Raw genomic sequence first — 72,089 nt, forward strand, 5'->3', positions numbered from 1 at the left:
CCTCCTGACTGTATGAACGTCATCAAAGAAGCTAGACGGCCTACCACTAGAGCATGCTATGCAGCCAAGTGGAAAAGATGTGTAATATACTGCCATAACAACAACACTGATCCCCTAGATGTGTCTATCCAACACGTCATAGGCTACTTACTACACCTCCAAAGATGCAACTTAGCCTACACGTCTATCAGACTGCATCTTGCTGCCATAGCAGCATATCTAAAAAATAGACAACATCTATCACTTTTCAGAGTACCTGCCATAAAGGCTTTTATGGAAAGACTCAAAAGAATAATTCCCCCCAGAGTACCACCTTCACCTGTGTGAAATTTAAACATCATTCTGATAAGGTTAATGGGGCCGCCATTTGAACCTCTACATAAATGTGAGCTTCAATTCTAAACATGGAAAACTGCTTTCCTAGTAGCTATTACTTTTCTACGAAGAGTTAGCGAACTACAAGCACTAACTATTCAGGAACCCTTTCTGCAAATGCATCATAATAAGGTTGTTCTTCGTACTAATCCTAAATTCCTCCCTAAAGTGATTTCTCCCTTCCACCTCAATCAATCTGTGGAGCTGCCTGTATTCTTCTCGCAGCCACAAACAGTCGCAGAAAGAGCTCTTCACACCTTAGATGTCAAAAGAGCACTGCTGTACTACATAGAGAGAACACAACTCTTTTGTAACACCAAACAACTATTTGTGTCTTTCTCACCACCACACAAGGGCAACCCCATATCAAAATCTGGGATAGCTAGGTGGATTGTCAAATGCATACAAATGTGTTACCACAAAGCAAAACGTACATTATCTGTTCCTCCTAAAGCCCACTCTACACGAAAGATAGGGGTTTCAATGGCTTTTTAGGGAACATTCCCTTAGACGATATCTGCAGAGCAGCTACATGGTCTACACCGCACACATTCACAAAACACTATTGCGTCGATGTGCAAACTAAACAACAAGCTAGTGTGGGCCAGGCTGTACTCAAAACACTATTTCAAACTACTGCAACAGATACTGGTGGTCGCCGCTAGGAGGGGATACTGCTATACAATGTATGCATAGTTTGTAATCTGCAGCTCATATGCCTCGAACGGAATATGCTACTTACCAGTATGCATCTGTTCTTGGCATGTAGAGCTGCAGATCTAAACACGCCCACCCGCCTCCCCGGCTACCATTATCTGTTCCAGTATTATCTTACTTAGATACACCATACATGGGCATCCTTCCTGTTTCTTACAAAGCTCCATCATTTCCCTGCTGGCGAAAAACAATCTGAGGATGGAGCCGATGCCCATGCGCACTATGATCCTAAGGAGGAGTCATCTACCTCGTGACTTCCAAAGACTTTCCAAGACAAAAACAAGTGCAAACATCCGTGCCCAACACCAGATGGCGATCTATGCATAGTGTGTAGATCTGCAGCTCTACATGCCAAGAACAGATGCATACTGGTAAGTAGCATATTTCTTTCTTCTTGCTTTTATCGGCACCTCGTGCTCCTAATTAAATGTTTGATAATCCTGTGTTCTTGACTGAACGATTGTGGAGAAGGGGAGAAGGATCACATATTTCACATAGCCGTTTACCCAATTCCTGGATGACACACTGCTGACATACGCACAGTAACCAGTTAAGGCCCTCTTTAATGGTGTAATATTGATCTATTGGGTATCACCTCCATTTGCATAATTGTAATATTGAATACTGTTAGACACAGTTGTTACAAGGAAGCAGATTGAGAACATGCCATCTAATGACCTTGAGTGAGTGATTATGGAGAAGGATCTACAGATTTCACACAACCGCTTAGCCAACATTTGTTTGACATGCTATTCATAAATGCAAAGTAGTGAACTAAGGCTTGTCACTACTTTTGCAGTAGCAATGCCTGGGGTATCACCACTTCTTTCAAATTATTTTATTTTTTTCAGATTTTTACATAGTGCAAACTTGACCCGAAGGTGTCGGAGCACTTTACATGAGCACCAGTTGCATTACAGATGGACACATTCATTTTGTTAGGCCTGGGGAGATTAAGTGATTTGCCCGGAATGACAGAAGGTTGAGTGTCCCTTGTTGAGACATGAACCCGGTTCCCCAGCTTCGAGGTCCACCTCTCTAGCCACTTGGCTACATCCTCTATAGTTATATTTAATAATGGAAGTTCTATCGACTAGCTTGTGATAATATATATATAGAGGTTACCCGCCCCCCCCCAATCCTCTGTAGTTTTAATTTATTTATTCCTTCATTGGAACACTTTACCCCGATTGTGTCTAAAATGTTCTGATTGCTACATTGAATGATTACATCAAAATGTGACAGGTCCTCACTGTGTACACACTTAGAGCCCAGCCGGCCTAGGGGAGCATACAAGAGGCAACTTATTTGTGTCTAACACATCTGGTATTCACTATTTTTGATGTTGGTTTTAAACAAAAGCATTAAATAAACTTTAACAACGATTTTTTTATTTAGTTGTGATTCATCTGTTAGAAATATACAGAAATAATTTTTAAATATTCTTTAGACAAAACCACTGGATCGGCTTGATTAGATACTTAATACACAGAAAACTCACTGGCATTAAACGTCCAACGTTAACATTTTCCAAGATGCTGTGGAAGGCCATAATAGGAGAAATCCGTGGATCAGGTTGCCACAAATGTCGTATTCCCCACGTGGCCGGTACCCAATGGGAAACTAACGCAATGATATAAAACAAACTAGTAATTTGGCCGAATCAGGCACCTTGACCGAATGCAGACTCCTGTGCGTCCCCATAGAAAAGTCCAGGTAAGCTACATGTGCCTTGGTTTAAATGGACGGGTGACAATATCTACCCGATACATTAAGCGTGGTCTTGCCTCTGCTTGGGAGTAGGCACAATAATGTGAAGACATGAGGCCAGGGCCAGTGCGTAACCGGTACCTATCTTTTCGTTAGTCGGAGAGGAACTCGGGAGAGAACTGTTTTACTGACACGAACATCCTGGATCACTTAGGTTGTTTCTGGTTGGGGATGTTTGCGCAACCCCTACTTTAAAGGTGCAAATAGTGGTCCTGTCTCCCCGCCATTGATTAGGTGCAATTATGTGGGCGCAGGCCCGACATGTAACACCTGACACGTATATTTCATCTTCAAGATGCATGTACTTGTATATATTCTTTCACATCTTACATCTTTACTGTTTCTGCATTCTGATCAACACAGGAAGTTTATCGACTGCAACAATTTAATTTCACCTTAGGGCATTTTTATAAGCGCGGACATTACCCAAAAGTGTCAGAGCGCTGTACAATAGAGCTAGTTACGTTACAAGAGAAAAGTGGTACAGAATATAACATTACACAGACTAAAATGAAGGGTACACAAACACAAAATCCAACACAGCACACAGGGGTGAGGAATGTACAGGAAAAAATACAAATTTACAACGAAGAGCGAACTTCCAAGAGGGGCCTGAGAATAAAGAGTACACAAACAAAATCCAACACAGCATGCAGGGGTGAGGGATGCACAGGAAAAAAAACAAATTTACAATGAAGAGCGAATTTCCAAGAGGGGGCGGAGTATGCAGTTAGGACCTAAGATAGGAGGTCCCAGGGCCCGTTTGAAACCTGCACTCTCACTTGAGAATAGGAGAGGAATTTACTTCCTTTATTGATATGCACAGGGCACATATAGTGAGTCACTGTGGTCACCTATGGTTGGGAAGGTGTGCGCAGTCTTGTTGGGTAACCATCTTTAAGGTGCAATTATTGGTTCAAACATCCTCGCATCTTTAACCCTTATTACGTTATCCGCAATTTGACCTATATGGTAAATGCAGCTATTGCTGTTAGTTTTTTTTACTTATGCAGATAGGACCCACGCTCAATAGGAAAGGGAGGGAGGATCCACGAATGCCGACACTGAGATGAAGGCAGTACTAATCCTTAGGAAGGCACCCTAAATTAAAATAAATAAATAAACTAGTAGCGGTGCTATATACGGATTTCTATAGAACCACTAATAGGATTCCTCTAGCCAAACATGGGCTTATCTTTTACGTTTCAGGAAAGAATTCCCAAGACAGCTGAATGAATTATTAAGGGGCATTTCATATACACCCTGGTAGTCTGAACTGAGATGTAAGACAATAGGAATCTATACATGAATGAGATATTATGGGTGAGGTAAATTTCCTTATAGTAATAAAGAAATGTTGTAAGCGATATAATTCAAACAGCAGCGCACCTGTTTTTTAAACATATAATCTAGAGCATGTGTGCTCATAAATGCAAGGAAAACAAAGAAAAAGGAGATTTCATATCCCTTGAAAGACAATCCAAATGTGATATATGCCTGTGGGAGGTGGAAACCTTTCTTGACAAGGGAACCATATGATTGAAAGGTAAGACATTGAACTTTTCCTCTACTGAAGGCAGGTCAATAGATGGGAACGTATTATACTTCTATAAAATCCCTCTATTTTTCTTGACAGTGGCAGATTTACTGAGCAGTCAACGAATGGCCTTTCCTGGTCTGCAATGGTATTTTATTACAGATGGAACTTCTAAAATAACATGAATGCCCACATGAAGATTGTTTAACTTCAAAGTCTACAGGACAACCCGCCCGCCCTCCATTCTCCCCCCCCCCCCCCCACCAATGAGACCAATTGTCTAATACTCGGGTTCCATTTTGGAACTCTTAAGTAAATATGTGGATTTCTATTTGAAACGGCTAGTCAGTAAACAGATATCTTACATCAGGGACTCCGTGCATATGATCACACTAATATAAGGGACCCAATTTAATAACAGTAGTGAATTTCTGGTAATCTTACACATTGAGGCACTTTATATGAATATCCCTCAAGATGACATGATCGAGGTCATCAGGAAAGTGCTAGAAAACTCAGACATACAAGAGTCCAACATGGACTTTATTGTAAAATATATATCTATGGTCCTTAAAAATAATCTTTCTTTCTCAGGAAGACATGTTCTTGCAACTAAAAGGCACGAGCATGGGAGCCACCTGCGCATCGAGCCTAGCATGCCTGTACATGGGCACATTTTAAAATAAGCACATATACAATGAGAAGGCTCCCTTCTTGGAGAATAGTAAGTGTTGGCATTGGCTCATTGATGATACTTTTTCCATATGGTAAGGCCATTTACAGCACTAGATGAGTTTTTAGTGTGGCTTAATCCTGGTGACCATAACTTGAAATTCACAGCTCATAGTAGCAACCCAAAAGTGGACTTCAAGGACATCTCCATTAAAAATATGGCGGGATATCTCGAGGTGAAGCTCTTTATGAAACCTACAGATAATTAGACACTACATTATTCTAGCTATCACCCCAAAGCCCAAAAAGACAACATCCAATTCAGACAGTTCTTCAGACTGAGTTGCAAACTGTGACAAAATTTGAAGGGCTACTGTTGACAACGCAAGAAGTATGATTGTGGGGATGACTGAATGGCTTGCTGCCTTGGTAACCATACGGAGCAGTGAGAATGCAAGGTATGAGTTAGGTATAATGCATGTGCGGCATGATTTGAATACAACACTATTGACTACTGATAGCCATACGAAGCAATGAGAATGCAAGGTATAATGCGTGTACTGAACGATTTGAATCCAACAGTATTGACATCAGAGAGTAGGAGTACCACTTGGGTGAATGATGCACTGAGGTTTGATGAGATGTGTACTCTGACACTATTATTACGTTCTTAAATTGTTTTCATTTTTAATAATTCATGCCATTTATGTTTCTTTAGATCCTGTACTTTTTGGTTTGTTTGGTCGAATTATATGTATTCATAGTTTCCTGAAGAAGGCGGCTACGCACTGTTAATTCCACCGAAACAAGTTAACATAGTCTACATGCAGAATCTGCTTAAACATTGAGATACCATTTACGAAAAGTGTTTGTTTCATCAGGAATCTTGACTGATGTTCATAGCGCATCAGCATTATTTAAATAGACCGATTTGTAGTGTCTTATCTCCTTCTCCCTTATTTCTTTCTTTAATCTTTCTGTTACTTTTGTGGATTTTATTTTGCACCATATTGGGGTGGTTTTCTTAAGGAAATTGTCTGACATTTTGTGATGAAATTGTTTTTTTAATGTGATACTTTTTGCACTACAAATGTTAACAGAAATTGTATGCTGAATATATGCTTATGTATTGTGTTGTACAACATGCCATTAAAGCTTTGTGCATTTTCATATTCTTGTAGTACTCGTTTTAGTAAGAGAGAATAATTTTAGCTAGTATGCCTGTTGACTGACTGACTGGGCTTGATTGGTATTGGGTGTGATACATAGGTTCCCCAAGGGGAGATCTTTATCTTACTGCTTAAAACAGGTGGTCTGTCCCCTTGGTCTGTGGGGCCCTCTCTTTTTTTTGTATTAGCAATTTCAATGGTCCTACAAGTTTCCACTACTGCTTTAATTTACTATGGACCACCAAATGAGTCAATCTCAATTGAAATTGTGCCTTTGCAAGACATAACACTTTATGATAATGATCATAGCTCTGAATTAGACGAAGTATCTACACATTCCAAAGTTCTTTAATGTCAGCATTGGCTTTCTGTTTGCTGCTGGTTTTGTGACCGGTATCTCGCTATTGCCGTCTTCCCCTCCTTACGGAAGGACTGATTCAAAACTCACATTGGTTCAGAACTGATCTGGACCTGATGACTGGATAGTGAAAGTAAGAACCCCTCCATTTCTCTCTAGCGCCCTTTCTATGGCACCTTTGGAGAGCAACAGGTGAACCTCCTGTAGCAGGATGGACAGATGGTCTTCTGAAATCCATTCTGGGGCAAGAGGGATATTGGATGGAGGAGAAAGAAAGGGTAGGGCAATAATGTTTGAATAAATCTACAAGACCTATTTGTCGGATGGGATTGATCACCAACTCAGAATGAAGTGCTGGATCCTGCCTTCGACTGGATGGGAATGTGACACTGAAGGCGCACTAAAGAGGGTTGCTAGACTCTATAGCAGAGGAAGAGGAATTGGAAGACTGGTGCCCCTGCTGACCCACATGCTGCCGTCGCGTACATAGTCCCAAAAGGGCTAGGCTGTCTGTCCTTGGACTTGCAGTTTCATGGCAAGCCAGGAGCATTTTCAGTTTGCTGTCCTCCCTTTTGATCTCACCCGTGTCCCTCAGGTGTTCAGGAAAGTGATGGAGTTGGTCACTGTCCATCTTTGGAGGTCGGGAGTTACTGTAAGTCAGTGACTGGCTAATGATGGCAGACTTACCATAGTCAGTCATGGACCACATCTGGACAACGGTGGACCTTTTGACATTGCTGGGTTAAACCATAAAATAACCAAAGACTCTCTTGATTCCCTCTCAGAGGCTGCCATTCATTGGAACAATCCTAGAGTTCAGGGTTTTCCACCAGCAACAAGTACAGGACATTCTGGCTATGATACCGATGTTTCAGGATTGCTCCTGGATCTAGTTCAAGGTGGCTCTAAGGCTTCTAGGCCGGTTAGCCTCATGCAAGCCCCACAGTGATAATTGAAGTCCCAGTGCGCTAAGCCTTAAAAGCACCTTTGCGACACCATCATGATCTCAGAGGAAGCTGCTCAAGTCTGCAGTGGTTGCTGACTGACTGCAGTTAGTCCTCCTGCAGGCAACTCTACCTTCTCATCCAGAGCTAACAGTGGTGACAGGCACATCACTGCTGGGTCACCTAGTGGAGATGGAGATCAGAGGACATTGATCTCCAGTGGAGGGCCAGCTTCAAAGCATTCTACTAGAGGCGCGGCCATTTTTCTGGCCTTGAAGTCCTTCATGCTAGCCATCAAGGGTAGGCTGATGCAGGTTCTCATACATAATGCCACTGTCATGTGGTACTGCAGTAAGCAGAATAGAGTAGGGTCTTTGGTCCTGTGCCAGGAGGCGCTGAGCTGGCTGGAGTTGCAGGGCATGTTTCTGGTAGCTAACCACCTAGCGTGGTCCCTGAATGCCAAAGCCAACAAACTGATCAGGCATTGTCAGGTGGATCACGAGTGGCGATTACATCCTAAGGTGGCGCAGAGTGTTTTCCACCAATGAGGGAAGGCCTTGGCTAGATCTTTTTGCCACTGTCAAAAACGTGCAGTTGCAGTAATTTTACATGTTGGAGTTTCTGCAAGAACACTCATTATGAGACACATCGTGACTGGAATGGAACAAGAGATTACTGTACACCCTCCTGCCTTTTCTTCTCCTGCCCGAGATCTGAAGATGAAGCATGACCGGCCCAAGTCATCCTGGTGGCCCCGGATTGGGCCGTGAGCTTTTGGCACCGGGGACTTCTATGCATGAGTATCTATCCTCTAATAGGTTCGCCACTTGGGGAGAATCTCCTATCTCAGCAATAAGACAAGGCCTTCCACCCAAATCTACTCAAGTTACATCTCCATGCGTGGAGACTGACCGGTGGCAATTGACTGCATTCGATTTGCCAACTAAAATGGCAGATGCTGCTAGTCTCCTTTCCACAAAATCCATTTAGGGCTGTCGGGGCAAATTGGTGTCCTGGTGCATTCCTCGGAATACAGACTCCTTACAGGTAATGATGTCATGTCCTTTTATTTGTTTTGTCTTTAGCCCAGCAAGACCTTGCAGTGGGCACTGTAAAAGATTACGTATTGGCCCTTTCCGCCTTTCAACGTAAGCTGGACCAACATTGCTTAATTCACTTTTTGTGATGAGATTTATCAAAGTTATAACATATTTCCTCCCAAGCTGTTTGTGATGCCACAGTGGGACCTTAACTTGATCTTGTCACCTGTCAAGCTGGTGCATAGCTGGTCATCACAATAGTGAATTATAGGCACTTTGTGTAGCCACCCTACACTATGTATTTCCCAGACAAGTTGGTGCACCAGATTCAGGCGGACTTCTTACCTAAACCCATGGCACCCGTCCATGTGGGCAGTCCATCATTTTGCTAGCATTCTCTGCTCACCATCACCTTTCATAAGGAGAGGCTCCATCATTTGAACCCAAAAAGTGGTTTAAACTTTTACATACATCGTACCAAGGATCATCGCATGGACGTTCAGCTATTTGTAGGTTTTTCCAGGACTAAGAAGGTAAGGCGGTGTAGAAAGACTCTGTCTGTGGATATTCCTATGCATTAAGATCTGCTTTGTTCTGGCCAAGAAATAGCCTCAGGGCTCATTCCACGAAGGCCAAGGCTGCTACCACTGCTTTAGCATGTAGAGTGTAAGTTTTTTACTTCTGCCAGGCTGCGTGGTGGGCGTCAATGCACACAGTCAGAAATCGCTGCTGCCTTGACAGCCAGGCCCAAAGGAAAGGACATTTTGCCCATTTGGTCTGAGCCCACTCCATAGACCCTCCACTAACTCTGCATTTAGAAGTATTCATCAGAAGAAAGTTACTTACCTTCTTTAAAACTCTTTCTGATGGATACTCTATTTAACCTTAATTAATCTGCCGTGCTGGATGTTTGTGATATGGTCTATCGAATGCTTTTTCTGTCTAATGTGTTGTGGTGATGTGTAGTGTCCTGCGGGAAAGGTGCAAGCAGTGTAGAGTTTTAAGGTGCTTTGCTGAGTTGCCCATCGTACAGTTACAGTGAGTATTTGATGAATAATAGTTAATACATTACCAGTCCATTTAGTTGGGAAACGGTGTTAGGTATGTGTGTCAAGTAATACATCTATTTTGTGCGCTACAACACATCAAACTTCATTGTAATGAGTATAATACATTCTGTTATTACAGTACATATGTAATCCGTTGATGTGTTAATGTACCAGAACAAACATCTCACATAAATAAAAACGTTAATCCCAGTCCAACTCGAAGTCGAGGGCACAGACTCTTTCCTGCTCTCAGAGCTGCTACTGCAACAGGTCTTCTTTGCTGTTGAGGTCATCCGGTAAGTCCAAATTGAAATCTAAGAAAAAAATAAGAAATTGAAGTTGGATTTGACCCCATCCCATCACTGTCAGTCCAAATAGAAGTCAGGAGGCAACAAAGGTACCAACCAATCTCGCTTCCAATTGTGGAGCTGATTCCTCATCTGAAATGCCACAAATTTCGTGGGCCATTGGCGATGCCGTTGGAAGTTGAGGTCTTTAAGGAGGCCATTCTGCATAATTTTCGTACTCTTCAGTCTTCATCTGGAACACCTTCGGGTCCCAAGGATCCGCAGAGGTCTCCAGTTGGATTACCACTGAAGGGTCAATCCTCTGCACCATCTGTGTGGACTGTCTTCGGTGCCAACTTCTATCCTGGCTCCAAGATCTGTACTGACTCCTTCTCTATTGACGCCCATCTCAATGTTGCCAGCACCAGACTACGACCGTGGGCCAAATCAGATTGGAGCCCATACACCGATTTTGACAAAACACTTCCTCTTACAAGACCTTCCTCACAGAATTCATCACCTTTTTGGCTCAGATTCTGATCAACCTGATATTGATAATGGAGGTGATTTACCTCCAAACCCTGATGAGGTTTATGATAGTCTTATGGATTGCAGAAGAGTGGGCTAAATACCTCCCTTGACACAGGGTTGATTTTACAGCGGCAGCGAGTGTAGTGTATGCTATGGTGATTAAATGTGTAGCTGAGATCCTTGGCCTACAGCTGGCTTGAGTTGAAGTCATACATAAATGTGCTCACTGAGATTTTACACCCTGGGCCAGCCTCTTCTGAGCCCTTTCTTCCATTTAATAAAGCCCTGAATTGACACTCTTATGGGGTACTTGGGCAAAGCTTTTTTCTTGCCCAGCAGGGAACAGGCATGTGGCCAGGCACCACATACTTACGCAGGAAGATCCAGACTTTCTTATGCATCCTGAGAGTTTGGTGGTCCAATCCTCCACCAGCAAAACCAACCCCAAATGATTTCCCACAACCTCTCCAGAGAGGGAGTCGAAAAAGATTGAACCGTTCGGGAAGCGGATTTTCTCCTCCACCAATTGCACAGAGGTCAGTCTGTGAAGTCTGCCTCTTAGGCCACTATATGCATGCCCTTTGGGTCTTGGCCAGCGAGATGTTGCCAGCCGTCTTGGAGAAGTTTTGGACCTCTTTGGCTCAAACAATTCAAGACAGCTAGTATGCAACAAAAAATGTGTAATTCGGGCTAACCTAGATACTACTGACTGCTTCGGGCATGCGGTGGGCACAAGTGTGGTACTCCACTGTAATGCGTGGACTCAATCCACAGCTTTTCTGGGGATGTACAGTCATCTGATGGATATAACATTTAATGGGTCTCACATTTTTGGTGAAAATGATGATTCTGCCCTCGAAAACTTTAAAGAAAGGAGCACCATAGTGCATTCTATGGGTCTTACATCTCCTGCCTGGCACCTTCCACAGCAGCCCCTACCCTTCTGAGGGGGCTGACATATAGACACCGCCAAACCCAGCCACCAATGCAGCAATCACCCTTAGTCCTTTCGTGGATGGGGATTACAAGACATCATGCTGGCAGGCAGGGTCACAACTCCACCCAATCCTCTTCCCCTAAGACATCAACCTCCAAGGTGCTTTAGTTTGCCCTTAGGGGTGTACAGTCACCTTGTGGGAGACAGGATCAGATGTTTTCTTCTACAGTGGCAGCCACTACGTCCGGCAGATGGGTCCTCCAGATCAGCCAGCAGGGCTATGCCCTACCATTCCTTTCAGACTACCTCATTTTCCTCCCACATCAGGAAACTTTTCAAAGGAGCACCTATCCATCTTGCTGCAAGATGTGCAGGTTCTATTACCTAAGGGGCCATCGAGAAGGTGCTGGCCTTGGAAGTAGGGATGTATTGTTACTCCTGCTATTTCCTTGTGCAGAGGAAGTATGGAGGTCTTTGTTCTATTTTAGATCTTGACTCACTGAATGTCTTCCTGTAGAAGGACAAATTCAAAATGTTCACACTGGCCCAAGTTCTGTCTGCCCTGGGTATGGGTGATAGGATGGTTGCTTTGAACCTACAGGACGAGGACTTTCATGTGCCCATCCTGCAAACCCACAAAAATTACCTCCTGTTCAAGGTAATAAGGAGCATTTTCAGTTTGCCATGCTCCCCTTCGACTTCTGTGTTCTCCAGCTCCGGAGGCTGGATTGATAAAGGCAGTGTTACTGCCGAAACGCCTCTCTCATGTGTTCCTGTTTTTGGGGACTTCGATACATTAAATGGTTTTATTCTCCTGACTTCGAGTGCCTGCTCTCTCATATTGGAGTTTTGAGAGGTATTTTTGGAATATTTACCGCTTGTGGCGGTGCTAATCTTTGTGCACCACCAGCTATTTGGCAGTACACCGCAATCTCTTTCCTTGATATGTATGTATATATTATCTACTGGCGGTTGCCAGTAGATAGTTATAGTTAGGATCGTGTTTCCATAGGAAATCCGCAACATTCTATTTGGAATAACTTTGGCGCCGGTTGACGAATCCTCGCGAATTTTTCAAAACTAATGGGGCGCTACGCTCCGCTCCTACCCTGAAAGTCTCGGGGGGATTCGTCAAGCGGGGGCTGAGAAAAAAGGGGGGTCCCAAAACGCGTTTTCCCCATGCATTTTCCCATAGGACCTTTAGTCCGAGCTACAGCCCGAACGGCTGAACAGAATTACTTGAAATTGGGCAGAGAGGTAGTCCTCAGGTCAGGGATGTGCCTTTTGCAGGTCTGGTGTATATCTGTTCAGTAGGTCCTGAGAAAATAGCATTTAAATCAATATATATATCTGTAAGCGCGCTCCGTGCGCTTACGGTAAGCTTACCGTACGCGTACGGTGCCGTGCGCGAGCTCAATTCTGATTGGTGGTTACATGACTGTAAACATTCGAATCGGTCGAAATCAGAAAGTATCGGCCGCCATTTTCTGTCTCTCGCACTGAAAAACAAAGGTTGATAACATGAAAAGAGGGCAACGAAGAGAGTTGCAGACCCCCTAGCGTTCGTCAGGGGGTTCACGAAGGACCAAAAAGTATGAAAAATAAATTTAATAATTTTTTTCAAAAATCGCGGAGTGCACGTACGGTAAGCTTACATAAATACATAACTTAGCATTTAAAAAACCGTACCAATTCACTGAAAAAACCATAGGTTTCACACACGTTATAGTTAGGAATTAGCATTTAAAAAACCTTGCAAATTCACTTAAAAAACCATAGGTTTCACACAAGTTATAGTTAGCTGTACATTTCACTCGTAAAAAACCAATGAAATTCCACGTTATAGTTAGATCAGGTAACTATAACTTGCGCGACCGCAATGCACAATTTGTCATTTCAGATGTCATCATTGATGTCATGAGTGATGTCACTGACCATGTCATAAGTGATGTAATATGTGACGTCATCAGCAGTTTATTGTGGGCGCGCAAGTTATAGTTACCTGATCTAACTATAACGTGGAATTTCATTGGTTTTTTACGAGTGAAATGTACAGCTAACTATAACTTGTGTGAAACCTATGGTTTTTTAAGTGAATATATATATATATATATATATATATATATATATATATATATATATATCGATTAACATTTAAAGGCAAACTGGTGGGAGACACATTTGTTTTATGGCATTTGAAAAAGGCATGCACGCCGAAACTAGTCATGCCATTGCTTTTAATAAAGTACTCCTCCTGGTATCCCCGCTGTGTCCCTCTGATCACTTCAGCAGAAGGAAATTGCATTTGTTATATTTCGCTCGCTTGCCCCTGCCGCGCTGAGGTGACCTGCCCAATTTGAGTCTGGAGCAATATGGGCAACTTTGTGTGACTTACTCCAAGGTATTGGATGGACTTCAGACCGCCACATTTCATGGACATATTTGAACGGCTGCAGTTGCAGACCGTGATTTCACGGAGAGGTCAGATCACGGTATCGGTGCCTCGGGGCACATTGGACATTTGCTAATGTGGCTAGGGCATTGGGGACCAAGGAGGGGGTTTTATTACAGCAGCAACACTGTTTTCGTACCAGAGGGCGAGTTCAACACTCTACCATATATTTCACCTTCCAGCTCTTACTATGGGATCCAGCCGAGAAGGGACACTCACTCAGTAAGCCGGGGAAGTGCTTGCTAGGAACTGTGGTTCATTGATGTGGACTGCAGGGAGGCCCCATTTACTAACTCGGTGCAGCTGAAGTGTCGCAACCGATGTGAGAGCGTTGAACATTTAAAGGCAAACTGGTGGGAGACACGTTTGTTTTATGGCATTTGAAAAAGGCATACATGCCGAAACGCGTCATGCCATTGCTTCTAATAAAGTACTCCTCCTGGTATCCTCGCTGTGTCCCTCCGATCACTTCAGCAGAAGGAAATCGCATATATATATATATATATATCACTGAACAAACCATAGGTTTCACACATGTTATAGTTAGCGGAAATTTTACTGATAAAAAACCAGTGAAATTGCCCCGTTATAGTTAGTGCTGGCAACTATAACTCACGCGACCGCAATCTTCTGCTGATGCTAATACTGTATTTAGACACTTATTTGCCCATGTCTTCTTCCATACATTTTTAGCTATACATATATTACAAATATTTTTTTTTCATAAAGACACATATGTCATCAGCAGAAGATTGCGGTCGCGTGAGTTATAGTTGCCAGCACTAACTATAACGGGGCAATTTCACTGGTTTTTTATCAGTAAAATTTCCGCTAACTATAACATGTGTGAAACCTATGGTTTTTTCAGTGAATTTGCAAGGTTTTTTAAATGCTAATTCCTAACTATAACGTGTGTGAAACCTATGGTTTTTTCAGTGAATTTGTACGGTTTTTTAAATGCTAAGTTACTTTACGCCATTCGAGGCGTGCGCGCCCACTTAACGCAGTTCGTTCCGTGCACGGTTTTTATCAACTTTAATAAGCCCTGTACATTTGGTGGCCTTCGGCCACCAAAAGCACAGGGGGTGGGGTCAATGTGGATAGTGTTTTTTTTATTTCGATTTTATAATTTCATGTTGCCAAAATTTAGTTTTTTTTACCTATTACTAAGCCCTGTACATTTGGTGGCCTACGGCCACCAAAAGCACAGGGGGTGGGGTAAGTGTGGATAGTGTTTTTTTTTTTTTTTTTTTTTTACCGTACGCTTACGGTAAGCGTACGGTAAGCGTACTCGGCGAAATTGCCGAAAAAAAAATAAAACCGTTTTTGCTCTTGGGGGATGTTTGGGGACTCCCTCAACATGACTATGTGGGAGGGAGTTGTCATAACAGCCCAGTAACATGTTTTTGGCCATCATGTTTGATAAACAACACTCAGTGCGAGAGACAAAATGGCGGACGCCGCTTCCTGGTTTCGGCCGATTCGAATGTTTACTAAGATCTAAGAGCCAATCAGAATCGCGCTCGCGCACGCCACCGTACGCTTACGGTAAGCGTACGGTAAGCGTACCGTAAGCGGGCTCAGATATATATATTGATTTAAAGGCTATTTTCTCAGAATCTACTGAACAGATTTACACCAAACCTACAAAAGGCACTTCCTTGACCTAGGGACTACCTCTCTGCCAAATTTCTAGTAATTCTGTTCAGCCGTTCGGGCTGTAGCTCGTTCTAAAGGTCCTATGGAAAAATGCATAGGAAAAACGCGTTTTGGGACCCCCCTTTTATCTCAGCCCCCGCTTGACGAATCCCCCCGAGACTTTCAGGGTAGGAGCGGAGCGTAGCGCCCCACCTATTTTGAGAAATTCGCGAGGATTCATCGACCGGCGCCAAAGTTATTCAAAATAGAATGTTGAGGTTTTCCTATGGAAGAGGGGTCCTAACTATAACTACCTACTGGCGACCGCCAGTAGGTAATATATATATATATATATATTCACTGAAAAAACCATAGGTTTCACACACGTTATAGTTAGGAATTAGCATTTAAAAAACCAATGAAATTCCCCCGTTATAGTTAGTTGAGATAACTATAACTCGTGCGCCCGCAATCCTCTGCTCATGACGTCACATATTACATCACTCATGACATGGTCAGTGGCATCACTCATGACATCACTGATGACATCATCCTTGTGATAGAGTGGCGGTCGCGCGAGTTATAGTTATCTCAACTAACTATAACGGGGGAATTTCATTGGTTTTTTACGAGTGAAATATCCACCTAACTATAACATGTGTGAAACCTATGGTTTTTTTAAGTGAATTTGCAAGGTTTTTTAAATGCTAAGTTATGTATGTATTATTATTTTTTTATATATATTTATTTTACAATAAACTAAGTATTAAAAAATATATATATTTTTTTGGGGGGTTTTTCACCGTGCGCCCCTGACAAAGGCTAGGGGGTCAGGAACTCTCTACCCTGCCCCCTTTTCACGTTCGCCACCTTCCCTTTTCACTCTCGCACTGAAAACAAACAAAATGGCGTCCGACACTTCCTGATTTCGACCGATTCGAATGTTGACTAACATGTAACCACCAATCAGAATTACGCTTGCGCACGTTAGGGTGCTCGCACGGTGCGCACATGGTGCGCGGCTATAGATATGTATATGCTTTTAAATGCTATTTTCTCAGGAACTACTGAACAGATTGTCTCCAGATATGCAAAAGGCACATCCCTGACCTGAGGACTACCTCTTTGCCAAATTTCAAATAATTCTGTTCAGCCGTTTGGGCTGTACCTTGGACTAAAGGTCCCTATGGAAAATTGCATGGGAAAAACGCGTTTTGGGACCCCCTTTTTTCTCAGCCCCCGCTTGACGAATCCCCCCGAGACTTTCAGGGTACGAGCGGAGCGGAGCGCCCCACCTATTTTGAAAATTTCACGAGGATTCGTCAACCGGCGCCAAAGTTATTCCAAATAGAATGTTGCGGATTTCCTATGGAAACACGGTCCTAACTATAACTATCTACTGGTGACCGCCAGTAGATAATATATAGATATAGATATATATATATATATATATATATATAGATATATTTGTGTGTATATGTATGTGTGTATGTATATATGTGTGTATATATGTATGTGTATTTGTTATTGTGTGTATATGTGTATGCATATATAAATATGTGTGTATAGATAGATAGATAGATAGATAGATAGATAGATAGATACTCACATGCATAAAGAGGCTTAGGGTCGGATTTCCTCTTCTGTGCCTCACATTTTACATTCTTACTCTACTCCTTACAACTGAGAGCATAGATCAGCCAATTTCAGCCGCTGGCTTTTCTGTGCATTTTGAGTGACATTTTTTCTGATCATATGCACATCTGCCTAAAAAGAAGTGCCAGGGCTGTTGGGTTAATAATTGACTTTCTTTGCCACAGCTTTTTTCTTTTCAATGTTTATCCTTTATTTTTATTTAATTTTAGGTATTCTTGTATGTTTAAACTATGTCTTCAGGTTACAGTATTTAAAAGCCTATAGTACATTTTCTATGAATCAGTAAGAAACCTATTTTCCTGTAAACTGCTATAACACTAAAAATGCTGTTTAAGTGCATCTACTCCCTTGGAAGCAACCATTGAGTTCTATTACAGTTATATGTGATTGTTCAAATATTTTTACATTGGAAATTTTTATTTGGAAACATGGGTACCAGGTTTCGGCTGCAGAATGTTTTCTTTTGTTTCCCATTTATTTTTGTAACAAATGTTTTAGGTAAAAAATAATTAACCAATGCACTGGCTTGACAGGTCTAAGCTCAGAGAGCACACAACATGGCTAATCCAGCGCCAAAGAAAGGCAGCTTCAAGGTCTGGCTTTGGCTCAACTCGCGAACCTTGAGGAACTTTGGCAATCACTTCCCAGCTTTTGCCACATTACCAAGAACTTCTGCCAGCCACTTCCTGCACCAGAGGAAGTAATGCCTAGAGTTGCACTTTGGCCTTATTACGTTGATAGTGAAGTCCCTGCTTGGAGAGGGATCTTATGCTAATGGATTTTAAGACCTCCTGTTGTGATAATAGGCTGTTTGAAGAAACATTAGCAGTACCTCCTTCTCTGAGCACTTTTACAGCGCTGGACATGGTCTTCTTGATGATCAGTCCATCTGAACTGCGACCCACGCCCTCAGGGGGTAATGAAACAAGCATTTACTATGCAATAGGTCTCGCAATTACATTGTTTTGAGCTATTGGCATTGAAAATGTTATTGGTTTTTTTTTCTCCCTTCTGGAAGATTTAATCAAGTAATGGCGTTGTAAATGACAATGTCTTTTACCCCCTGCCACCATGGACTGATTACATGGGATTGCATTGGCTACTGTGTATATTTACATCAATGTTTGCCCGAAACCTATCACACTGTTCTGTCGGTGAAGGTTTTGCTTGTGTACTTGCCCGCTTGTAAAATGTTCTCATTTTTGCACGAGTCAGTGTGTGCAAAAGTGGCTGCAAAATTACATTAGTTCCATTGAAACTCGACGCAATAAGTAAAAGTTGGTGCAATTTTGCACGAGTAAAATCGCACGTATTCAGACTCCTGCCTCATATTTTCCACACGACCAACTCCGAAGCTGTATGTAATCACACAAGATGGCGTCCACCTATTGCGTGGTGACTATTTATTTATAGGCAGTGTTTCTTAGAGAAATGACACCGTCCTTTAATCAACACAGTCCAGAATAACAGCAACCTACCATACAAACCCCCAGCCTCTAGTATTCGGCGGCACCTAATTTGTGCCGGTGCTCGTAGGTGCTGGCCAACGGCAGTCATTTCTGGGGACCAAGAGTTCATTCTTTCATCATTATACGCTGACCCTGGGAAAAGAAAGACAAATGAAGAAAGGGAGAGAACGAAGGGGAGAAAGACAATGAAAGGCAATATAGAGAGAGAGCAGGCCACAAGAGGGAAGTAAAGGCACATAAAGTGGAGGTGGAAAAAGAGGGCATCAGGTGAAATCGGGTAACGGTACTAGGAAATCACAGCATCCGCAGTGCCGATGACTGGCTTTGAATGAGAACTCTGCACCCACACACTTTTTTCCCTCACACATTAAGCTCTGTGGACATCTGGACTCGGACGCTCTTTCTGGTCCCCATGCCTGCCTGTGCTTTTAAAATGAACTGAAACAGTTACCGGCAGCGACTGACCTGCGCTGCGTCGTGTTTGCCCCTGGGTCACTGCCCTTATCCTGCTCAATTAAGTGTTTGTGCGTTCCTTTGTATTTATTTAATATAATACAATATACTTTTTTCCTAAACTTTCCTTCTCAGAGTCTTCCTTATCTCAATTGTAATGTCTTACACATGCATTTTATTTGTCTAGATTGAATGACACCAGTTGAGACTATTTGTTGTTCTTTACTTATCCCACGGAGGGCGCGCAGAGGGTGCGCATTAGCACATGGAGCTGCTGTGGGTGAGGTGCGTGGGTGGAATGTCCACTAAATATGAGCCTTTGGCAGCGCACTTCGTACCCAGCACGACTCCTTCTTAATAGTTCTTTATGTTAACAGCGCCGGCCTATGAAGCTTAGGGAGCGAATGCTGCACCAACCACACACACACACGGACCCGCTACCTTTTAAACGGTGCACGCTCGCTTTAAACACGGTCCCCATTCTAAACAGTAAGCACAAACCATGCACAGCATGCGCACACACACACACACACACTAACACGCGGACCCGCATACCTTCTAAAGGAAGTACATTCACTTTAAACGCGATCCCCTTCTAAACAGTGAGTACATACGCATATCCTACACAGCACGCACATACACTCAGAAGCGAGCCCACATACCTTTCTAAAAGGTGTATACCCGCTTTAAACGTGGTCCTCAATCTAAACAGTGAATACAAACCCTGCACAGCACCCATGCGCACACATACACTCACAGGCGGACCAGCTTCCGTTCTTAACGGTGTAAATTTGCTTTGTATGCGGTGCCCATTCTAAACAGTGAGTACAAACCCTGTACAGTCAGCATCTATGCTCACACGCTGAAGAACCAGAACCTTTTGGACCTGTATGTATGTATGTATAACACACTTATAAAGCGCTCCTGTCACCCAACGGGCATCCTGGCGCTGTGATCTAACAGGTCCTAAAACACAGTCAATACTATATCAGCCAGCTACACTATCCTAGGGAACAGGTGAGTTTTTAGTTCTTTTTTAAAGGAGAGGGCATACCCTGGCGGCGCAGGGTACGCCCTCCGTCTTCTGGGTTCACCTGCTTCGTTATACAGAGACACGGGACACTCTGTCGGCGTTAGAAGATTGGATTTATTTAGCTGCAGCTAGTACAGTTATCCTAGAAGTACACAAAGTAGGTTCTCAGGAGACTGCCACTTCACTCTGTGGCGCATCAGATTAAATACTATACAATACAGAATTATTAACAGAACACATGCCCCAAGTAAAGAAGGAAAGAGCCAATAGGGTAAGTGGAAAACAAAGCAGAACCAGTAAGAAAGGTTCGAAAACAAAAAGATCAGATGACTCGAAGAGACCTCTCCTCCAACTATGTTTGTCATCCTGCCCCCGAACTGATTCATTTAACAGAATACAACTGACTTGCAGGTGGTGAGATACGTTTGTATGTATTGGAGGACGGGCATGACACAAGACAATGCTAGCAGGAGACAGTGAAGGCCAGTCAATAAGATATGATAGATATGATCAGGAAAGAATGGTGTGGGCCTACAGATGGTTGAAATAGGGATTAGGAAAGCCAGACACGGATTAGTGTACTCGGCTAGTCCAAACGCCAGCCTCGCAAACAAGGCCGAGGATGTATTTTGACACCAAGCTACGGGAAAGGCAGAATAGACTTTGTTTGCCGTGCCCCCTGAGTGATGGCAACACAAAATGGTGGCGGGTCACAAAATGGCGGGTCGATTCGATCGTGATCAAAAATCGAAGTTCCTCAGACCCTCCTTTTGCCAGAACTCAGGCAAGATAGACTCACGTTAATCTGAGTCCAGATCAATAGCCATGAGATCATCGAGCTGTTGCTGTAACATCATCCTTATGTTTTCTGTTACTTGAGGTTTGGGTCTTGAAATGCACATGGTAGCACAAAGATCACAGATAGCGGGACCACAGTGCATACAAAGGCAACAAGAAAATACGATAGTCAAAATTATTCCAAGGAATGTCAACGCTTTCCAACCCCATTTGGACAGTAGTCCCCAAAACCATTCCGTTAAGGACCAATCTCCTTCGTCCTGATGAATAGACTCGGAGATTATATGCAACTTGGAAATGGCTTGGTATACTGTTGGAGCATCATTAGGAATGAAAATACAACAGCTTGACCCGATCAATTTACACACTCCACCACGATCGGCAAGAATAAAGTCTAAGGCAACTCGATTTTTCAAGGTCATAAGACGATCCGCCTGTAGTTCCGCCGTGATATTACTCAAGGCTCCTACAGTGATGTCTATTGTAGACTCTACGACACAGACCAATTGCCTTATATTTCTGCTGTTGGCCATTGGACCCCAGAAAGGAAGAAAACCTTTAAGGAAATCTCCTCCTTCTTGTCCCGTGGTGTCTTTGGAGTCAATAATTCCTCGGCTGAGACGGGTTCGGTGAAAATTGGCAGAAGCAGTGTAAGTAGGAGGAAGAAGGAAAGCTATGTAGCAGGTACCAGAGAAACCTGTTGGCAACCAGGTATAAGCTTTATCATAACAAATGAAATAGGTGCCTTGAGACGGTACTAGAGGAGGTGAGTTCAGAGAGGAATAAATGTACGTGTACGAACAGTTACTCTTTGGTGCTGTGTCAGAAGAGCGATAGTTTATCTGTAAACAGAAGTTACCTTGATGAGGTACAGTCCAGATTGGTGAGGATTTCTCCTTTCCCATTTTATTACTAAGACTCGACATATATTGGGTGACGTTCCAATTGGTGTAGGCTTTTCTTTCATCGATAGAAATCTTGCTATTCTCCATGATTTTAGCCATAACTACCATACCTTTAATCAAAGAACTATGACTAAAATCCGGATAATTAATTTGTGAAGCAACAGACCGTCTGAATTTACTTTGATATGCATTTGAGAAAATAACAAAGAATGCCCAAGCGGAACCCTCATAGGAGAAAGGGAGAACTAAATATGGTATTCCTTTCTCAGTGGTATGCGGCATAAGACCACATACCCAACAATCAGTTGAGTTGACCACTTATTGATGCTGGTGCAATAGCTGGACAAAGGAATTGTTGTAATACTCGGTTCTTCTGACAAGTTCATGTGAAGGAAAAGTATGAAAAAGGTGTGGAGAGATAGTAGAAGAAGGCAAAGAGGAGGAAGGGGAGGTGTTTCTTGGCTGCAAAACATAAACTATCCAACCAATAATCGCCAAAGCAATACATAATGATATCAAAACACATAGGGTTATACTGTAACGACTGTACATTATTTTACAAGATGCTTTCTTTATTTCATCTCTTCTCTCTTCAATACTTGGTGTAGTTTCCATTTTCACTAGTGGATGCTCACGGCAATCTTACTCAATCACTAAAGTCACGATGCTCAACCGTCCTATGACACTGAAAGATCCTGCAGACCTATTGTCACTACTCAGGTCGTGACCTAGACTCCTACAGTGACCCTGCAACCTAAACAGAACACTACACAAGGGAGAAGAAAGTCTCAAATGTTCTTTTGTCTGGGCCTAAGATTGTAGTGCTCCTTCCCAGGAACACCCTGATCTTGAAACAATGTTCTTGGTTCAGTCGTATTTAAGCGACGATGCAATGGAATTGCTTCTTGTAAAATGTCGTCGTCCTCTTTCTCAGACAATGTCCCATTCAGGTGTGCATCGCTAAAGGGTACAAATCGTGGAACTGTTTCGCCTCCACAGTCACCAACCCCTCTACGAACCCACTGATCAAAAGGCAAGGGCAAAGGTACTTTCTTGCAGTGCACACCGTGAATCCAGTTTTTCTTTCCTTCAACTTTAATTGCTGTCCTTGTCGTGAGAAGGACCATTCGGGGCTTCCGCCATCTGGGCTCCAAATTCTTCTTCCTCTGAAAATTGCGGATGCAGACCCAGTCACCTGGATGGATGGAGTGACCTGGATCTGTGGAAGCCTCCGGTAAAGCACTCTGAACCTGTCGATGAAGGACATGCAATTTAGTTGTAAGGTCATGCAAATAGTCAATCAACATTGTGTAGGGCAAATCTGAGAACTTTTTAGGACGAGGTATTCCCCATATGTTGGCCGGACGGCCAAACACCACTTCGTAAGGGCTAAGTCCCAGGCGAGAGTGTACTGTAGTTCTGGTGGATAGCAAAGCTAACGGCAAAGCTTCAGGCCAATTAAGTCCCGTACTTGCTTGAATTTTTGCTAACTTTAACTTCAAGGTCCCATTGTAACATTCTACTAAACCTGCTGATTGGAGATGATTTGCCGCATGGAACTTTTGCTTGATTTCAAGACCCGCACAAACTTTCTGCATGACTTGGCCAACAAACTCGCTCCCATTGTCACTCCAGACAATGCGCGGCAATCCAAACCTGGGAAAGAACTCTTTTAGTAGGATTTTAGCTGTAGACAAAGCTGTGTTGTATTTCAAAGGGTATGCTTCTATCCACCTCGAAAAGGCACATACTACCACCAGAACTTATTTGAGGTTGTTGCATCGATCCATGTGAATGTAGTCGATTTGCAACACTTCAAATGGGTATGTCGGAGGAGCAAAGTGACCTGCTGGAGTGGGGGTTCCCTTTCCTGGATTATACATCAGACAAACAATACAATGTTTTACTACGTTGTCTGCACATTTCGGGATGTTCTCATTCTGCCAAACTGGAGCTAAAAGTTTACAAATGCCTTTTGCACTAAGGTGAGCTGGACCATGAGCCATAGTAACCACTGGGAGTACATAAGCATTTGGTAACAACCAACGTTGATGTTCGGATAATTCTACCCAACAACCCATCTCATCTAACATTCCCGTACTTTCTCTCCACTTGCTCAGCTCTCTTTCTGTAGCCTCTTTTTGAATCGTTTTCAAGCTTTCCACTGTATTCTCACACATTCCTCTCTCTCTGACCCAATTCGCAGGACCTGCCATATACATTCGACTTGTTGAATCTCTTGCTGTTTCCTTTGCTGTTTCATCAGCAAATGCATTTCCTCGTCCAACATCATCCGTAATCTTCTTGTGAGCACTACACTTCACTATCGCTATTTGGATAGGTAAAGTAAGTGATTCAAGGAGATCAGTCACTAACTGACCATGTTGTATCTTAGTGCCATGTGAAGGTAAGAAACCCCTCTCTCTCCAGAGACGCACAAAATTGAACGCGACACCAAAGGCATATTGACTGTCAGTGTACACGTTCACTCTTTTCCCTTTTGATAGTACACAAGCTCTCGTCAGTGCTATCAACTCTGCTGCTTGCGCTGAATTGTGTCTAACACGTGCAGTTTCCACAATCGTATGTAAGGTAGTTACAGCATAGGCTGAAACCGTACCTCTATTGGGCATCTTAAAACAAGAACCATCTACCCATAGAGTTCCATCTGGATTCTCAAACGGTGTGTCTCTCAGGTCAATTCTTCCTTTTGTCTCTTCCTCAGTACGGAAGAAACAATCATGCTGATCCTCAACATTTTCCTCAGCACTCTCCTCATTTGGAAGGGGCAACAAAGTAGCTGGATTCAGGGTATTGCATCGTTTGATGTGTACGTGACTAGCCAAAAGCGTCAGCTCGTAACCAGTTAAACGTGCACTAGTGAGATGTTGTGTCTTTGTTCTATTTAGTAAGGTATCCACTGCATGTGGTACCATGACAATAAGAGTGTTATCTAACACCATCCCAGCGAACTGTCGGATGGAAATCGCTGCGGCTGCTGTGGCTTTGAGACAACTGGGCAATGCTTTAGCTACAGGATTGAACGTAGCCGAAAAATAAGCACATGGTCGCTGTCTATCTCCAAATTGCTGTGTCAAGACTGATAATGCACAACCTTCTTTCTCGTGAACATACAGCGTAAAATGCTTAGTGTAATCTGGGGTACCTAGTACAGGAGCAGAACTCAGAGTAGTGCGTAAATCAGTGAAACTCTTTTGGCACTCATCAGTCCAAGGAAGGGGCTGAGGCATATCTTTTAAAGTGAGTGCCAACAAAGGTTTGGCAATCAAAGAGAAGTTAGGGATCCACTTTCTACAATAAGAAGTGATACCCAGAAAAGCACGTACTTCCCTTTGTGTGGATGGTATAGACATTCGAGCAATTGTCTGAATTCGTTCTGGTGTCAATCGTCGTCCCTCCTTTGATAGGAGATGACCCAAGTAGGTAACCTCTCGACAAACATATTGCAGTTTGGAGGGTGAAACCTTGTGATTCAGTTTAAACAAGTGACGCAACAGTGACATCTTTGCAGATATCTTCTGAATCGGCGGCGACTAACAAGTCATCCATGTATTGGATAAGGGCGGCACCAGACGGCAAATAAAAAGTATCAAGATGACATTTCAAAGCTTGGCTGTAAATGGAGGGGCTTTCACAGTACCCTTGGGGTGCGCGCTTAAATCGGAAGCTTCGGCCTCCAAGAGAAAAACCAAAAATGTACCTACTCTCTTTTGCAATTGGAATACTGAAGAAGGCATTCTTTAGATCAATAACAGAAAACCAAGTCGCTGTGGAAGGTATCATAGTCAACAAGGCAGTGATATCTGGAACAACAGGAAATTGTGGAATCACAATTTTGTTTACTTCTCGCAGATCAATCACAAACCGGTACACAGGAGGCTGAGAAGGATCAGTACGTTTAAGAACAGGAAGAATAGGACTATTGCATGTGTTACCTCTCGTTTCTTCAACCACATCCTTCCGAATTAGGTCATGAATGATCTCCAAAAGCGCTTTTTCACCTTCAGCAGAAATTCGGTATTGTGGGATGCGTGGTAATTCAACATTGGGCTTTAGAGTAACAACATAAGGCGGTATCTCAAGACAACCCACATCATTCGGACCCGTGGCCCAAAGTGCTGTCGGAAGAGAAAGCAACTCAGGAGGGAACTGATCTTTAGACAGATACATTGGGGAGATCAACTTCTGACCTAGAGTGAGATGTACGCCTGAAGGAGAACAATATATTGTAGCATGCATTCTTTTCAATAGGTCAAGACCCAAAAGATTTTCACCACAACCATTCGTTAACAAAAGTGAAGCTTCCAAATCATAAGGACCAACTGAAATTGGCAAAGGGCAAGAAACCGGTTTGCGAACAGGGGCGCCTGAAAATCCTACGGAAATATTTGTTAAGCCAGACAAAGGTGCCCCAGGGAGTTTAGAATGAATAATAGAACTTCTCATTGCTCCAGTATCTAGAAGAAATGGTTCTGATACACCCATTGTAGTGACATTAACATAAGGACCATTTTGATCTACTGGGATTGGCACAACTCCTCTACTTTGTCCATGGCTGTCCTAGTTGGCATGAAGACTCTCATTTTCGCCTTCAACATAATGGTCTTCATTATAATACTGTGTAGATCTCACATTCTGCTGATCAAAGTAGTTCATGGAATTAGGAGAAGGAAGGGCACGCTGTTCTTGAGGGAACATGCCTCGACCTCTACCTCTGTTTGCTGACTGGAGGCCAGCTCGACCTCGTGGAGCAGATGACGCTCCATTGCGCTGCAATAAAACCGGACAACTATTCTTAAAATGACCTTCCTCTTTACAATAGGCACATTGATTAGGACCTAACAAAGGTCGCGGAATGTATGGCTCAGGTTTCTGATACAATCTCTGAAACTGTGGTGGCTGTTGAGTCTGAGGCTGAACATAACATGGAGGATAGGCTTGCTGCAAGAGAACCTTTGTTTTTAAATCTTTCATTTTCTTCTCTTGCTTTTCCTTTTCTTCTTTGTCTCTATTCTCGTAATATTGTGCAGTAGCCAATATCTGGCCAGAAGAAGAAACAGCCCAAGAACTTTCTGAATCCTTTAATTTGTGTGACAGCTCGGGAAGCAGATTGAATACAAATGTATCCACGAATAATCGCTGTCCACCCTCGGTAGCCATGTCCTGACCACTATGATCAATAAATGTCTCCTCGAAACGAGTAAAGAAATCAGAGACACTTTCATCTTTCTTTTGTTTACATGCTGCTAGCTTATCCCAATTCACTCTCAATGCAGGCATCATAGTTTTCATCAACGTAATGATCCTACCAGGAAGTTCCGAGATCAAAGCGTTAGGCTTTGCACCACCCACTTGGTCTCTTATCTGTATCAGCTATGGCATCCCAAGTTGCACCCAGTTCCTGTGCATGATCCTCTCTACGAATCTTAGCCCATATTGTCTGTGGGACTACATTACCCATTAACATATCGATATCTGCCAGATTCATAATGCAAGCATCGATTGTCTGCGATAATTCTTTGTAATAACCTGCAGGGTTCTTACGAGGATCTGGTAGAGTCTGCTTAAGGGCCAAAACTTCAGATCTCTTCCATGGCACATGTACCCATATACGCTGAAAATGAGCAGGAATAGCTGGATTAAGACCTGCTGCTGCAACTTCCTCTTTCCAAACTGGAGGAACTTCTCTCATAGGTTATTTTTTCGACGTCAGTTTAACCGACGGATCAGAATCAAGAAAAATCTGAGAGAACAATAAGGTTCTATAAGAGATGAGTGTCCTTACAGCTTCCTCAACTTTGGAACCTACAATAAGTCCTTTTTCAAAATTGGCTTCGACATCTAATAAATCTTGTGAGATCGGACTCGAACTCACATCTTCCCATTCTTTAATGAGAATATCGCACATTACATTAAAAACATACCTTTGTGTAGTTGAGACTATTTGTTGTTCTTTACTTATCCCACGGAGGGCGCGCAGAGGGTGCGCATTAGCACATGGAGCTGCTGTGGGTGAGGTGCGTGGGTGGAATGTCCACTAAATATGAGCCTTTGGCAGCGCACTTCGTACCCAGCACGACTCCTTCTTAATAGTTATTTATGTTAACAGTGCCGGCCTATGAAGCTTAGGGAGCGAATGCTGCACCAACCACACACACACACGGACCCGCTACCTTCTAAACGGTGCACGCTCGCTTTAAACACGGTCCTCATTCTAAACAGTAAGCACAAACCATGCACAGCATGCGCGCGCACACACACACACTAACAAGCGGACCCGAATACCTTCTAAAGGAAGTACATTCACTTTAAACGCGATCCCCTTCTAAACAGTGAGTACATACGCATATCCTACACAGCACGCGCGCACACACATACACTCAGAAGCGAGCCTGCATACCTTTCTAAAAGATGTATACCCGCTTTAAACGTGGTCCTCAATCTAAACAGTGAATACAAACCCTGCACAGCACCCATGCGCACACATACACTCACAGGCGGACCAGCTTCCGTTCTTAACGGTGTAAATTTGCTTTGTATGCGGTGCCCATTCTAAATAGTGAGTACAAACCCTGTACAGTCAGCATCTATGCTCACACGCTGAAGAACAGAACCTTTTGGACCTGTATGTATGTATGTATAACACACTTATAAAGCGCTCCTGTCACCCAACGGGCATCCTGGCGCTGTGATCTAACAGGTCCTGAAACACAGTCAATACTATATCAGCAAGCTACACTATCCTAGGGAACAGGTGAGTTTTTAGTTCTTTTTTAAAGGAGAGGGCATACCCTGGCGGCGCAGGGTACGCCCTCCGTCTTCTGGGTTCACCTGCTTCGTTACACAGAGACACGGGACACTCTGTCGGCGTTAGAAGATTGGATTTATTTAGCTGCAGCTAGTACAGTTATCCTAGAAGTACACAAAGTAGGTTCTCAGGAGACTGCCACTTCACTCTGTGGAGCTTCAGATTAAATACTATACAATACAGAATTATTAACAGAACACATGCCCCAAGTTAAGAAGGAAAGAGCCAATAGGGTAAGTGGAAAACAAAGCAGAACCAGTAAGAAAGGTTCGAAAACAAAAAGATCAGATGACTCGAAGAGACCTCTCCTCCAACTATGTTTGTCATCCTGCCCCCGAACTGATTCATTTAACAGAATACAACTGACTTGCAGGTGGTGAGATACGTTTGTATGTATTGGAGGACGGGCATGACACAATAGAATGCTAGCAGGAGACAGTGAAGGCCAGTCGATAAGATATGATAGATATGATCAGGAAAGAATGGTGTGGGTCTACAGATGGTTGAAATAGGGATTAGGAAAGCCAGACACGGATTAGTGTACTCGGCTAGTCCAAACACCAGCCTCGCAAACAAGTGCCGAGGATGTATTTTGACACCAAGCTACGGGAAAGGCAGAATAGACTTCGTTTGCCGTGCTGCCTGAGTGATGGCAACACAAAATGGCGGCGGGTCACAAAATGGCGGGTCGATTCGATCGTGATCGAAAATCGAAGTTCCTCAGACCCTCCTTTTGCCAGAACTCAGGCAAGATAGACTCACGTTAATCTGAGTCCACATCAATAGCCATGTGATCATCGAGCTGTTGCTGTAACATCATCCTTATGTTTTCTGTTACTTGAGGTTTGGGTCTTGAAATGCACATGATAGCGGGACCACAGTGCATACAAAGGCAACAAGAAAATACGATAGTCAAAATTATTCCAAGGAATGTCAACGCTTTCCAACCCCATTTGGACAGTAGTCCCCAAAACCATTCCGTTAAGGACCAATCTCCTTCGTCCTGATGAATAGACTCGGAGAATATATGCAACTTGGAAATGGCTTGGTATACTGTCGGAGCGTCATTAGGAATGAAAATACAACAGCTTGACCCGATCAATTTACACACTCCACCATGATCGGCAAGAATAAAGTCTAAGGCAACTCGATCTTGCAAGGTCATAAGACGATCCGCCTGTAGTTCCGCCGTGATATTACTCAAGGCTCCTACAGTGATGTCTATTGTAGTCTCTACGACACGGACCAATTGCCTTATATTTCTGCTGTTGGCCATTGGACCCCAGAAAGGAAGAAAACCTTTAAGGAAATCTCCTCCTTCTTGTCCCGTGGTGTCTTTGGAGTCAATAATTCCTCGGCTGAGATGGGTTCGGTGAAAATTGGCAGAAGCAGTGTAAGGAGGAAGAAGGAAAGCTATGTAGCAGGTACCAGAGAAACCTGTTGGCAACCAGGTATAAGCTTTATCATAACAAATGAAATAGGTGCCTTGAGACGGTACTAAAGGAGGTGAGTTCAGAGAGGAATAAATGTACGTGTACGAAGTTACTCTTTGGTGCAGTGTCAGAAGAGCGATAGTTTATCTGTAAACAGAAGTTACCTTGATGAGGTACAGTCCAGATTGGTGAGGATTTCTCCTTTCCCATTTTATTACTGAGACTCGACATATATTGGGTGACTTTCCAATTGGTGTAGGCTTTTCTTTCATCGATAGAAATCTTGCTATTCTCCATGATTTTAGCCATAACTACCATACCTTTAATCAAAGAACTATGACTAAAATCCGGATAATTAATTTGTGAAGCAACAGACCGTCTGAATTTACTTTAATATGCATTTGAGAAAATAACAAAGAATGCCCAAGCGGAACCCTCATAGGAGAAAGGGAGAACTAAATATGGTATTCCTTTCTCAGTGGTATGCGGCATAAGACCACATACCCAACAATCAGTTGAGTTGACCACTAATTGATGCTGGTGCAATAGCTGGACAAAGGAATTGTTGTAATACTCGGTTCTTCTGACAAGTTCATGTGAAGGAAAAGTATGAACAAGCATTTGCAATGCAATAGGTCTCGCATTTACTAGAGTTTGAGGTATTGGCATTGTAAATGACAATGCCTTTTATTTACTTGAAGCAAATCCATTTTTGTGGTAAATGAAGCTAATGGGAAGAGAGGAGAGGATGTGAGGTGTAAAACTGTGCCCTGGTACAGGAGAGGAGATGCTAGAGAGGGGGGTTGGACTTGGAGGTGCAGGATGAAGGGCGAGGAGGGACAGTGGGGAGGAAGCAAACAAGGGTGAGCCATCACGGAGGGAAGTGGGGAGGAAACACACAGTGTGAGCACATGACAGAGGAAAATGGGGAGGAAGCACACATGGGTGAGCACATGACAGAGGAAAGTGGGAGGAAGCACACAGGGTGAGCACATCACGGAGGGAAGTTGGGAGGAAGCACACAGGGTGAGCACATCAGGGAGGGAAGTGGGGAGGAAGCAAACAAGGGTGAGCACATCATGGAGGGAAGTGGGGAGGAAGCAAACAAGGGTGAGCACATCATGGAGGGAAGTGGGGAGGAAGCAAACAAGGGTGAGCACATCACGGAGGGAAGTGGGGAGGAAGCACACGGGTGAGCACATCATGGAGAGAAGTGGGGAGGAAGCACACAGGGTGAGCACATCACGGAGGAAAGTGGGGAGGAAGCACACAAGGGTGAGCACATCACAGAGGGAAGTGGGGAGGAAGCACAGAAGGGTGAGCACATCATGGAGGGAAGTGGGGAGGAGTACACATGTGTGAGCACATCACGGAGGGAAGTGGGGAGGAGTACACATGGGTGAGCACATCACGGAGGGAAGTGGGGAGGAAGCACACATGGGTGAGCACATCACGGAGGGAAGTGGGGTGGAAGCACACAGGGTGAGCACATCACGGAGGAAAGTGGGGAGGAAGCACAGAAGGGTGAGCACATCATGGAGGGAAGTGGGGAGGAGTACACATGTGTGAGCACATCATGGAGGAAAGTGGGGAGGAGTACACATGTGTGAGCACATCATGGAGGGAAGTGGGGAGGAGTACACATAGGTGAGCACATCACGGAGGGAAGTGTGGAGGAGTACACATGGGTGAGCACATCACGGAGGCAAGTGGGGAGGAAGCACAATAAACATACAGGATAATGATACACACACACTGAAAAAAATAGATTTTACCCAGAACAACTGTACTAAAACGCACAGTCCGATATTTATTAAAGTGTCGGAGTTAAACTGGAGCCTATTCCCACAATACAGCAACATTGGCACTTACAAAACATTATTTCCTCAAAGAGTGCATGTAACAAGTACGTGACACAGGGAAACAACTTCCCTTAAACCCCAAGTTTTCTTCAAAGTGATTTTACTGTAGTGCACAATGTTACTACCTTGCATTGTGGTTTCAGTTAAATACCTACTGTTGAAATGATTACACATGAAGGAACACTACGGCAAAGCATTTATGCAGATGCGCAGAGTATGCATTTGTATTCCCCATGTTGAGGAGAGGAGGGGCATCATGGTTAACTCGAGGCTTGCCTTTCGTGAGTCACGGCCCCTCTGCACACACTACAACAGTAAAATAGTAGGTTACACTCTGCATACAGGCTACACATCTAAAAGCATTCACGCAGCCCTTTCAAGAAGCTCCATCCCGCTAAGGCAACATCCACCTTAGTTAGGTGAAGGGGCACATTACGGCTCCTAGAAACACTACTCCGGTTAGGGGCCTCGTCCTCCAATATTAGAGGGGTAAACGGGTCAGTGCATGGTTAGTAACATCGCTCACACTCTTTGCCCCTAGCTAGCCTTTGTACTATTTCCCAAAACGTTTGGAAAAAAGGCAAATCTGACTCCTATCCTGAGTGTTATAAAAATAAGAAGTCATTCCAGTTTGAAAACACCGACCTGTCAGCCCCCGTCCTCCTGATAGATTTACCATCCTATCGTATGTAGCCATTTTCCTATTCAGAAACCTCAGATTTGTTTTCTACATTTTTCTGTAGCACAACTGCACCTCACAGGCCTTGAGACACTTTAAATTGAGCTGTAATAAGGCTAAATTGCAACATTCTGAAACTGCACATTGAAAAATTTGTAGTTGCGAAACACTGCTGGAAATGGCAAAATGGTTAATGTGAAAATGGGCCTATAAAGATTAGTTTCTAGAAGAAATTGTTGATCGATTGGGATCACAAATTGAGATGAAGGGATTTCTAGAGGTCGGGTGGTGGTCTCAGCAAAGACGCGGGAGGGATGGGGGATGGGGGGGGAGTCCCAGCAGCGAATCAGGAGGGATGGGGGTGGTGGTCCCAGTAGAGATGTGGGGGGGGGGGTTGTGGTCCCAGCAGTGACACAGAGGGAAGGGGGGTGGTGGTCCCATCAGCGACGCAGGAGGGATGGGAGTGGCCCAGCAGCGACGTGGGAGGGATGGAGGGGGTGGGCCAGCAGCGACGGGGGAGGGATGGAGGGGGTGGGCCAGCAGCGACGGGGGGGGGCAGTGTTTAGCATATATTTGTGTTTCACCGATATGATGGGAAACTTTGCATTGCATATACTGAAAACACTATGTAAGACACATTAGACTTCGACGCGGGAGAGATGGGGGGGGGGTGAGGAGTGGTCCCAACAGCGACGCGGGACGGATGGGGGGGTGGTCCCAGCAGCAACACAGAGGGATTGGGGTGGTGGTCCCAGCAGCGACGCGGGTGGAATGGGCGGTAGGTCCCAGCAGCGACGCAGGAGAGATGGGGGTGGCCCAGCAGCGAGGCGGAAGGGATGGAGGGGGTGGGCTAGCAGCAACGGGTGGGGGGCAGTGTTTGGCATATATTTGTGTTTGTCAGTTATGATGGGAAACTTTGCATTGCATATTTGTAAAAACACTATGTAAGACACATTAGACTTCATTCATTAGGCACGGCAGTGTCGAGCAACTAACCCAGCCTGCTATGCAGAAACCTAACGGGAGCATCGTGGCGCCACAGGGGACGGCCTCAAGCACAGAGCGGCACAGGCAATGAGAAGATAATTTTTATTATACTGTCGCAGGCAAGAGCGGTAGCGGATGAGCCAACCTGCCTGCACCTTTCAGCAAACAAGCACTGCCCGCTGGAAGCAGACCCCGTCTTCTCACCCCCTGCGTGGCTCTTCCCAACACACGCAAAGGTCACACTTGCAAACGGTCGACTGCAAACGGGGAGAGCTTACCGCCATAATGGGAATAAAAAAACAAGCCCGGAAGACAGCGCATTTCAGAAACAAGCCCGGCGGAGCGTGGCGCGCGCGCGCTTGGGGGCGGGGGAGCGGATCCTTTGAAGTGCTCCCTTCCTGTGTTGGGCACAGCTGTTCCGTGTTAATCTCCTCAAGTGTATTTATGACATTTTGATTGGATTATTTTCGTTAAACCACTCTTAAAGCATGTACGTTTTGCAGTACACAAAGGAAGGCATACACTAGCTGGGGACCAGTGCCCTGCAAAGTAAAAGACGGTGAAAGAAAGACAGTGCATTTCAGAAACAAGCCCGGAAGACATTTCAGAAACAAGCCCGGCGGAGCGTGGCGCGCGCCCGCTTGGGGGCGGGGGAGCGGACCCTTTGAAGTGCTCCCAAAAGGCGGAGTGCATGGCGGCACCAAGCGCGTGATTGTGCGCGTGCTAGCAATGCAATCCGCTTTTTTGGGAGCACTTTTAAAAGCCCCTATAGTCTCGCTTCGCGATCGCTTACGCGATAGCAAGGCGAGACCTAAAAAGGTGTGGAGAGATAGTAGAAGAAGGCAAAGAGGAGGAAGGGGAGGTGTTTCTTGGCTGCAAAACATAAACTATCCAACCAATAATCGCCAAAGCAATACATAATGATATCAAAACACATAGGGTTATACTGTAACGACTGTACATTATTTTACAAGATGCTTTCTTTATTTCATCTCTTCTCTCTTCAATACTTGGTGTAGTTTCCATTTTCACTAGTGGATGCTCATGGCAATCTTCCTCAGTCACTAAAGTCACGATGCTCAACCGTCCTATGACACTGAAAGATCCTGCAGACCTATTGTCACTACTCAGGTCGTGACCTAGACTCCTACCGTGACCCTGCAACCTAAACAGAACACTACACAAGGGAGAAGAAAGTCTCAAATGTTCTTTTGTCTGGGCCTAAGATTGTAGTGCTCCTTCCCAGGAACACCCTGATCTTGAAACAATGTTCTTGGTTCAGTCGTATTTAAGCGACGATGCAATGGAATTGCTTCTTGTAAAATGTCGTCGTCCTCTTTCTCAGACAATGTCCCATTCAGGTGTGCATCGCTAAAGGGTACAAATCGTGGAACTGTTTCGCCTCCACAGTCACCAACCCCTCTACGAACCCACTGATCAAAAGGCAAGGGCAAAGGTACTTTCTTGCAGTGCACAACGTGAATCCAGTTTTTCTTTCCTTCAACTTTAATTGCTGTCCTTGTCGTGAGAAGGACCATTCGGGGCTTCCGCCATCTGGGCTCCAAATTCTTCTTCCTCTTAAAATTGCGGATGCAGACCCAGTCACCTGGATGGATGGAGTGACCTGGATCTGTGGAAGCCTCCGGTAAAGCACTCTGAACCTGTCGATGAAGGACATGCAATTTAGTTGTAAGGTCATGCAAATAGTCAATCAACATTGGGTAGGGCAAATCTGAGAACTTTTTAGGACGAGGTATTCCCCATATGTTGGCCGGACAGCCAAACACCACTTCGTAAGGGCTAAGTCCCAGGCGAGAGTGTACTGCAGTTCTGGTGGATAGCAAAGCTAACGGCAAAGCATCAGGCCAATTAAGTCCCGTACTTGCTTGAATTTTTGCTAACTTTAACTTCAAGGTCCCATTGTAACATTCTACTAAACCTGCTGATTGGGGATGATTTGCCGCATGGAACTTTTGCTTGATTCCAAGACCCGCACAAACTTTCTGCATGACTTGGCCAACAAACTCGCTCCCATTGTCACTCCAGACAATGCGCGGCAATCCAAACCTGGGAAAGAACTCTTTTAGTAGGATTTTAGCTGTAGACAAAGCTGTGTTGTCTTTCAAAGGGTATGCTTCTATCCACCTCGAAAAGGCACATACTACCACCAGAACATATTTGAGGTTGTTGCATCGATCCATGTGAATGTAGTCGATTTGCAACACTTCAAATGGGTATGTCGGAGGAGCAAAGTGACCTGCTGGAGTGGGGGTTCCCTTTCCTGGATTATACATCAGACAAACAATACAATGTTTTACTACGTTGTCTGCACATTTCGGGATGTTCTCATTCGGTACACAGGAGGCTGAGAAGGATCAGTACGTTTAAGAACAGGAAGAATAGGACTATTGCATGTGTTACCTCTCATTTCTTCAACCACATCCTTCCGAATTAGGTCATGAATGATCTCCAAAAGCGCTTTTTCACCTTCAGCAGAAATTCGGTATTGTGGGATGCGTGGTAATTCAACATTGGGCTTAAGAGTAACAACATAAGGCGGTATCTCAAGACAACCCACATCATTCGGACCCGTGGCCCAAAGTGCTGTCGGAAGAGAAAGCAACTCAGGAGGGAACTGATCTTTAGACAGATACATTGGGGAGATCAACTTCTGACCTAGAGTGAGATGTACGCCTGAAGGAGAACAATATATTGTAGCATACATTCTTTTCAATAGGTCTAGACCCAAAAGATTTTCACCACAACCATTCGTTAACAAAAGTGAAGCTTCCAAATCATAAGGACCAACTGAAATTGGCAAAGGGCAAGAAACCGGATTGCGAACAGGGGCGCCAGAAAATCCTACGGAAATATTTGTTAAGCCAGACAAAGGTGCCCCAGGGAGTTTAGAATGAATAATAGAACTTCTCATTGCTCCAGTATCTAGAAGAAATGGTTCTGATACACCCATTGTAGTGACGTTAACATAAGGACAATTTTGATCTACTGGGATTGGCACAATTCCTCTACTTTGTCCATGGCTGTCCTAGTTGGCATGAAGACTCTCATTTTCGCCTTCAACATAATGGTCTTCATTATAATACTGTGTAGATCTCACATTCTGCTGATCAAAGTAGTTCATGGAATTAGGAGAAGGAAGGGCACGCTGTTCTTGAGTTAACATGCCTCGACCTCTACCTCTGTTTGCTGACTGGAGGCCAGCACGACCTCGTGGAGCAGATGACGCTCCATTGCGCTGCAATAAAACCGGACAACTATTCTTAAAATGACCTTCCTCTTTACAATAGGCACATTGATTAGGACCTAACAAAGGTCGTGGAATGTATGGCTCAGGTTTCTGATACAATCTCTGAAACTGTGGTGGCTGTTGAGTCTGAGGCTGAACATAACGTGGAGGATAGGCTTGCTGCAAGAGAACCTTTGTTTTTTAAATCTTTCGTTTTCTTCTCTTGCTTTTCCTTTTCTTCTTTGTCTCTATTCTCATAATATTGTGCAGTAGCCAATATCTGGCCAGAAGAAGAAACAGCCCAAGAACTTTCTCAATCCTTTAATTTGTGTGACAGCTCGGGAAGCAGATTGAATACAAATTTATCCACGAATAATCGCTGTCCACCCTCGGTAGCCATGTCCTGACCACTATGATCAATAAATGTCTCCTCGAAACGAGTAAAGAAATCAGAGACACTTTCATCTTTCTTTTGTTTACATGCTGCTAGCTTATCCCAATTCACTCTCAATGCAGGCATCATAGTTTTCATCAACGTAATGATCCTACCAGGAAGTTCCGAGATCAAAGCGTCAGGCTTTGCACCACCCACTTGGTCCCTATCTGTATCAGCTATGGCATCCCAAGTTGCACCCAGTTCCAGTGCATGATCCTCTCTACGAATCTTAGCCCATATTGTCTGTGGGACTACATTACCCATTAACATATCGATATCTGCCAGATTCATAATGCAAGCATCCATTGTCTGCGATAATTCTTTGTAATAACCTGCAGGGTTCTTACGAGGATCTGGTAGAGTCTGCTTAAGGGCCAAAACTTCAGATCTCTTCCATGGCACATGTACCCATATACGCTGAAAATGAGCAGGAATAGCTAGATTAACACCTGCTGCTGCAACTTCCTCTTTCCAAACGGGAGGAACTTCTCTCATAGGGTAATTTTTCGACGTCGTTTTAACCGACGGATCAGAATCAAGAAAAATCTGAGAGAACAATAAGGTTCTATAAGAGATGAGTGTCCTTACAGCTTCTTCAACTTTGGAACCTACAATAAGTCCTTTTTCAAAATTGGCTTGGACATCTAATAAATCTTGTGAGATCGGACTCGAACTCACATCTTCCCATTCTTTAATGAGAATATCGCACATTACATTAAAAACATACCTTTGTGTAGGTGCATTCCATTGCAAAGAGGTAGGCATAATATCAGACACACTATATTGTGGACCCTTCTTGATCCATCTTCGTGCAAGAGAATCTAATTTCTCTCATTCCTCAAAATCTGGGAACTGACTACGAGATTGTCTTCGAGCAAAAGCCGGAGACACATTAAGAGCTCCAAAGAAACGAGACAGAATACTAGTGACAGAATCTGTGAGACGCTTACGCATAGACGGTGAATTAGACATCAGAACTGGAGACAGAATATTAGGAGAATTATCAAGAGAAGGAGTAGAAATTACAGGAGGAGCAGAAGGCAAAGGAGAGCTAGGATCAGGAGATGAAGACAAAGAAGTTGAAACTGATGGTAAAACCGGCAAGGGCGGTAATACTGGAGGAGGCATATGCTGAAGAGCCGGAACCGGCGGAGGTACCACTAGCAGCTGAGCAGGCTGTAACGGCTGAGGCACATTGACATTTTGCACATAGGGCGGAGGCAACCTTAATAAATGGGACATTAGGGGATCTTCTTCTATATCCTTCTTATTATCAGAAGAAGAAACAGGCAACACCGGATAGCATTTATCTATCGCCATACGATGTTGTCTTTCTGAAATTTCAGTCGCATTGTCAATTTCATCATTTTTGAACTGTTGGGCAGCCTGTATAATCGTCATACCCTGTGCTTTCCTATCTCGTTTTGCTTGTTTAATTTATTTCTGTTTGGCTTCCTTAAGCCAAAGGCGGAAAGAGTCAAACATTGCCGGCCGGGCTTTTCTTTTGAATAATACTGCTTCTAAATTATCTAGCACATCAGGGTCAAAACTACCGTTTTCTGGCCATTTGAGAACACCATCTTTCTTCGTGTATCGAGTCCATGTCTCGTTAAAGGCAATGGGGCCGATACCATGTTTCGAGTAGAGCTCATATGTGGGAGTTCCAACCGAAGGGATCGGACAAGAGTCCTCAAGTCGGGAGTCCCTATTACAACCAAGACAACAAATTCTTCCAAACTTAGTCAGACCAGGCATTTCGCAATGTCTCTGGACTGTTCACAAACTTCAAGGGAGTAAAACTCAGTTTACGCAGCACAAATGCACTTACCCTCGGCTTTAGTCGTTGCAATGACTAAATCTAAGATACCTAAGGACATCAAACAAAGAACCAAAGTTGTGGGCGCGACCCACGAAAATACTTAACTAAGGACGTCTTCTTCCACCAACAGAGGCCCGTCTATGGTCTCGCTTCACCACACATCACCAAAGGAATGGGCCAAAGCAGGGCAGCAGTCAGGGCAGCGGTCGCCAGTAGCCGTCAGGAAGGAGTAACCACGCTGCAAATACCTTCGGACCACTTTCGACATACAGGGGTCGCTTAGTGTGGCTCGCGAACCCTCCGGAATTTTCTTGTGAGGTTCCTCACGACCTTCGAGCAGAACCGGTACCACTGTAGCCGCCCCATGTTGGGCGCCAATTGAAGAACCAGAACCTTTTGGACCTGGCGGCGCAGGGTACGCCCTCCGTCTTCTGGGTTCACCTGCTTCGTTACACAGAGACACGGGACACTCTGTCGGCCTTAGAAGATTGGATTTATTTAGCTGCAGCTAGTACAGTTATCCTAGAAGTACACAAAGTAGGTTCTCAGGAGACTGCCACTTCAATCTGTGGCGCATCAGATTAAATACTATACAATACAGAATTATTAACAGAACACATGCCCCAAGTAAAGAAGGAAAGAGCCAATAGGGTAAGTGGAAAACAAAGCAGAACCTGTAAGAAAGGTTCGAAAACAAAAAGATCAGATGACTCGAAGAGACCTCTCCTCCAACTATGTGTGTCATCCTGCCCCCGAACTGATTCATTTAACAGAATACAACTGACTTGCAGGTGGTGAGATACGTTTGTATGTATTGGAGGACGGGCATGACACAAGAGAATGCTAGCAGGAGACAGTGAAGGCCAGTCGATAAGATATGATCAGGAAAGAATGGTGTGGGCCTACAGATGGTTGAAATAGGGATTAGGAAAGCCAGACACGGATTAGTGTACTCGGCTAGTCCAAACACCAGCCTCGCAAACAAGGCCGAGGATGTATTTTGACACCAAGCTACGGGAAAGGCAGAATAGATTTCGTTTGCCGTGCTGCCTGAGTGATGGCAACACAAAATGGCGGCGGGTCACAAAATGGCGGGTCGATTCGATCGTGATCGAAAATCGAAGTTCCTCAACGCACATACACTCACAAGCGGACCCGCATACCTTTCTAAAAGTTGTACACCCGCTTTAAGCGTATTCGCCATTCTAAACATTGTTTACAAACCCTAAACGGTACAAAAGGGGGTGGTGATGGACGGAGCATCAGAACCAATCAAACACTCACACCCAGTCAATAGATCTGGGTTTGATCCATCACCGTTCTTTAGCCCACTCTGCCACCCCAGTTCAGACATGGCCATATGCAAATCAGTCTGACCCTGTGCCTCATGGGAACAGTCCAGCCCGAACTGCCAAGCCATGCCTTCCCTGGACCGGAAACAAGCTTCCTAAGACCGGTTTCTGGCATTTCAGCCGTCTTCAGCCAGGCTTGCTTGAATCCAGTGGCAAAGTGAGCAAGGGACTCACGTCTGAGCATACCCTGCCAACTTATGGCGAACAAAGCGGTACAAAAGGGGGTGGTGATGGACGGAGCATCAGAACCAATCAAACACTCACACCCAGTCAACAGATCTGGGTTTGATCCATCACCATTCTTTAGCCCACTCTGCCACCCCAGTTCAGACATGGCCATATGCAAATCAGTCTGACCCTGTGCCCCATGGGAACAGTCCAGCCCGAACTGCCAAGCCATGCCTTCCCTGGACCGGAAACAAGCTTCCTAGGACCAGTTTCTGGCATTTCAGCCTTCTTCAGCCAGGCTTGCTTGAATCCAGTGGCAAAGTGAGCAAGGGACTCACGTCTGAGCATACCCTGCCAACTTATGGCAAACAAAGCGGTACAAAAGGGGGTGGTGATGGACGGAGCATCAGAACCAATCAAACACTCACACCCAGTCAACAGATCTGGGTTTGATCATCACCGTTCTTTAGCCCACTCGGCCACCCCAGTTCAGACAGGGCCATATGCAAATCAGTCTGACCCGGTGCCTCATGGGAACAGTCCAGCCCGAACTGCCAAGCCATGCCTTCCCTGGACCGGAAACAAGATTCCTAGGACCGGTTTCTGGCCTTTCAGCCATCTTCAGCCAGGCTTGCTTGAATCCAGTGGCAAAGTGAGCAAGGGACTCACGTCTGAGCATACCCTGCCAACTCACGGCGAACAAAGCGGTACAAAAGGGGGTGGTGATGGACAGAGCATCAGAGCCAATCAAACACTCACACCCAGTCAACAGATCTGGGTTTGATCCATTACGTTCTTTAGCCCACTCTGCCACCCCAGTTCAGACATGGCCATATGCAAATCAGTCTGACCCGGTGCCTCATGGGAACAGTCCAGCCCGAACTGCCAAGCCATGCCTTCCCTGGACCGGAAACAAGATTCCTAGAACCGGTTTCTAGCATTTCAGCCATCTTCAGCCAGGCTTGCTTGAATCCAGTGGCAAAGTGAGCAAGGGACTCACGTCTGAGCATACCCTGCCAACTTATGGCGAACAAAGCGGTACAAAAGGGGGTGGTGATGGACGGAGCATCAGAACCAATCAAACACTCACACCCAGTCAACAGATCTGGGTTTGATCCATCACCGTTCTTTAGCCCACTCTGCCACCCCACTTCAGACATGGCCATATGCAAATCAGTCTGACCCTGTGCCTCATGGGAACAGTCCAGCCCAAACTGCCAAGCCATGCCTTCCGTGGACCGGAAACAAGCTTCCTAGGACCGGTTTCTGGCATTTCAGCCGTCTTCAGCCAGGCTTGCTTGAATCCAGTGGCAAAGTGAGCAAGGGACTCACGTCTGAGCATACCCCGCCAACTTATGGCGAACAAAGCGGTATAAAAGGGGGTGGTGATAGACGGAGCATCAGAACCAAACAAACACTCACACCCAGTCAACAGATCTGGGTTTGATCCATCACCGTTCTTTAGCCCACTCTGCCACCCCAGTTCAGACATGGCCATATGCAAATCAGTCTGACCCTGTGCCTCATGGGAACAGTCCAGCCCGAACTGCCAAGCCATGTCTTCCCTGGACCGGAAACAAGCTTCCTAGGACCGGTTTCTGAGATTTCAGCCGTCTTCAGCCAGGCTTGCTTGAATCCAGTGGCAAAGTGAGCAAGGGACTCACGTCTGAGCATACCCTGCCAACTTATGGCGAACAAAGCGGTACAAAGGGGGGTGGCGATGGACGGAACATCAGAACCAATCAAACACTCACACCCAGTCAACAGATCTGGGTTTGATCCATCACTGTTCTTTAGCTCACTCTGCCACCCCAGTTCAGACATGGCCATATGCAAATCAGTCTGACCCTGTGCCTCATGGGAACAGTCCAGTCCGAACTGCCAAGCCATGCCTTCCCTGGACCGGAAACAAGCTTCCTAGGACCGGTTTCTGGCATTTCAGCCGTCTTCAGCCAGGCTTGCTTGAATCCAGTGGCAAAGTGAGCAAGGGACCCACGTCTGAGCATACCCTGCCAACTTATGGCGAACAAAGCGGTACAAAAGGGGGTGGTGATGTAGGGAGCATCAGAACCAATCAAACACTCACACCCAGTCAACAGATCTGGGTTTGATCCATCACCGTTCTTTAGCCCACTCTGCAGAAACCGGTCCTAGGAAGCTTGTTCCCGGTCCAGGGAAGGCATGGTTTGGCAGTTCGGGCTGGACTGTTCCCATGAGGCACAGGGTCAGACTGATTTGCATATGGCCATATCTGAACTGGGGTGGCAGAGTGGGCTAAAGAACGGTGATGGATCAAACCCAGATCTGTTGACTGGGTGTGAGTGTTTGATTGGTTCTGATGGTCCGTCCATCACCACCCCCTTTTGTACCGCTTTGTTCGCCATAAGTTGGCAGGGTACGCGCAGATGTTGAGTCCCTTGCTCACTTTGCCACTGGATTCAAGCAAGCCTGGATGAAGACGGCTGAAATGCCAGAAACCGGTCCTAGAAAGCTTGTTTCCGGTCCAGGGAAGGCATGGCTTGGCAGTTCGGGCTGGACTGTTCCCATGAGGCACAGGGTCAGACTGATTTGCATATGGCCATGTCTGAACTGTGGTGGCAGAGTGGGCTAAAGAAAGGTGATGGATCAAACCCAGATCTGTTGACTGGGTGTGAGTGTTTGATTGGTTCTGATGGTCCGTCCATCACCACCCCCTTTTATACCGCTTTGTTCGTCATAAGTTGGCAGGGTATGCTCAGACGTTGAGTCCCTTGCTCACTTTGCCACTGGATTCAAGCAAGCCTGGCTGAAGACGGCTGAAATGCCAGAAACCGGTCCTAGGAAGGCATGGCTTGGCAGTTCGGGCTGGACTGTTCCCATGATGCACAGGGTCAGACTGATTTGCATATGGCCATGTCTGAACTGGGGTGACAGAGTGGACTAAAGAACGGTGATGGATCAAACCCAGATCTGTTGACTGGGTGTGAGTGTTTGATTGGTTCTGATGCTCCGTCCATCACCACCCCCTTTTGTACTACAAACCCTAAACAGCACACACGCAAGCACATGCACAGCTAACCATTGTGCACACCCTGTGCATATGCTCACTGAATAGTGTATACGCACGCACCAGCGTCCAATCATACTCTAAACAGTTTACACAGGCTCCGAAAAGTGAACACACACAAGCACACTTTCCAAACGGTGTTCACATTCTTTAAAACTCGTACCAGTTCTAAATATGTTGTACACAGTGTGAAAATTGTACAACCCCAGACACACATACTCTACACGGTGTGCAAACACACTCTCAACTGTGTACCTACACACTGAACAGTGAACATACACAAATAAACAAAGTGTACAACCCCACCCTAAAGAGTGCTCGCAGGCGCAGCCCCCCCCCCACACACACACACAGTGATAACAGTACGAATGTGGCCTGCCCCTTTTATGGAGGGATTAACTGGGCCGAGCAGCGAAGGGTCCTGGGCGTTGTTCAAACAGTTCAAGGGGGGAAAGTGCAACTCAGAGTCCGTGGCCCCCGTGACTCGTGGAAGGGAAACAAAGGGGATGGGGGATTGTAATACTGTAACCACTGGCAGTAAAAGCTCTTCGGCTGAAAGGTCACTCACTCCTTCCCTGAAGAGAGGCAAGGTTTACTTTCCACCTCTCTCGAGACGCTGAGAGCCCCCAGACTGGACACCTCACACCACAGGCAGCTGCCGTAAGAGCCAGGACATAACCCACCCATCACTTGTGGGATAAAAGGGAAGTGTGTGTTTGGGAAACCAGATGCACCCCAAGCGCACACGTGAAACGGGCACTTATGGCAGAAATGTGCACGAACTGGGATATATTGACATCCAGGCTAATAATGTGAATGTTAGGACATATTAATAAAACAGCCATGTTTACAATCTGAAACAATGCTGTACTGCAGACTTTCTTATCTTTAGGGGGGCCATCTGTTTCTAATTAGTATGGTCGCGGTAAGGCCATTCTAATTAGAAACAGATGGCCCCCCCCTAAAGATAAGAAAGTGCTTCACGACAGCCGTGAAGCAGACGACCCAGCCCAGATGGGCCGTCCAAAAGGGAAACAGGGCAGTGACCAAAAATCATCATTTTCAATGGGAAGCCAGTGTTTAGCATAAATGCTGACCCGACCCTATGAAAATGATGGACAGGGCTTCAAGTCCCCCTTCTGAAATCTCCTCTTTAATTATATGTCTCGCCGAGTGAGCAGCGCAGGCGCTGCAAAGCTAGGCGAGACCTAAAAAGGAAAGCTGGGTGAGCTTCCTGTGAAAGTCTCTCTGCAGATGAGCACTGCATTGCACTTGAGTGGATGGGAAAACCTCTAAATCCATGGGCTCTCAGAGACCTTTATTTTTTAGTGCGTTTAATTGCCTTCACTGAAGATGTTAAGAGCCTCCTGCGATCAGTCTTTCGATTAAATCAGAGGAAGCCAGTAATAACATTAAAATGCCGTACCCTTCCTTCTATTAAGTCATTTTATCTAGATTAACTTCTTGTGTGATCTTGATTTAAACTGTACATTTATTTATTTTACCCAGTGTACTGATGTAGCACCTCAAAAAGATTGAACCGCATTAACCCTTGATGTAAAGCAGGATAATGGAAGAGATACTCATCTAGCGGCTTAATTGGACAACGTGAAACCAGTTATGGACGTTGGCTTTCCTGCTTGATCAAACTGTGTGATCGTAGGCAGCTACTTTACTTCAGTGTGGCTCCTTTTTCTTAATCATCTCATTTGAGAGCACCATGAGATATGTCAGCTTGGCATTGCGCTGTACTGCAACAATTTATTGTGTTTGGTTTACTAGACTATAATAGTGGTCCAACTGTAATATCAAACTAGGGAACATATAGGGTATACACGATAACTGACTTGCCTCGTGGTTCACTAATGGACGGTGGGGGGGATGAATGCTTTTACTTAATGCTTTCAAACTATCACAGCTAATAAATACCCTCGCTGCAGATATAATGCATTGTGCTAAAGCGATACGAGTCTTCCCGTTAAAGAAAAACACTTTTTTTCAAATTTAGTGTTTATCATATAAGTACATGACGTTCGTTGCATGATTAACATATCGGATATGATGATGGCTTGGCTCATGTTATTGAGCCAAGCCAGACCATTGGCTGACTACCCCTATAAATTTGATGGTTTGCCTACTTCAATCACATACTGGTAAAACGTGTATGTGATCGGGCTGTGGGCAGTAGAATCACCTTGCCGGGCAGGCAAACGTTAATTGCCTTCACGTGCGTTGTTATGGGCCAGATGTACAGCCGTTTTTTGCGTGCCCTTCCTAATAGCGAGTCCAAATGATATGTACCATTGTCGCAAAACACTCGCAGTTTACCAACTACTTCAAGTAGGTGGTAAACCATTCGCAAACGGGGAGGGGTCCCCAGGGGACCCCTTCCCCTTTGTGAATGGGTGTGAAAATATTTTTTAAGGGCAGGCAGTTGTCCCACTGCCTGCCCTTAAAAAATAAAACTGAAAAGTTTCATTTTTCTTTTTTAAATGCATCCCATTTTCCTTTAAGGAAAACGGGCTGCATTTTTAAAAAAAACTGCTTTATGTAAATAGCAGTCCGAGACATGGTGGTCTGCTGACCCCAGTAGGCCACCATCCCTGGGAGTGCTAGCCATTCCCAATGGGGTCGCAAATTGCGCCTGTCTCATGAATATTGATGAGGCATGCAATTTGCGACCCCACTGGAATCGCTAACAGTGTCCGTGACACCGTTGTACCCTGCATTTTGTGACTCATAAATTGCAAGCCGCAAAGCGACGCTAATTGCGAGCCGCAAAATGCAAGCGTCGTACGTCTGGCCCAAAGTTACTTGGTACAACCTACAAGCAACCACTGATGCTCTCCCTTCCATTTATGGTTTAGTCCTTGTGTGTCTCTAATGAAGCAACTTGGTGGGCTGCAGTGCACAGGCTTGACTAACATATGTTTACGTGTATGAATCACTCATGCATTGAGCCTGCAAGAGCGGTCATCAATCTCATTACAATTACATCATTTGGTGAAACATTTGCGAAGCTTATATCATATGCTGATTATACGTTTATTGAAAGCATATGCCACGAAAAAAAAAAACTAAAACCTACCAATAAAAATAAATCCTTACATACAATTTTCATAGTACAGTACTGGGGCTTCCTGGCAGGCAGGTGTATTTAGAACAGGTATTGAAATCCGTGTTAGTTTTAATGCACATCAAGAAAACTATGCTTCTTATTAGTGCAAAGAAAAGGTTGGCTATGAATTGCCGCAAGCTGAAGACATAAGACGAAGTTTAAAGAAGCAAATCTGACTAAAACAACCTTAACATATAATAAATAGATTGAAAATACACACTGGCAAAGAAAATTATAGCCCCACCATCCCTGAGACTGAATGCTCTTCTTTTTGAGAAGATATACACATATGATCAGGTAACAGTCCAAGACTGTCAACGGGTGAAATAGGTAGTGGCGTAGCTATACCTCCTGCCAATTGGGGCATGCCATAGGTTTACTGCCCGGTGCAGGTAAGAGCAGGGGGGGGGGGGGCACGATGGACTACTTGTTCAGGAGGAATACGGCCAACAGATGAATTGTTCTCGGGGGCGGGCAGGAAATGGTGGTAGTCGACAGACACGACTTGCTCACCTACGCTGCCCCAAAAAGAGTGCCCCCCCTACCAACACCACTGGAAATAGGCTGGCCCATTGCCCCCAAGCAATATGCTGTGGTGGGCAGAAGCGAAATGTGACTGACAGCTGAACAGACCAATAGACGAATAGTGCTGACCCAAAGCTATTCTATGAATGTATATATGTATTTTTTATTTGATTGTTTTATTACATGATGCTGGCAATTCAGTTAATTCGGTCTCTAAACCAGACCTAAACAACCTGGGCCATTGGAGACATTTTGAAAAAGCTTCCGGGGACGGAGGCAGTTATAATAAACTGGGGACTCCTTCTATGTCCATTACAGTTTTCACTTGTTTTTTCTTACTTTGAATTGCAGTCTCCATATGTATAATGGAAATAACCATCTCACGATAAATCGGGACACAACTAAGATCCTGATTTTTGAGTGCTACAGAAACAAGAAACATCCCAGAAGGTATATAGGCAGCAACACCATCAAAACTGCAAGGAAGTATAACTATCTGGGGATCTGGTTTACAGAAATGTCCAAATCTGCCCCCCACATAGCCGCCATGAAAAAGAAAGGTGCAACCATCATATACAGTATCAACCGACTGAATACGAACTTAAAAAGTGCTTCTGCAGCTCCCATACTCAGGGTTATGAAGGCAAATTTGTTTCTGGTGATGCAATATAGCGATCAGGCCTTCCCTGAGGCGTGTGTGTCTACCCTAGAACAAGCACAGTGTGCAGGCTATAAGAAAATATTTCAACTGCCTCGTATATCTGTAGGAGAAGACTCCGAGTGGAATTTGCATCGCTGAGACAATCTTAAGCCTGGGAGTCAGATACCCTGAAATATTACATTTGGTTCTTAAAAGCGCCAGCTGAGCGCTTAAAGTCCATCTGAAAGCAATACTTGAGACCCCTGGCAATCCCTGGTAAGAGCAAACTCAAAAAGCCATCTCTTTTTTTCAAATTAATGAGTTCACATTCAAATCAGATGTCATCTCTTACATGGCCTGGAAAAGGGTAATAAACAGGCAATTGAAATTAATCCAGAACCATCAGGATATATCCCTTTTGAAGAACTCCGCTATCCTACTTCCCTTGAACAACTCCTACCTGTTAGCCACAATCATACTTACTGGAAGCCATCAATGGTCAGACTCGCAGAGATATCCTGTATATGCGCCTCCTAGGTCTCCCAGTGACTGACTTCAGTCTGGCATGGGCCTATCAAGGTGAGAGAGGGGCGTGCAGGCTACGTAACTTTAGTCCCGAAACATGTCTGCACCTTCTGTGTTGTTGTCCCAAGCTGGATGCCCCCAGGAGGTCTTTGCTGAAGCCAATCTGTCTGACTCAGGTGGTTCATATCGGCCTGGAGGCATCGTCGTTGTGTTTTACCCAATCAGGAGCACACGCCTTATCAAGATGTGGGAAATTTGTTAAGGAACTTACTGGCACATACATAAAGGGAGGCTTTTGCGATTCCTTATGTGCGATTATTAAGGAATCACAAAAGCCTATGCATGTAGGAATCGATAAAAACATAGCGATTCCCAAACATTCCTAATTTGCGAGTCGCAATTAAGGAATGGCTTCCCATTCATTTCTATGGTCCTACAGGCCCATAGGTATGAATAGGAGTCGCATGCGCAATTTGCGAGTACCAAATAGGTACTCGCAAATTGCGCATGCAATTTGAAGGGTGCAAGGGTGCCAAAAGGACACCCTGTTGCACCCCTGAAATTGTAATGTGCACCCATGTTGCACACACACATGCCCCAAGGGCATGTGTGTGTGTAACATGCATTTTTCAAAGTTTTTGCAAATTACCGACCAGTTTTTTTTTTCTGGTAATTTGCGACCCCCTAATAGCGAAATCGCTACTTTAACTTACTTCTAGCATTGCATTTAAGGAATCGCAATTTGCGATTCCTTAAATGCAATCGCAATATGCGATTTTTGCATTTGGGATGATGCATCCCAAATGCAAAAATACCGGTCGCAAAGGGGCAGATTCTGAGAATCTGTCTGTTTGCAACCGGTTATTAGTTTGATACATGGGGCACTTAGAGCCCACCTTCAACTACAAACTCATGAGCCTTCTTATATTAATTCCATCCAAAAGCTGATAAACTATTGCATACAGAAAACCTAAGTAGTAAGTCAGGATACCTTTACTCATCAAACTCGTATCCCTAAAAGTGACAGGTCTGTGTCCTTAAAAGTGGCAGGTCTGTCCTTAAAAGTGACATGCCTGTGTGTCCCCAAAAGTGACAGTTTGTGCACAAAAAGTTTGGGGACCTGATATATATGTGGCAGCCCTACCAGGAGCTGAGCTGGGGGGTGTGGCACAGGGTTTGTGTCAGTGTGAGCATGTGTTGAAGGCTGTGTTAGGTTTAATAGCAGCATATGGTTAGGGTTGTGTAAATTTGGTGACATGACAGTGTGCGCAAAACTGGCTGTGTCTAAGAGAGGCATGCCAGGGCATGTTCAAGCCATGACAAAAAAATAAAATGAGCTGGGCCAGAAATGTCACTGCACGGGGATTTGGGAAATGCGCAGGCAGACAGCCCCCAGACGTTTGTGGACACAGCTCAGAGGGGAGGGTTAAATGTGGTGTTTAAAAAGAAGAGTTTGTGAAAAGTAATTAAGCACAGATGTAACAGCAAAAGGGGCGAACAAGGAATCTCCTAAAGTCATGAAATGTAATTAACCACAGATGCCGAGTCAAGCGGCCCTGAATAGGTGACAGTCCTGATTAGCAGATGGCTCGGGATAAGATGAATGCAAAAGGATGACCCTAGGGCCTTCAAAGCAAACGTAAGTGCAGAGGTGGCTGCAACAAACTTCACCAAATGTGTTGTCAATCTTGCTTAGCAGAAGTAGGAGTAAGGTACAAGGAAGCATCTTAAAGCCCTGAAATGTAATTAAGCACAGATGCAGAGGCAAATGTCCCCAAAAAAGGTGAACGGCGGGATTAGCAGATGGCCAGGATAAGTTACACTGTAGCAGGAGGCTCCCTAGAGCATGTGAAAGATAATTAAGCGTAGATGCTGCTGCAGCCTATCACAAAAAAAGATGTCAATCATGATAGCAGAGGCCTGAGTACAAGATGATCACACAAGACAACAACTTAAAGTCATGAAATGTAATTAACCACAGATGCCGGGTCAAGTGGCCCTAAAAAGGTGACAGTCCTGATTAGCAGATGGCTCGGGATAAGATGAACGCAAAAGGATGCCCCCTAGGGCCAGCAAAATGAACGTAAGCGCAGATGCTGATACAGCCTAACCCAAAAAAAGAGATGTCATGCATGATAGTAGAGGACGGTGTACAAGATGGTCCCAAAGGTAAGCCCTCAGGGCAGGGGTTGGGAAATGAAAACGCAAATCAATGCACTATCACCTATTAGGCGCCCACCTCCACAAAGGACGGCTTGTATAATTAGCATACCATTCAAAGTATAAAACCCCCACATGCACATGACTGAAACACAAAGCACATACAGAGGCCACCCTTTTGGAACTGTGTATTGGGGATTTGCACTGGTACAGGCCCAGCCCAGGACTTTAAAGGCAATAATGGAGCAGAGCAACATCTCACAGATTGATGCCGCATGCTACGCGCTAATGGAGGTAAATAAATAAGGGGGACAGTGTTACAGTCTTATGGGTGTAAGGGTTTATTTAATGTATTGGGAAATGCATTTAAGGTGAACAAAGTTGCATTTTAAATGGTGCTTAGCGCAATTGGGGGATTGTACCCTTGATGTTTTAATTAATGTTTATGCTGCTTAACCCCTTCCCCGCTCATGACGGAACCGTTCCGTCATGAGCCACGGTTGGCGTGTGCTCATGACGGAACGGTTCCGTCATGACAATCCTGTTGGCGGCCGCTCCGCCTGCGCGGCGCTGTTTCCCCGCCTGTGCGGGGCGACAACGCAAATGGGCGGAGTCATGACGGAACCGTTCCGTCATGAGCACAGCTCAACTGTGGCTCATGACGGAGCGGCTCCGTCATGAGCACAGGCCCACCGCGCTGCCCCCCCCAGCGCTGCAGCGGAATGTCCGCAGCAGCGAAGGGGTTAATGTTAATAATGTTAGAGGGCTTCAGGGGAGAGGTGGTTGTAATTTTAAGTTTTTAAACTGTGCTTAGCGCAAGGGGACATGTATTTACCATGAATAATGGTGGGCTTTTGAGGGTGCACAGGGCTCCAACCAAAACGTTTTAAAGAATGTATAACAGAAGCTCTGTGACTTTAAGGGTGTCAGAGCATTCGAATATACTAAACTATTCTACAAAATAAAAATAAATACATTAAAAAAAAAAGCTGGTTTGTACTTACCCCCAAAGGTAGGTCCTGGGGCTCTGAGGGGTTCAAGGGTAGCTGTGCTTGGCCTCTGCTGCAACCTGTTGTGGCAGGATCACCTCACGCATCTGTTGGGCCCGATGATTTTAAAACAGTACCCAGAGTCCACGGCATTCACGGCTGAGTTCTGTGGGGGTTGTTCTTGGGTTGTTTTCATCCCCAGAGTCCTCTCCCAACCCGCCCGTCCTGTGTGGCCGAGTCCGGTGTGGGGACCGTGGCCCAAACTTACAGGGTCATGGGTGGTAGGGGCCGATCATCAGGGAGGGATCGCTGGGGTGCCATAGGCTCAATTCCGTTGAGGACTCCCCAGAGCCCTCGTTGTTCAGTGCAGGGGCTCTGGGTCAGGTGTAGGTGGTTCCGGTGCGGGGCCTGAGACCCCAATGGCTTTTAAATAAAAGCCCCAGACCATGCTGAGGGCTGGTTGGTACTCTGGTGTCTTGTGCTGCACGGGTGCTGTGTGGGGTTTAAGGCCCCATGATTTAAAAAAATAAAAGACCCGGAGCCCTTGATGATCAGGGCGATGGTCAGGGGGGTGTTGCGGGGCCCCTCCAACATGGACCCTGGATGCGGAGATCGGCGGCCCCGGTATTTATAAAAATAAAACCCCCAGAGCCCGTTTCCCAAGTGCGGGACTCTGGGGACTCCTGCGACCATGGTGTGGGGCTCGAGACCCCCGTGTTTATAAAAAATAGAGGCCCCAGAGTCCGCTTTCCAAGCATGGGGAAAGTGCGGCCGTTCGTTTTCAAAATTTTAGCCCCCAGAGCCAGTTGAGGTCCGAGCCCTGCTCTGGGGGCGTGTGCAGGGTCCAGGGTGCTTGTGGCCCCAGAGCCCGATGCCCAAGTGTGTGACTCTGGGAGATCCTGCGACAGTGTTGTGGGGCTCAGGGTCCCGTTATTTATTAACAAGCATTTGCAACGCAATAGGTCTCGCATTTACGCGAGTTTGAGCTATTGACATTGCAAATGACTGCCTTTTATTTAAGTTTTAAAAACAGATAAATGCATTGTCATTTGCAATGTCAATAGCTCAAACTTGCGTAAATGCGAGACCTATTGCATTGCAAATGCTTGTTTGGTACTAGTGCTTATGTTCAAATTATCCCAGATAACACCCAAATGAAACCTGATAAAAGGCCAAAAAGTTATGATAAGCCACTAACACGGTATTTACACAGATCATGAATGTTCACTCTGTTGGTTGCTGATAGCTAGAATAATAACAATCTGCAATGAGTGTTAAACAGTCTTTAACAATCAATTACAGATAATTTATAAGTAAAAAAGTATGCGTGTTTTGACAGGTTTCAAAAATCTGTTTGAAGAGACACAATAACTGCTGCAGAAAAACACTTTACACGTATGCTCTTGCATTCTTGGCTTTCTTAAGAATTTAAATTTAAAGATATATGGGTTTCCTTGAAATGCTATTTGTTTGTTGGTGAGGACGAACCAAGAGGCAAAGTCAGAGGAGTAAGAAACTATACAAAGCAAAGCTTTAGTTTACGTAGCCTATACTGCATGACGCCGCATTTCTCCACCAGAACACAAACACCGGGAAATGCGGTTACATTAGCAATTGTATAGCTACCTGGCAGCAGCTTCCATTCCCCAAAGACCCTCACACCCTCGGAGCGTTGACGCATCTCAGACAGGAAAGCAGACAGTTTAGGAGCAGCTATAAGTTTCTTTGAAATGCTTGTTCATGTTACATTCTCACACACTTCTTACTCATGTTCTTTTCAGCGTGGGTCTCACATTTACTAGATAGATTGCCTCCTTAATAAGGACATGGTGAACAAAGTAGGGGAAGGGGTGGTCTGTTGGTAGGTTTTTATATTTTTAAGGGTGTCAGGTTTCCAGGGTTTAGTCTTCATTCGTTTTTAAGGCGACAATCCCCTCTGCGGACGTTGAGATCAGTAAATTGTCTTGAAAGGTGTACTTCGGGCTGCTGAACTTCATCGCCCATGTCATTAATTGTAAAGCACACGTTAAACTCCCGGGTCTTTTGGGACTCTTCAGCGTGTTTTTTGGTTGCCGAAGCAAATGGTACTGATTAGTCGACCTTGCAAGGATGAAAGGTAGAGTGGGCCCGTTAGGATTGAACCTGCGGTCGTGCAGGCAGGCACAGATCCCCGATGTATGGCACTGGCGCCGAAAGGCCCTGCCGTAATTCAGCCATCTCTGCATTACTTCTGTTGCTAACTCAGACCCCGGGGCAGACACAGCAGTATTTGACCAACGGCCAAAGGGTACATATAGCCTGCCTTGTCAACAGAGGGGAGGAGACGCCGTGGCGGAACGACTGGACAGTACTCGCTGGTCAGGACAAGCAGTATCATGTGGACAGGGCAGTCGATGCACTTTCACTTTCCAGTCTGTGGTCAAGTGCTCTTGTGACCTTTACAACAAGACAAGCCCGGAGGAGCGTGGCGCGCGAGCTGGGGTGGGGGGGGGGAACTGACCCTTTGAAGTGCGATTATTATAGCATTAAGCATTATACAGCTCAAAATGGTAGAAGACGTAAATACCCATGAGGTACTTGGACGGCAACTGAAGGAAACGCCAGAAGAAGAAGTGTCATAAAATAATAAAACAGAAACAATGGCATGTCCCTGAAAGTCACAGGAGGGAATTAGAGTAACATGAGGTAAAGTGGACAACAACAGTTCAATTGACGGGAGAACTAGGAAAATAAATGTTTAATATTATAAATGAGGACAAAGATGTCCGGAAAAGCACAAGTGTTTTACAGCATTATACAGCTGAAAATGGTAGAAGACGTAAATACCCATGAGGCGCTTGGAGGCGATGAACGCAGCGCGTCTGCAATTATAAAATAAACAATACTCGGAAGACGCACTTAGGAGAGGAAAACCCATGACCCAAGGCTAATGGAAACAAGAGCACATTTCAACAAGCTTGGCGGAGGTGGCGCGCGCGCTTGGGGGCGGGGGAGCACATTCCAGGCGGGGGAGCGAACCCTTTGAAGTGCTCCCAAAAAGCGGAGTGCATGGCGGCACCAAGCGCGTGATTGTGCGCGTGCTAGCAATGCAATCCGCTTTTTGGGAGCACTTTGAAATGCCCTTTTACAATAGTCTCGCTTTGCGATCGCTTACGCGATAGCAAGGTCGAGACCTAAAAAAAAGAATGGCCCCAGAGTCCGTGGGTTCCACGTGGAGCTCTGGGGCTCGTGCGGCCGGCCGTTTTTCAAAATTTCAGCCCCCAGAGCTAGCGGGGTCCGAGTGCTGCTCTGGGGGCATGTGCAGGGTCCGTGGTGCATGGCCCGCTTACCGAATGCGATGCTCTGGGGTCCGGGGCAGTTGCCGGCGTTTCCTAGGGACCCACGTGGATCCTGACAATAAAAAAAAAAACAATTATATATATATATATATATATCTATATATCTATATATTTATATATATTATCTACTGGCGGTCGCCAGTAGATAGTTATAGTTAGGACCGTGTTTCCATAGGAAATCCGCAACATTCTATTTGGAATAACTTTGGCGCCGATTGACGAATCCTCGCGAAATTTTCAAAATAGGTGGGGCGCTCCGCTCCTTCCCTGAAAGTCTCGGGGGGATTCGTCAAGCGGGGGCTGAGAAAAAGGGGGGGTCCCAAAACGCGTTTTCCCCATGCATTTTTCCTTAGGACCTTTAGTCCAAGCTACAGCCCGAACGGCTGAACAGAATTACTTGAAATTTGGCAGAGAGGTAGTCCTCAGTTCAGGGATGTGCCTTTTGCAGGTCTGGTGTAAATCTGTTCATTAGTTCCTGAGAAAATTGCAGTTAAAAGCATATATATATCTATAAGCGCGCACCGTGCGCGTACGGTAAGCATACCGTACGCGCACGGTGACGTGCGCGAGCGCAATTCTGATTGGTTGTTAGATGTCAGTAAACATTCAAATCGGTCGAAATCAGGAAGTGTCGGCCGCCATTTTGTCTCTCGCAGTCTGAGGCAATGAAAAACAAAGGGGGAAAGCGTGAGAAGGGGGCAGGATGGACAGGTCCTGACCCCCTAGCCTTTGTCAGGGGGTCACTGAAGGACCCCCAAGGGTAAAAAAAAAAAAATATTTTTTGCAAAAACTCGTGGGGTGCGCGCACCGTACGCGCACGGCACGAACAACGCATCGTGGGAGCTTGGTGCGCGAAGCGCACCGTGCGCGTACGGTACGCGCACGGTGAAAAAACTTTAAAAAATACATAACTTAGCATTTAAAAAACCGTACAAGGGAGGAGCCTAGCGCGCAACCAAGATGGCCGTGTAGGCTTGTGGCTCCCGAGGGCCTCCGCAACCTCCCACGTCTATCCTGTCATAATCCTGGTTTTCTAGACAGGCTTTTGTCTATGATCTTGCGCTAAGGTGCCACTCGTTTTCCAAATCGAAATCGGACTCCGGGAACCGGACTGGTGGCGATCTGAAGTTTGCGGCCTTCTCCGGCCTTGGTCCCGAACTCGAGTTGGTGAGGTGCCCGGGTGCGAAGTGAACAACAGCGGCATGCCAGTCTGGGCCTGCCCCGGACCCCGTGCTTTCACTTTCGGTTTCGAGTTGATCTGCGGAAACTGACGTCGGGACTTCGGGTAAGCAGCGCCGAGGACGGAGTGCATGGCCTGATTCTCGAACTGTAAACGGGCCTATTTCAGTTGGTGGCCCGGATCTCCTGCATTGGTCGCCTGGCCTTCCTCCGGGTGCTGGAGGGTGCTGACCTTGGTGGTCGCTGATGATGGCGGCGAGAGTGGACGGCGACAAGCTGAAACCCAAGTCTACCCGGAGGGGAGCTTATACCCAGGCCAACAACATGGACCGCTATGCGCAGCCAAAGGGATCCCCTAGTGGATCACATAAATCGCCTGAGCGGCCCAAGGAGGCCTCGGGCGCATCGTCCGAATTGACTCTGCTGGATGTCATGGGGGCCATTGAGGAGATGAAGGCGACTGTGAACCAGCAATTTGATACCCTGGCTAATAAATTGGACTCGGTGTTGATTGATGTGAATTTGGTCAGAGCAGACCTGTCCAATACAAATGACCGGGTCGACTCATTGACTCAAGCGGCGTCGAGCCTAACTGTGGATGTGGCCGCTTTGCAGACGGAGGTGCGGAGGTTGCGGCTCGCCAGTGACCTGACTGATCGTCGCCTTGAGGATTCCGAAAGCAGGGCCAGGCGGAATAATGTCCGTAATATTGGGGTGCCCGAACGATCGGAGGAGTCTGCTGCGGATCTTTTTGTGGAGGATCTACTGGTGACTCATCTAGCACCCAAGGGACTGAGCAAGTTCTTCACTGTGGAACGGGCCCACAGGATTCCGGGTGGTGCGCCCAAGGTGGGTGCTCCCCCGCGGCCTATCATTGCCCGACTTTTTAATTTTCGGGATAGAGATGCTATCCTTCAGGCATCGAGGGTGGCTGGGCCATTAAAGTTTGAGAACTCTAATGTTAGCTTTTACCCAGACTTCACGCAAGCGGTTCAAAAGCAACGGTTGGGATTTTTGGCCATCAAACGGCGCTTGAGGGACATGGAGCTGAAATATGCGATGCTATTCCCGGCTAGGCTGCGGGTTGAGTTAGAGGGTCGCTCGCATTTCTTTGACCGGCCGGAGGTGGTTGGAGAGTGGCTGGATGCCCTACCTAGGGGTCGAGGTCGGGAAGGTCGGATGGCGGAGAGCGGAGAGTGCTCGACGGAGTAGGAATAGAACTGGGATCCAGGCTATGGACCGGACTGGTAACGTTTTGCACCTGTGGCTGCACTGGACTCCAGTTTGTAACACTTTGCCCGTTGGTATTTGGAGGTTGCGGGGGGCTTGCTGGGGCCCTTTCCTCCTTCTGGGGTTTTTCTTGTCTTCTTTGTAGTGAGTTTCATATTGGGGCGACAGGCACACTGCACGTTGGGGGGGCTGTTTGGGCTCACGCAGGGGTGCAGGGAGGGGGGAGTTTTGTTGGGGTTGATGGGGTGGGGTTGGGGTTTGTTTGTTTGCATCACAAGGCGGGGTAATGTTTTCTGTTGTGTTATTATGATTGTGCTCTCCGGGAGGGGGATATTTTGTGCTAGGGGGGATGGGGGGTAAGGGGTTGAGACTTCTTTCATGGAATGTGAATGGGCTGGGGGACAGGATAAAGCGGGGGGTGGTCCTGCAGTTCTTGAAACGTATTTCGCCTGACATTGTGTTTCTGCAGGAGACGCACCTCATAGGGAACTCTTTCCATGCCATGAACAGGCGAGGATATCGCCTTCTGGCCCATTCTGGTTTCACCTCTGGCTCGAGGGGAGTGGGCATTTTAGTTAGGACCTCTCTCTCGTTGGAGGTGGATGAGGTGCTCCACGACGACAGAGGGCGCTACACTGCGCTGGTGGGGAGATGGGAGGGTAAGTTGATTTCGCTGGTTACTGTCTACGTGGCGCCGGGCCTGCAGACGGCCACCTTTGCTGATTTGGGGCGCCTGCTACTTGGGCTTCCGGGGGGGGTTTTGGTCTTGGGGGGGGGATTTTAACGCAGTGGTTTCCGGAGTTGAAGATCGACACCCCCCTAGGGACCTCCCTCGGGCCCAGAACTGGCTGGGGGGCTTTCTGGATACCCTGGGACTGATAGATTGTTGGCGGTTGAAACACCCTGGACAAGCACAATATACCTTCCACTCCGGGGCCCACGGTAGTCTTTCGCGGCTTGACTATACGCTAGTGCCTGCGGCCCAAGCTGGGATGATTGGGGAGGTGCGACACTTGGCCCGCGGTATATCTGATCACTCCCCTCTTTTGCTACACTTAGATATCGCCATGGGGCGGTGGGGAGGGTGGCGCCGATCAACCCCTGGTACCTACGAAACCCCACGATCCGTGCAGACCTGGTTAGGTCCCTGGAACACTATTTTAACGACAACGTGGGGTCGGTGTCTTCCACCGTCTCCCTTTGGGAGGCCTTTAAGACGGTGCTCCGGGGCCAGGCCCTGTCTCTCATCTCCCATACCAAAAAATGCGAGGTGAAAGAGGTGGTTCGACTAGAAAATGAGATCACCGAGTTAGAGATCGATTTGGAGCAAGGTGTTACGGATGACAGACTGCATGTGCTGGGGCTTAAACAGGCCGACTACAAGGCGCTGGTTACTGAATCTGCTAAGAGTATGAGCAGGGAGCAACAGGGGCGTTTGTACGATATGGGTGATAAGGCGGGGAAGTTGATTGCCTGGTTGGATAAGAAGGAGAGAGCGAGTCGAGTGGTGCCGGTTGTTGAGAGGGTGGATGGTGTGTGTGTGACGGACCCCGGTGATATTGTTGATTGCTTTGCGGAGTATTTTCACGGGGTTTACTCTCAGGTCTCTGAGCGATCGGAGGAAGACTCTCGCCTGCTGCTTAAAGACATTGCTTTGCCATCTCTATCTGATGAGGATAAATTATTGATGGACGCGGCCCCGTCGCCGGATGAGATTGCTTTGGCCATTCGCTCTATTGCTTCTGGCAAGGCCATGGGTCCTAATGGCCTTCCCATCGAATTATATAAGTTGCGCCCAGATAAGATTGCGCCGTATCTCCGGGACATGTTCCTTGAGGCACAGGCGGCGGGCTCCCTCCCCCCTGACCAACGTCTTGCTACTATTGTTGTTATCCATAAGGAAGGGAAGCCGCGGGATCGGTGTACTTCTTACAGGCCTATCTCTTTGTTGAACGCGTAGCCCAAAATCCTTGCCAAGGTACTGGCCAATCGCCTGATCCGGGTCGTGGGCGACCTGATCCATCAGGATCAATCCGGTTTTATACCCCATCGCAATACCGTTTTGAACCTGCGGCGACTGCATGGCGTCCTCGCTAGTGTGGTAAATAAAATCTTCTTTACCGGACTGAATTTCATACGGAATCTTAAAATAAAGTAAAATAGCTCAAAATAACAAGAGGCAGAATCCGTGGTATAAGAGGTTTTCTAAATGGGCTTTATTCCACTCAAAATGGCCGACTCGAGTCGCGGCCTTCAGGTTCCGTCACCACGAGGGTTCAGGAAGTGAAGTACAATACTTTATTGACAGACATGCATTTTTATAATAAGTACATTACAATGAAACGAATGTAGAAGGCGTAACATTTGATAAGAAAAGTGACATAACAGGTACGTAATCGAAACTAGGCGTAATAAGGAATAAAAGAAACATGATTGGTTAGGATTATCAGACATAGGTGGATCTATAAGATAATACTTGGCATAGATGCGCGCGCAGCAGCATGACGTGTGAGTGACGTGCAACTAGGGGGTGAAGGGGACTTGACATTTAGCTCTACATGTGGAGACGAGAAGTCTGGGGGGTCAAGTCAACCTAATCCCAAATCATATCTAACATCCTATGTTTAAAGAACTATGTTATCCACGAGGAAGGACTCTCGGACAGAATCTAGTCTATACTGACTGTGTGCGTGCACAAACGCCTAAGTGTCTATATGAGATGCGAGAGGCAGAAAACTTTCCATGGCAGCAGGGCTATGAATCACTTGCAGGAGGACGGAAAGGCTGAGTCCTTTGCTTGTGAGCTAAAGGAAATGTTTACCTAAATCACTAGACAGGAATGCATCGGCTGAAGAGCAAGATAGATAATTCGAAGGTGAAATACAGCTTCTTGGCAGGCAGGCGAAAACTGGCCGAGGCAGGCACCGTTAGCTGCACAGGGAGTAGGACAAAGTTCATGGATACAGATGCGAGCTCAAGCTGAAGCTGTCAGAGACAGAGAGCAGGGAAAGGCTTTGAGGACAGAATCGGGCCTACTTGCCTGAACTGTAAAAATGGAGTAACTTAGCCATATAAAGTCGGTGGCCTTTCATACTTAGGAATCGAATATCCAGCCCATTGATGGCGGATCTGACAGAGAACATGTCGACGGTAGACACACATATATTTGCGTTCTTAGAAACTGGAACTGGAGGGAACATACATGTATTTGTAACATGCATATAGAACCGTTGGGGTCCAAGATAGGGGACATAACTGATCAGGAAAATCCACATTTCCACATTCCCTCCTTGTCCCCTACTTGCCCTTTAAGAGATATCAATCTTCTTCATTCCATCGATTTGCTCATGGAGCATCATTTCTTCTTCCTTCTTCTTCCGGTGTTTTGAACGAGAACTGTGATATGGAATGCATGATGTGGCACACAGACCACAAATCGCTGGTCCACATTGCAGGCATAAACAACAACTGAAAAGCATAAGAAGGCCAATACCTAGGAAGGATAGAACTCTCCATCCCCAGGCTGATATCACACTCCAAAACCACCCGGACCACGTCCAAGTGCCTGCATTCTCGTGTATCTGGCTCACAATCTTATGAAGGCGTGTTATAGCTTTATATACAGATGGCGAATTTTCTGGTATAAATATGCAGCAGCTGGATCCGATGACCCTGCAAGCTCCGCCCCTATCGGCCAGGATGACGTCAAGGACAAGACGATTCTGGAGAACAACAATTCTCATCACTGATTGTTCTTCTGTCAGATTGCCTAGGGCGGCTATAGTCTCGTTTACTACAGCTTCAAGAGTCTTGGTTAGTCTGCGTATCAGCTTACTATTTGATATTGTACCTATATAGGGAAAGATACCTTTATTGAAATCTACATACTTGTCCCATGCCGTCTCAGTATAATCGACAACTGGGAGATCTCTTCGCTCTCTATTGTGTACTAAATGAACATTTCGATAATAATCAGGGGGAGCTAGAAAAACAGGTGGCAAAAGGAATGCTATGTAACAGGTACCATCCCAATCTAGAGGCAGACGCATATATGCAGTCTGACCACATATAAAGTAGGAATGGCGAGAAGCTCTAAATGAAGATTTACCTTGATCACTATATTCTACTGTAGTAACGCATTGGCTATGGCCCATGTGTATGGAACCAACTTTTCTTACACATAATTCACCCTTAACTGGAAATACTGACATAGTGGGCAGAATTAGTTCAACTTCGGTTTTGACATTCAAAATCATAAGATTAGGCGTAAAATTACCTAATTTATACACTTCATTTTCTAAATCAGTTCCTGTTCTACTGGGGTGACCCTCCTTATTAGGGTGACAGACTTTGAATAAAACTAGATTCAGATTTCCCCATATCCAATGTTGTTGATAAACTGCTGTGTCTGGGTCTATGGAATTTAATAAACTAAACCATGCTCCACAGGAGCCATTGTGTGTGAACGGATGTGGAAAGAAAGGCAGAACTCCTTTGTTATTCTGATAGGGAGGGAGTCGGCCACACACCCAACAATTGGTGGCATTACTAGTCTGATGGGAATGATGTAACATACTAATGAAGGTGTTGTTGCGCAGCGCAAGTCTATAGGACAACTCATGTGGGGGTAGTTCACTAAAAGAATGTTCATCAGTTATATTGAAAGCACGTTTAGAAACAGGATAATACATATGCAACAATATGCTTGCAGTAACTATTAAAAAACTCAAGGAAAACAAAATTAATAAAGTCACAATACAGTGGCTACGCAGTAATTTACAATAAGCATGTCGTTTTATTATGATTCTGGACTCTACATCATTCAGACCTAAGGGATACATGTCGGGACAGATTCAACCGCTTCACCTTGGAGAGGACTTAAACAATCAAATCGTCCGACAGTTTGGATCTGGACCTGAGTTTCTGCTTATAGAGTTCGGTGCTACTGGCTTCAGCCAAAGGTAGCTTTGAGTCAATGGGGGAAGACACACGAGGAGTACTGTTTGTGTCAGGAGGAAGTCCATGAAATTTCTTTATATGGCTGGAATGCACCCAGCCTTTTCTCCCTTCGATCTTCACAGCTGTTCTGGTTGTCAGCAGGACCAACTCAGGAAGCCTCCACCTTGGCTCCAGTTGGGTTTTCCGATCAAAATTCCTGACGAGAACATAATCGCCGGGAATTACATCATGAGGTTTCACCTCGGTGTTGTCGGGAAAAGCTGCGACTACCTGTGAACGACAAGATTGTAGTGCAGACATCAAGGAAGCCAGGTAATCTGTCAGCATATTACAGTCAACATCAGTTATTTTACGGGGTATAGGCGTCCCCCACATATTCGGTGGTCTACCAAAGATCACCTCATAAGGTGATAGCCCTGTTCGAGAGTGTGCTACCATCCTCATGTAAAATAGCGCAACTGGTAAAGCTACTATCCAGTCCACACCTTTTTCCTGACATATTTTAGACAGTCTGATTTTTAAAAGTTGATTATGTCGTTCCACGAGACCTGCTGCCTCGGGGTGTCGGACACAGTGGAATTTCCACTGATATCCCAACAAAAGTGAGACATGTTTCATTAATTCGGATGAGAAAGGCTGGCCGTTATCTGAATATACAACACGTGGTAAACCGTACCGTGGGAAGAATTCTCGAACTAGCTGCTTGGCAGTAGTCGGGGCAGTGTAATCTGATACGGGATACGCCTCTGTCCAACGGGAGAGAGCGCAGACAACTACGAGAACATATTTGAATCCTCGACAACGTTCCATCTGAATATAATCCATCTGGAGGACTTCAAAAGGATGGTCAGGAGGCTGAAATCCACCCTGCTCTACGGGAACACTCTTTCCTGGATTAAACTGACAGCATATCATACAGGTACGAACTTTTTGTTTAGCTGCTGCTCGTAAATGTTTGTTGAACCAAATGTGCTGAATGCTGTCTAGCATAGCCTTCTCTCCTAAATGTGCTGGACTGTGAACTGTAGCTATAATGGCTTGAACCATGGAATCAGGGAGAAACCATACAGATTTCTCCTTCGTCATCCATCCTTGATCTGTCTGGATCCCTCCTAGTTCAGTCCACTTCTTTATTTCTTCTGCTGTGGCATGTGTCTGTATGTCAATTACGTCAAGTGCGGGATCCTTAATTGTCATACACTGTGTTGGTGTCTGAACTATTGGCTTTGTCATGTCTAATGTGCGATTCTGAGCAGTCTGTTTAGCTGTTCTGTCAGCTAAATCATTGCCTTGAGAAATGGTATCAGTAACCTTCGTGTGTGCTTTACATTTCATAATCGATATAGCAGTGGGTAGATGTATTGCGTCTAACAAAGCATGAATGAGGGGTCCGTGCTGAATGTGGGCACCATGGGAGGTTAAATAACCTCTCTCTCGCCACAGCACGCCGAAGTCGTGTACAACTCCGAATGCATAACGTGAGTCAGTGTATACATTAACTTTCTTATTTGTGGCTTGAATACAGGCTTGTGTTAGAGCAATAAGTTCTGCTGCTTGGGCTGACAAAGTATCTATACAATTTGTCTCAATAACTTCAGTGTCTGTTGTGACTGCATACGCGGTCACTAAATCTCCTGTATTTGTTCTCATGCACGATCCGTCTACATACAACGTCAGGTCTGGATCTAACAATGGAACGTCTGTCAAGTCTTGTCTAGGTTTCGTCTTTATTTCAATGATTTCAACACAATCATGAGCTAGTGGGTCTGTTCCAATTACAGGTAATAGTGTAGCAGGATTCAATGTATTACACCGTCGGATCTCTATGTGTGGTTGAAACAATGTCAGTTCATAACCGGTAAGTCTTGCTATGGTCAAGTGTTGTGTTTGTGTTCGGTTCACAAGAACCTCTACTGCATGTGGTACTTGTACTGTCAATGGGTGTCCTAATACTATGGCATCGCTTTGTCTGATTGCTAAAGCTGTCGCTGCCACTGATTTCAGGCATGCAGGCAAAGCCTGAGCTACGGGATCTAATGTACTGGAAAAATAAGCACATGGCTTGCGTGATCCTGCTTGATCCTGAGTGAGTACTGACAAGGCAGTACCTTCGCGTTCTGTAACAAAGAGTGTAAAATGTTTGCTATAACATGGTGTTGCTAAAACAGGTGCTTGACATAAAGCTTCCTTTAGGCTTTCAAAAGCTTGTGTATGTTCCTGAGTCCAAGGGAGAACAGTCGATGTGGCTGCCTCCTGTGTGGTTAACTGAAGGAGTGGTTTTGCTAGAAATGCGTACTGAGGGATCCACTGCCTACAATATGAAGTGAGGCCTATGAAAGCCCGCACCTCCTTTTGTGTCTGGGGTATTGACATGTTAGCAATTAACTGGATGCGATCTGGTGTAAGCTGCCTTCCCTCCTTGGACAGCGAGTGACCAAGATAAATAACTCGCTGGACACAGAATTGCAGCTTAGAAGGAGACACCTTGTGCCCCTTGTCGGCTAGGAAATGTAAAACTGTCAGAGAAGCTTTTTCACATTCTGGCTCGCTTCTCGCTGTGATCAGCAGATCATCGACATATTGAAGCAGTGCAGTATTGACTGGCATGTGGATACTGTCAAGTTCTCGTTTCAGTGCTTGGCTGTAGATGCTGGGGCTTTCTGTGAATCCTTGGGGAGCGCGTGAGAATTTAAAGCTGCGCCCATTTAAACTGAATCCGAACAAGTATTGGCTTTCCGGATCTATTGGGACGCTGAAAAAGGCATTCTTGAGATCGATTACAGTAAAGAATGTTGCTTCGGAATCAATTGCTGTCAACAATGATGATATATCAGGGACCACAGGGAATTGTGGTACAATGCACTTGTTTAGTTCACGCAAATCAATAACCAATCGGTACACTGGTGGGGCAGTAGGATCAGTTCGTTTAAGAATCGGAATTATCGGTGAATTACATACATTGGAGTCTGTTTCTACAACTACTCCCTGGGCAATCAGCTCATCAATGATTTTCAGCAAAGCCACTACAGCATCATGCGGTAACTTGTATTGTCGCATTCGTGGTAGTACCACTCCTGCTTTCAGTGTGACTCGATAGGGTGTAATGTTCATGCAGCCAACATCCGTAGGGCCTTGTGCCCATAGATGTACTGGTAAAGTCTGTAGTCGGGGATCCATGTCTCTAGACACATAGTGACCTTTAAAATCACGTAAAAACAACCTTACTCCTTCCGGAGAACAACATATTATGGCTCCTAGTGCTTTCAGAGTTTTAATTCCTAACAGATTTTCTGGGCATGATTTAGTAAGCAATAAATCTGTAGTTCGTGTCAAAGGTCCTATCGTAAGTGGTAGAGGCTGTGATACTTCATTAACAATAGGTTTTCCTGAAAAACCAAGGGAAACATTTTGAGAGCCTGAGAGGGGTGCCCCTGGAACTTCACTACGTTTTATGGTTGTTCGACTTGCCCCTGTATCGAGTAAGAATTTTCTATCTTGACCTAATAATTCACTATGTACATAAGGTCCTTCTTGATCTACAGGAATCTCGATAAGCGGTAAGTCAACTTCCCTCTCTAGGCTGGTTCATGCGTAACGCTGATACTCAGGGTATTCATACTGTGCAGTCTGATACATTTGTCGTGTTGTGGTTTGTGTGGCAGTAGCAGGCAACGGTGGTGCAGCTGGCACAAACTGTATGGGTTGTTGTGAGGCTGGCATGGACTGTTGTTGAACTGGCATGGACTGTCCATGCTGCATAGCTCCTTGTTCATTCTGATCTTGTCTAACTAATCGTGGTCTCTCTTTTGCAATACCTGTAGCTATATTACGTTTCAGGACTGGACAATCGTGTACATAATGGCCCAGTTGTTTACAGTAATTGCAGGTTCCCTTTACAGGAACTGCAGAATCACCAGAATGTGTCACACCCTTTTTGTGACCATCTGCTGGTACTGTCTGAGAAACTAGCATTTTCATTTTTGTATCCTTCATGCGTCTATGCTCGTGTTCTTGTTCATCCCTAATTCTATTGTGATGATACTGTAACATTTGTAGCATTTGCGACGGAGTGTTACTTTGCCAGGTACTCTCGAATTTCAATATTCTATTCTTTACTGGAGGCAATGCATTTTCCACTAATTTTGTCACAAATAAATGTGGATATGAGTCACTACTTGCTTTTATACCACTATTTATACCAAAACATTTTTCAAATCGAGCATAATAATCGCTTGTGTCTTCATCTTGCTTTTGTTTGCAGGCTGTGATTGCACCCCAATCTTCCTTTTTTGTAGTTAATAAACGTGGCAGTACCTGTACTAGTAAACCTGGTAACAGTTTAACTTTATCCCCGAGCCCTGAACCTGCAGTTCGGCCCCTTTCTTCCTCTGCTAATGCTGTCCAGTCTATCTTTTGGTCTCCCACTTCCCACTCTTTTTCTTTCAGTTTTTCATAAATGCCAGCAGGCAAAAGCACCTTTAATATCGTCATAATATCAGGAAAGGTGTACTCTCCCATCAGTAACATGTCTTTAATTTCTCGGTGGAAACCCGCTGGGTCTTTGTCATGACTAGGTACTACTTTTTTCATTTCTAATAATTCCATTTTTGATATGGGTGTGTAAACAAATACACGGTGAAACTCATTGTCTTCGCCTTTTATTGGGTGCACTTCTCGTAGGGGATTTTGTCTATCCATATAGTACGGCGCTCTTTCTCTGCGGGGCAGCGAGAGAGAATCCGGACTTACAAAAAGGACATACTGCTTACGTGACACTAATATCTCTTTAATTAGCTTGTTACTAGAACCTCTCCATCTGTTCGTGAGTAGTTCCGTTAATATATCAGGTAAAGGACCAGGGTCAGCATGTTGGCTCTTATATAATATGAGGAGTTGCTGAATCATATAGATTCCAGCTAAACGTTGTTCATCTGTACTGAGATTAAAAAAACGTGTGTGCTACGGTCTCATCACCGTATTTTTCAGGACTGTCAATCCAGTGAACGGCTGATCTGGCTAATTCTTGCTCATCCATGGAATCGAGGAGGTGGTAACCCCTTCGTTCTCGTAGTATTTTATCTGCGGCTTGAAACGAATGTTCAGGAGACTTCAGATTTATTATAGGCGTCGGATACGTTTTGCTATTATTTGGGCATACAGAGTGTATGGGATCAGAAAAACATCTAGCATTATCACAGGATCCTCCTCTGCCTACATAGGCTATGGTCTCTGACTGTCTTGCGGAATTCCCTGATTCGGACACTTCATCTTGCTCAAACTCGTCTGTTCCCAATCTTTCTTCATGAATACGCTCTATTTCTTTACGGATTTTTCGGCACATGGCTATTATACAATTTTGCTTATCGTGTCTCCCTTCTGAGATATTCTGACTCCATCTTGTAAGAATAAGCATTGCATTCGGGTCTACCCCCGGGCGGTCTTGATTTCTGATCACACAGTTTATGAGGAAACGTAACAGTTCCCCCTGTATTTCTACTTTCTGGAATTCCATAGCTCTGTTAATACATCCTGGATCTCGTCCTGTTTGAACAAAATGATATATGTTATCTAGATGCGTAGTCATTCCTGGTAACCTTGCTAAATACTCTGCGGCTCGCCTGATACGTAATGATGCCAGGACCATTTCGTCCTCTTTACCAACCACCGGGTCATATCTACAATTTACAAGGAGTTCCTTAAGCGTACGTTCACTTACGAATTTAGGTGTACGTGAATGTGCTGACTCTTGAAAGACAAGTTTATTTATTCTAGGTGGTGTAAAGGTAATGCTAGCACCTCCCGTGGCCCCATCTGGGGCGTCGGGTGTGAATGGGTTCGTTGAACGTGACACAGCAACTATGGGTGTCGATACCTCTGTAGAGTCGACTGCGGAGACAGATGCGGAAACAGATGTGCTTGCCGAAGCTTGTGTCGGGACTTGCTGTTGCACGGGGACAGATACCTGATCCTGACGTTGAACCCCTCCACCAGACGGTCTATGTGGTGCGGCGTTAGCATACTCGGGAGCTGCGTCGTCTAGATATGAGGAAAGAAAAACATCTTCTGCGGTTCTGGGATGCCCTTTTGGATGTACCTTAATTGGAAATAATGGGGGTGGCAAGTCTTTTGGCATCTCTGGAGCAGCCTTAGGTAGTCCTTCGGCTAGAAGGGGATACATACCATTCATAAGAGCATTTCTTTGTCTATTTACTTGTTCTGATTTCACTCGGATACCTTCCTTAATTAATAGATTTTCTTGAACTTTATTTGAACTTTCTTTACTCCTCTCTTCTTGTCTACGTGCTTTTTCTGTTCGTCTATGAGATTCTTTACGCCATAACTCAACAGCGTCTTTCTGTGATTGTCTGACCTTTCTTTTCCATAACTCTTCCTCCACTTTCATGATGCATTCTGCATCCCAGGTTCCCGCTACGGGCCACCTTTGACTTTCCGGCAATCCCTTGGTATAATCTACCCATAGATCAAGAAACAATATGGCATCTAAGCCATGCTTATAGTACATAAAATGCCCTGGAGTGTCCCTAGGAGGAATAGGAACTGCTTCTTCAAGCACCCCTTTTCTGGTAGTAATCTGTCTTAACTTCGAGAAGAGCGGCATATTGACAACTGATCTGATACTTACTCTTGAACTTACTTAATACGAAAAAACCCCAATAATGAACAGTGAACAATGAACAATCATTCATACCACAATATGCAAGACATTTCTGAAAACATTAAACATTAAACATTTAACAATGACCGACAATGATGACAGTCTGCCTAACTAATCACCACGCTGAATTCTTGACAATAACTGCATACTTCGGAATACTTGATATACTGCTAAACAGTACATATACACTGCTAAACAGTGCAGACCGGATTTGTGTACCCAAATCCGTCTTGACCGGCACAACCTATGTGCGCGTCAACACGCCTCCCCGGCGATGGTACTCACCGAGTAGCTCCTTGAAACGGAAGGCCTCAGAGAATGGACAGGACTCGATGACTGCGGACAGCGGACCCTCTGGACATCGGGATTTCGAAATATCTGGTGGGCCTCTGTATACCTCGGATCTTGCTCTCTCAGCTAGGCTCTGGTCGGGATACTTCGCACTTCTCACCGCCTCGTCTGGGTTGATCGCAGCCTCAGTCGCCCCCGCTTGACCGGAGGGAGCTTACAGGAAATCCTGCTGGTACGCGTTTATGGTCCGTCCAGCTGTGGCAGGAGACCGGGCCTGCAACGCACCGCCGGCGCGTGAGATGAGAAAGTGTCCCTATTCGGGCGCCATTATGTGGTAAATAAAATCTTCTTTACCGGACTGAATTTCATACGGAATCTTAAAATAAAGTAAAATAGCTCAAAATAACAAGAGGCAGAATCCGTGGTATAAGAGGTTTTCTAAATGGGCTTTATTCCACTCAAAATGGCCGACTCGAGTCGCGGCCTTCAGGTTCCGTCACCACGAGGGTTCAGGAAGTGAAGTACAATACTTTATTGACAGACATGCATTTTTATAATAAGTACATTACAATGAAACGAATGTAGAAGGCGTAACATTTGATAAGAAAAGTGACATAACAGGTACGTAATCGAAACTAGGCGTAATAAGGAATAAAAGAAACATGATTGGTTAGGATTATCAGACATAGGTGGATCTATAAGATAATACTTGGCATAGATGCGCGCGCAGCAGCATGACGTGTGAGTGACGTGCAACTAGGGGGTGAAGGGGACTTGACATTTAGCTCTACATGTGGAGACGAGAAGTCTGGGGGGTCAAGTCAACCTAATCCCAAATCATATCTAACATCCTATGTTTAAAGAACTATGTTATCCACGAGGAAGGACTCTCGGACAGAATCTAGTCTATACTGACTGTGTGCGTGCACAAACGCCTAAGTGTCTATATGAGATGCGAGAGGCAGAAAACTTTCCATGGCAGCAGGGCTATGAATCACTTGCAGGAGGACGGAAAGGCTGAGTCCTTTGCTTGTGAGCTAAAGGAAATGTTTACCTAAATCACTAGACAGGAATGCATCGGCTGAAGAGCAAGATAGATAATTCGAAGGTGAAATACAGCTTCTTGGCAGGCAGGCGAAAACTGGCCGAGGCAGGCACCGTTAGCTGCACAGGGAGTAGGACAAAGTTCATGGATACAGATGCGAGCTCAAGCTGAAGCTGTCAGAGACAGAGAGCAGGGAAAGGCTTTGAGGACAGAATCGGGCCTACTTGCCTGAACTGTAAAAATGGAGTAACTTAGCCATATAAAGTCGGTGGCCTTTCATACTTAGGAATCGAATATCCAGCCCATTGATGGCGGATCTGACAGAGAACATGTCGACGGTAGACACACATATATTTGCGTTCTTAGAAACTGGAACTGGAGGGAACATACATGTATTTGTAACATGCATATAGAACCGTTGGGGTCCAAGATAGGGGACATAACTGATCAGGAAAATCCACATTTCCACACTAGAGCGCCATTCATGCGTGAGCCGGCCATTTTGGCGTCCCTGGACGCTACCATGGCGTTTGACACCTTGGAATGGCCGTATATTTGGGCAGCATTGGCGAAGTTTGGGTTCGGCCCGGGGTTCATCGGTTGGGTGAAATTGCTTTATGATAACCCACTGGCACAGGTGGTGGTCAACGGACGGGTGTCGGCTCCTTTTGCTTTGGGTAGGGGCACGCGACAGGGATGTCCGTTGTCGCCTCTTCTCTTTGCGCTTTGTTTGGAGCCCCTTGCGGAGTGGCTGCGGTGGCACCCTTCGATGCGTGGCCTTAGATGGACGCCGGAGTACGAGGATCGTGTCTCCCTATATGCGGACGATATCCTCTTGTATCTTGCATCTCCGCGCAAATCGCTCATTGTATTGGTGGATGTGTTGAGCTCCTTTGGTCGCAACTCCGGATTGGTCATTAACTGGGCTAAGTCTTGTGTGTACGTTCTCTCCGGGGAGGCCCCCCCCCTTCCGCGGGGGTGCCCTATCCAGGTTGCGCAGTCGGGGTTTAAGTATTTGGGAATCTTTATAACCCTAGACCCGGTGGCCCGGTATGAGCGGAATCTTCTCCCCCCCCTTCAGCGCCTAAGGGCGGATGTGGCGGGTTGGCGGCGGCTGCCGCTCTCACCGCTCGGCTGGGCGGCGTTGTTCAAAATGATGTCGCTGCCACGCTTTTTGTACGCCCTACAGAACACTGTGGACGTAGTGCCGGCCCGCTATTTTCGGGAGGTGGAGTGTCTTCAGCGTCGATTGTTTTGGGATGGGCGGCCGCGGATCGCTCTCGCCAAACTAACCCTACCGTGGTACGATGGGGGGGTCGCTCTCCCTGATATTAAACGATATTATTGGGCCTCCCAGTTGGCTGCTGTCAATCACGGGATGTATGGGCCTGCTTTGAACCCGGCTTTTGAGATGGACAAATTGTTATTGCCAAGTGGGGATTATAATCTAGCACTATACTCGGGGTCACTTGATGCGCGATTGACAGGCCCAACGCGGGTCGCGGTGCAGGTGTGGCATTCAGCCAATGCGGCGATGGGGTGGAGGGATCGCTTGACTCGGGCAATGCCATTGTACGCTTCCCGGCGTTTGGGTTATCTGTGTACTACGAAAGGCTTTGAGAAATGGGATATGATTGGTATCAGCAAGGTAGGGGATCTCTGGACGAAAGGGAAATTTAAGACGTTCGACATGCTGAAAACCGAATATCAGTTGAACGATAGGGAATACTTTCGGTACGCTCAGGTTCATCACGCCTTGTGTTCCG

Source organism: Triturus cristatus, chromosome 1_1, assembly GCF_964204655.1.
Source record: "Triturus cristatus chromosome 1_1, aTriCri1.1, whole genome shotgun sequence".
In the NCBI taxonomy this organism is placed as follows: domain Eukaryota; kingdom Metazoa; phylum Chordata; class Amphibia; order Caudata; family Salamandridae; genus Triturus; species Triturus cristatus.